This window comes from Camelus dromedarius, chromosome 34 (genome assembly GCF_036321535.1).
Source record: "Camelus dromedarius isolate mCamDro1 chromosome 34, mCamDro1.pat, whole genome shotgun sequence".
NCBI lineage: Eukaryota > Metazoa > Chordata > Mammalia > Artiodactyla > Camelidae > Camelus > Camelus dromedarius.
The window spans coordinates 7903442-7964389 of NC_087469.1; the positions used below are offsets into that span (position 1 = coordinate 7903442).

The 60948-nt window shown below is 48.9% G+C and overlaps 1 long non-coding RNA gene across 1 annotated transcript; it reads right to left on the reverse strand.

Moving 5' to 3' along the window:
- Nucleotides 1-47365: 47365 nt before the first annotated feature.
- On the reverse strand, nt 47366-51403 carry LOC116150204 (uncharacterized). Its single transcript, XR_004133906.2, has 4 exons — nt 51321-51403; nt 49325-49798; nt 48762-48951; nt 47366-47919 (listed from the first exon to the last, which is right to left on the reverse strand). It is a non-coding gene; the product is annotated as an uncharacterized LOC116150204 (long non-coding RNA).
- Nucleotides 51404-60948: the final 9545 nt, after the last annotated feature.

Consider the following 60948-nt stretch of genomic DNA (forward strand, 5'->3'; position numbering starts at 1 on the left):
GAACAACAGAATCAGTTCAGATGTTTTTCAATAAATGAATGGTTAAACAAACTGTAGGACATACATACCATGGAACACTACTCAGCAATTAAAAAAGAATAAAATACTGATACACACAACTTGGGTAAATCTCCAGAGAATTATGCTGAGTGAAAAAAGCCAATCCCAAACTGTTACATATTACATCATTCCATTTAAATGAAATTTTTTTCAACAACCTCTAGTCGGGGAGGAAAAATGGAGGTGGATGTGGTTACAAAAGGGCAAAAAGGACCCTTGTAGTAATGGAACTGTTCCGAATCTTGACTGTGGTGGTAGATACACAAGCCTACACATGTGATAAAACTGTAAAGAACTAAATGTCCACACACCAAGAACTAACCATTACACACACACGTGCATGCGCGCGCGCACTAATAAGCACAAGTAAAAGTGAGAACATCTGAGTGAGGAATAAGATTGGTGGGTTGAATCAGCGTCAGTATCTTGGTTGTGGAATTATACAACAGTTTTGCATAATGTTACCATTAGGGGAAACTGGTTAAAATGTAAGTAAGATGGCTCTCTCCATATCATTTCTTACAATGCATATAAATCTATGAAAAAATTTAAACTAAAAAAGCAAAATCTACAGGAAAGTTGGAAAATAAAGAGATGGTATGGCAGGGATGGGTAATTGTCAATTATACTCACTTTCCCTTCTTCTGTATAGTACAATTTTCAACTGGACGCACGGCTTCCAGGAATAAAGACAACATTTCCCAACCTCCCTTGCAGCTAGAAGTGGCCTATGACTAAATTCTAACCATGGGATGTAAGCAGTGAGGATGTATTCAACTTGAAGAAAATATTCTTAAAGAAAAAGGGCAAGCCCTTTTCCTTCCCCTTCTTCTTTCCTTCTTACTAAATCGTAAGGACAGGGACATGACCTAAGGATTGTGGAAGGACCCTGGGTCCCTGAGGACTTTCTGTGGCTGCCGTAACGGCTCCTGTCTGCTCATGCTTAATTAAGAAGAAATAAACTTCAATCATGTTTAAGCAGCACCACCCCAGACTTCTTCTGGACCTTCATGAAGTAAATGTCCACCTTGTTTGGGACACTGGTATTTTAGGTTTTCTCTAACTACAGTTGAAGCTGGACCTAACTAATATAAATAAGAGATAGTCCATGGAAAAATAAACCATAGTTTTATTTTCAGGCCAGGTAGAATTTCAAGCCAAAAAGAAACCTGTAAGGGACAAAGAAGGAAGAACAACAGGTCAGGAAGATATAAGGATCATGAATACATGTGCGTTGAATAATATAGTCTGGAAGGCTATAAAGCAACAGCTGACAAGGACTATGGGAGGAAAGAGACACATCAAAGACTGCAGTTAAGGAATTTAACATACTCCTCTCAGGAACTAACAGATCAGGAAGACAAAAATGAGCAGACAGATCTGAATAATAGAACTGACAACCTTGAACTGAGATATAATGAAGAAATTTACACTCAAGATGTAAGGAGTGTGTTATTTTTTAGCTCGCATAGAACATTCAAAAAACTACACCATGAACTAGGCTACAAAAGATGATGATTCAATCATTTCCAAAGACCATAATAAAAATAGTAATCAATACAAAAAAGACAAGTTTTTATTAATCTTAAAGGTGTAGAAACTGAAAAACCAAGCTACTTAATAACACTTGTATTAAATAGGAAATCATAGGGAAAATTACAAAATACTTAGAACTGAATGACAATAAAAACACTACATGTCAAAATTTGTGGGGGACAGCTAAGGTAAGATTTAAGGAAAATTAATGGCTTTAATTATATTTACCAGAAAACAACACAAATGGAAAGAATGAGCTAAGTGTTTAACTCAGGAATTGGGAGTGGAGGTGGGGAAGATTACACAGCAAACTCAAAGAAGAAAATAATAAAACAAAAAAGGAACAGAAATCAATAAAGACTCATTAAATTAAAATATCACCTCACTGCAGCTCCTAATAAATTAATTGATCCAGCAGTTGATCATCAATGGCTACTTCAGCCAATAAAGGAGAATCAACCAGACATTGTCATTATGTTCCTCTTGAAGGAAGAACATGACCCACTTACAAGGTAGCCATGTAAAAAATGTGTGTATACGCAGACATCAATAGAAACAGGCAAAAGTAAATACACACAGATTTAGGTACAGATGTAGATACAGAAATATAGATCAAATTCAATCAACTCTCTAGATCCAACTGGAAATTTGCAGGAAATTTCTTGAAAGTTCAATCATCTCTAAATTCAATGAAAGTTCAGTCAAAATTCCAGCATTTTTAAAAAGAAAGTTGATGAATCAATTCCAAAATTAATATATAGAAAAATGAAGGCTCAAAGTCCACAAACAGCTAAATCAATTTTTAAAAGAGCAAAGTATGGTGATTTGCTATGTCAGATATTAGGACACAATACAGAGCTATCTAATTTTATAAAAGTTTGGTTCAAACTGAAGAACAGACATATAAATCCAATGGAGCAGAAGAGAAAATACTCGTATATATAGGAACTTGATATATGATAAAAATAATGCCACAAATAAGTGGGAAAGTGATGATTCATTTAGTTGATGGTTTTCAAAAAAAACCTCTATCTGATGCCGTATTCAAAGGTGAATTTCAGACAGATTAAAGACCTGAATTGAAAGGTACAATAATAGATCTGATAGAATAAAAATGAATAAGATTCTTCTTGTGATCTTTGTTGGGGATGAACCTCATAATCAAAATCCAAATAGTAAAACCCATAAGGCAAAAATTGATGAGTCTGACTATATCAAAATTAAAGATTTATACTAATTGACAGGATGCTGTATTCATTTCCAGGGCTGCCATAACAAGGTACCAGAAACTGAGCGGCTTAAGACAAATTTATTGTCGCATCATTCTAGAGGCTAGAAGTCTGAAGGCAAGGTGTTGGCAGCGCCATGCTCCCTCTGAAACCTGTAGGGGAGAATCCTTCCTTGCTTCTTCTAGCTTCCGATTTCTGCTGGCAATCCTTGACATTCCTCGGCTTGTAGGAATATCACTCCAACCCCTGCCTTTATCATCATATGGCTGTCTTCTCCCTGTGTGTCTGTCTTCACGTGGTACTTCCCTCTTCTTATAAGGACAGCAGTCATATTGCATTAGGGTCCACCCTAGAGATTTCACTGCAACTTGATTACAATTGCACAGACCCAATTTCCAAACAAGATCACATTCACAGGTACTAGGGGTTAGGACTTCAACATATCTTCTTGGGGAATACTATTCAATCCAACACAATATGCCCTATGGCCCCCCCAAATTCACATATTTCCAACATGCAAAATACATTGACCCCATCCCAACAGTAACAGAAGTCTTAACTCATTCCAGCAACAATTCTAAGTCTAAAATTTTATCTAAACATTATCAACTCACAAAGTCCCAAGTTCATCTCAGTTCATTTGAATCAGGTATAGATAAGATTCTGGGTATGATCTATTTGGGTACAAGAGTCCTTTCCATCTGTGGACCTTTAAAACTAGAAAACAAGTTATCTGCTTCCAAAATACAATAATGAGACAGACATAGAATAGACATTCCTATTTCAAAAGGGAGGAATTTAAAGGAAGAAAAGGATCCCCATGCTCAAGGAAGGCCAAATCCCAGAAGGACAAGTTTCTGTGGATTTCAAGGCCTGAGCATAATCCTCATGACCTGATGCTCCGTCCTCTGGGCCTGCAATGGTAGCTGCTGCCTCTCTAGCCTCAGCCTCTGTATCTGTGGATCTGACCTCAGAGTCATCCATCTTTTCCTTTAAGGGTAGCAAGTGTTTGCAGCTAAGTGGCGGTGTCACCTAGTTTCCTGCCTGTAGAATCCCAGAAGTCTGATAGCTTCCCTTTGTTTTATCCAGTCTCTGTCCCTTTCAGTCCAAGCTGGCAGTGTTTTGGCTGGCATAACATTCTCACAACCTTGTGGGTCTCCTGTGTATATCAAAGAGATCTATGTCATTAGACACAAATGTTCCCCACAGATACTTTCTGCATACCCCTGCCTCTGTTTCTGGCTTCTGCTGAGAGGGTTGATTTGATCCATTAGTCACATTCCTAAATCTCTTCAGCAAAATGTTGTCCAGCCATACCCTTGGTGCTCTCTCCAGAGTGTGCTTTTTCAACAGTGAATTTTCTAATTTTGGGGATCAGGATAAGCCAAGAAACTCCCAAATCATCAAGCCCTGGTTCCTTTATGTTTAACAATTTCTTCTTCAATTTATGTCTTTCCTCTTGGAACTAGGCTATAAGCAATAAAGAGAAACCAGGCCACACCTTCCACACTTTGCTTGGAAATCTCCTCAGCTAAATGTCCAACTTGAATTCTGATTTTTACCCAACAGCCGAACATAAATCAGCCAAAATTTTTAATACTTCATAATAAGAATTATCTTTTTTCCAGTTTCCAGTAACATGTTCCCCATGTCCTTCTGAGTCTCAGCAGAGGCACCTTTCATGTTCGTATTTCTAGCAGCCTTGTGTTCATGATGATCACTGCATTCTCTAAAATGACAGAAGCTTTCTCAACTGTGCCCCGCACTTCCATCTGAGCCCTTGCTAGAAGAGCCTTTAACATTCATTTCTGCCAACAAGCTCTTGAATGTAGTACAGGCTTTTTCTATAATAAACCTCAAAATTCTTCCAGCCTCTGCCCATTAGCTAGTTCCAAAGCCACCTCCACCTTTCTGGCTTTTGTTAAAGCAGTTCCCCACTACCCAGCGCCAAAATCTGTGTTAGTTTCCTAGGGCTGTCATAACATAGTTCCACAAACGGATGGCTTAAAACAACAGAAGCTGATCCTCTCACAGTTCTGAAGACTCGAAGTCTGATGTCAAGGTGTCAGCAGGGCCATGCACTCTCTGAAGGTTCTAGGAAACAATTCTTCCTTGCCTCTTTCAGCTTCTGAAGGCCCCAGGAATTCCTTGGCTTATGGCAGCATAACTCTGATCTCTGTCTCTGTCTTCACATGGCCTTCTTTACATGTCTTTTTGTGTCCTCTCCTCTTCTGATAAGGATACCAGTCATTGATTTCATCTTGAGATCCTTAACGAATTACATCTGCAAAGACCCTATTTCTAAACAAAACAAAACGACAACCTACGGAATGGGAGAAAATATTTGCAAATGATGAGACTGACAAAGGCTTAATTTCCAGAATATATAAATAGCTCATACAGCTTGATAACAAAAAAACAAACAACCCAATCCAAAAGTGGGCAAAAGACCTAAATAAGCAATTCTCTGATGAAGACATACAAATTGCCAATAGGCATATGAAAAAATGCTCAATATGGCTAATTATCAAAGAAATGCAAATCAAAACTACGAGATATCACCTCATACCAGTCAGAATGGCCATCATTCAAAAGACTCGATTTCTAAATAAGGTCACATTCTAAGGTTCCAGGTGGACTTGAATTCTTGAAAGACACTATTCAACCTACTACAGATGCTATGGACAAAATTAATAAACAAGTGACAACTGATAGAATATATTTTAAAGTCTAAAATTATTAAAGGTTACTATCTATAACATGTAAGAGAACTGTGAATCAACAAAACAGAAAATCCTATAGAGAACAAGGCAGAGGATATGAATACACAATCCACAGAAGCAGAAACCCAAATAAAGAAAACTTTTATAAAGAGCTATTTGGTCCCATTAATAACATGAGGAATCCAAATGAATACAGGAAAATTCTACTTTATGCCCATAATATTGGGTAGAAACATTAAGTCAGGTAATACCAAGTATTGGCAAGAATGTGGAAGAATGGGACCCTACTTAATTTATACTGACTTCCCATGTTGCTTAGAATAAAGCTCACAAAGCCCTGCATTTCCTGGTCCAACTGCTTCTCCAACCTCATGTCCAGCCACCCTCTGCCTCCCTCTCTCTGCTGCAGCCCACCAGCCTCCATGCTGTTTCAGCGTGCCAAGCACAGGCTGACCCCAGGGTCCTGGCACTTGTTTTCATCTGCCTGGAATACACTGACCCCATTCATTCTGAGTGGCATGGTCCCTCGTTTCCTTGAGGTCTCTGCTCAGATGTCGCCTTTGTGATCAAGTGATCAAGGCTTCCTTGATCACTCTGGTAACAGAGGACAGAGGCTCCCTCTTTTCTTGATTTATCTCCATCACACTTACAGCTCTCTGACACACTTCATGTTTTGCTTGTTTGTCTGTTTATTGTCTATCTCCCTCTACTGGAATGTTCACTCTGTTTTGCTCACTGCTGCAAACCCTGAGCATAGAACAGCTCCTGGCATATTACAGGTGCCCCATAAATGTGCTGAATGAACTATGACCCACTATTTATTAAGTGATTACTGTGTATTGCATGCTTTCATTGTATCATCTCATTTAAACTTTACAATCAATAACCATATGAGTTAGTCTTCATTACTTCCATTTTACTGACCAGGAGACTCAGAGGGCTTAGGCAACCTACAGGAAATCACACAGGAAGTAAATGACTGAACTGGGGCTTGAGCCCAGCCTGGTTGATTCCAAGACCCAGGCTCTTAAATGCTTCACTATACTTCTGTCAGTCACCCACAGGGTTCATCATTCTCACACAGTGGCCATGAACGTGCATGGCTCAGATCTCCTGCTGTAGGGAACACAGCTGTCATTCCTCTAGATCCAAAATTACATCACTGCCGAGGCCCTGCTTCCCCCAGGCTGCTCCCAGGCAATGACCAAGCACAGGTGTACTAGTACTGGCCTCTCCTAATGGCAGCTTTGGCTGGAGACTCTCCACCAGCCTGGCCAATGCCTGTTTAGAGCTGTGCTGGGGTCTCAGATTCTCCCTACCCAGGGCTGTTTCCTTCCCCCTCTCCTTTTACAGGCTCACTCTGCCTACTCCTGTTCCCTTCCCTTTCCCCTTCACAAGGTTTCCCCTAATAAATCTCTTGCACCCTAAATCCCATCTTGGCTTCTGCTTCTTGGAGGTCCATGATGACAATCAGGGGTCAGCCAGCACAGTACCTACTACAGCACAACACGCACACACCCCAGGCCCCAGCAATTCCTTTCCCATATGTATACTCAACAGAAATGCATACCTATTGTCACCAAAAGACATGCACGATAATGTTCACAGCAGCACTATTCACAATAGCTCAAAACTGGAAACTGCTCAGATGCCTATCAACAGTCAAATGGGTGAATAAATCATGGTGTATTCACACAATAGGACATTCAACAGCAAGGAGAACGGATAATCTACAATTACTCACAACATGGATGGATCTCACAAACAGAATACCGAGTAAAAGAAGCCAATACAAAGGAGTACAGACCATGAGATTCCATTTATATAAAGTTTAAAACCAAGCAAACCTAATGTGTGGTGTTAGGAACCAGGACAGTGACTACATCTGGGGGCTGGTGGGTAGAGACTCGAAGCAGACGTAACAGGGATTTCTGGGGTGCTGGGGGTGTTTTGTTTCTTGATGTGGATAGTAGTTAAGTGGCTTGATTCACTTTTTGAAAATCCACCACTTCAGTGCGTACATTTTTCTCTATGTACGTTATATTGCAATAAAAAATATTAATGAAAAATAGATCAGGCCAATGTTGACCTTTGACCTGGTTTTGTTTCTTTGTTTGGTTTTTGTTTTTGTTTCTTGCATTCCTGCTGTTACTGCTCCACCCGATGCCTAGACTCAGCCCAGTTAGCTTCTAACTAGTCTCCCAGCCAGGGCAGGAACTGCAGTGAAGCCAGCAAGGCGCCCAGGGGACAAAATTTAAAGAAGCAGCATTCTCAGAGTGCTGCAAGTGTACAGCCAACAGCAAAAAGTGATGTTTCTTTAAATTCTGCACCCAGGCACCTAGCTTGCCTCACACTGGTCCCTGCTCTGTCATGCTGAATTAATCTTGTTTTCATCATGTCCCTCCCCTGCCCAAAGATTTACCATTGTCCCATCTGCCTACTAAATTAAGGAAGGCCTTGGGCAGGCACCATCTCCCTTAGCCCCCATTTCTTTATATATACAGTGAGGAGCCTGGACTGAGAGATGGCAAATAGATCTTCTTTGAGAACCAAATCTAAGCAGTTGTGACAGCTATCTGGAGCATTGGGTTAAGAAAGATTCTGAGGACAAATTCATTGGAGAAAGATGCTGTGATCAATTCCTGATGTTTGGCATGAATGAGAAAGCGCACAGCCTTGATACACACACCAGGTATTTGCCTTAAGTTACTAGGAACAAATTCTTTATCCTGGCATGCCAGACCCCCCATAATCTAATCTCATCACACAATGGTCCTATTTCCTAGAGATTCAAGTCTAAAAAGTTCAGCTTAGTTGCAAAATACAGTAAGGTGATGAGCACTGGGACGGCTGCCCGGGCTGAGCTGCAGCATGGTTACCTGCGGTCGTTCTGTCACTCTCAGGTCCACCCGGGCAGAGCCCCACTGGTCAGTTCTCAGGCTCCCACTGGGCTCACCTCCATCTCCAGAACCCAATTCCAAATACTGTTCTGAACTCCCTCCAAGAGCTGATTAATGTCCTGGTTATGGGAAAAGGAACACAAAATACTGTGCCCATTGATTTGAGCCATGGATGGTTAAACAGGGTCATCTCTCACCTGCCGACCAGCCTGGTCCTCTCGGCTCCTCCAGTGCCCACTGGAGGCTCCTGGATTGGGCGGCTCAGCCCAGAAGACAAAGCCCAGCCTATGAGTCCAGAGAAATGCCAACGCAGGGCCTCTTGGGAGCCCCCACCCCAGGACTTGCTCATAGGGCTTTCTGAATCCAAAGCACACACACACGCATACACACGTGTGTGCGCGTGCAGGCCCAACATGCAGGATTCATTGAATGGGGAAATCTCCCTAGTCTTACTTTTCCTTTTCTTCCTCTTTCCCAACATCTTTCCACCCAAAATGGAGATGGCCTGGCTCTGCCAGAGCTGGCACATCCAGGACTCTGATCAGAGAGAACCCAGCCCCACTCCAACCCCTCATCTCTTCTGCGCTGGCACCTACACAAAGCTATGCAGAAGACAGGTATATATACATGTAATACAGAAAGATTTGTGCTCTGTTTGGGCCAAGTACCAGGGAAATGCAAAGCAGAAGTGGTTAAATCTTCACAGCTTGGTATGAACATCTTCTCAGACGAGGTGACTAAGGTGGGTCTGAAGGATAAGTAATGGTTGGCCTAGCAGAACAGAGAGGGAAGGGAAAGCTTGTGCCAAGGGATGTAAGTAGGAGTGAACTCAATATATTTTACAGCACCTACTGGAGCTCAAAACCCCAGGACCAGGCCTGTGTGTCTCCAGCCCATGACCTCATTTCACCAGCTTAGGGGTGGGGGACAGTAATCTTTGTCCTGCCTTTGCCAACCAGGTGGCACTTCTAATTTGTCCCAGGAGCTCCCTAGGGACCACTGTCAGACCCTCTCGGCGACATTCCTAATACCCTCTGTCCAGGGTAGACCCATTCGGTACAGCACAGTGGGTAAAACAGCAGGGAGGTAAGATTTCTGGAGATCAGCAGTCCCAGAAGAAGAGAATGAATGGCACCACTACATCCCTCTCTCCTAGCAAGGCCCAGCGAGTGGTCCTGTCCTGTCTGTTTCCTGCTGAGCTCATCACTGTCCATCCACTCATGGGTCTGCTCCTGTCTGCTCATTGGTGGAGCCCAGGGGAAGGATGTGTGATGGGTAAATGATGGAAAGGAGGAGTGATTCCCTCCTGAGGCCAAGAGACTGGGCCAGGCGGGGAGAGGAGGCCCATCACCCTCCCAGTGAGTAAATCAAATAACTTGATTCTGAAGAAGAAATTTCTGTGAAGTCATTTGGAAGGAGAAGAGCTCAGATACTACATGGAGGCAAAGTGTGAGCAAAGAGGATGAAAGGGACAGCAGGGAGGGATGAGGGAAGGGGAGAGGCAGAAAGTCCCTTTCCCACCATCTAAGAGATCTCTCCACTGACTTCTCACTCCCAACACACAACTACAGGTACCCTCCAAAGCCCTCCTCCTCCCTGGAGCCTTCCTGGAGTGCCCCAGCCAGAAATGCCAGAAGCACAACCAAGGTTGAGGACCACTACCTCTAGCCACTTGTCTTAGGAAGCAGGACCCTGCCGTGGAATTAACAAGGGTTCAGGAAGCTCAATCTGGGTTTTATTTCCAGTTCCACCCAACTAGATGGGTGACCTTGGGCCATGTACTGAGCCTTCACAGGCACATCTGCCAATTGAGAAGTGACCATAATACCTCCACCTCTCAATGTTGAGAGGATCACATGAGATACCTGTAAAGCCCCAGAACTTGGCAGATGCTTGATACATGTATTTCTCTTGTAATATGCTTCATTTTCAAGCCCACCCCTCACCTCCTCGTCTAGATTGCAAGCTCTAGAAGGGAAGTTTTGTAAAACACACACATACACACACGGTGCCAACACAATGCCTGGCACATGGACAGTTCAACATGTTCCTTTTGGAAAGAATAACTTACAGAGCAAGAGGGAGGGGCAGGAGGCAAGGAGGCAGACCCTTGAGATGAGTGCTCTGCGCCCGCCCCCAGGCTGGGCCCCATCCTTCTCATCTAGTTGTAAAGCGCCTGTGTTCATTATTTTAACAGTTATTCGTGATCAAACGATTTGGTGTTAATGTGGATCTAATGTATAAATCCATACGGGTCCCACAGTCATTTAGCATTAATTAAACGAGGCCATTATAAGGCTGGGATTCCGCTGGGTTTACTGCGCTTAACAATTAACGGCAGGGACCACTTGGCCCCTCCGCTTTCTCCCTACTCTTGCCTTGTCCCTCTTACCTCCAGAGGATAGGGCTGCAGCAGGATCACAGCTGCCCTGGGATGGAGAGCAGTGCACAGGGGGACCCTGCCTGGGGTGCAGAGAGATGACAGACAGCTGGGGAGTTCATTGGAGGCCCAGCTTTGCCCTTGAGAAGCTGACACATCATTAGGAAGAAATAGGGGCTGCGCTGGCAGAGCACTTGCCTGCAAGTCTGGGTTTTAGTCCTGCTCTGCCGCTGCTGACAGGCTGTGCCACTTTGTACGAGACACTTTACCTCTCTGTTCTTCATTAGTTAATGAAGGAGTCTAGACAAGCCAAGCTCACCCCCTCTGCCTGGAGTGTGTCTCCTTTGGTTTTCCCCTGGCTGCTTTATTCCATCTTTCAGGTCTCAATTCACAAAGAGGTCACTTGACCACCCACTCCCCTCCACCCTGTCACTCTGGGGCGTACTTTCCCTGCTTCATTTTCTCACTATCTAAATTATCTCTGCATCGGTACACATCTGTTTGCTTGTGTATTATGTCTGTCTCCTCCCATTCTAAGCTCCACAAAGCAAGGACTTCATCTGTTTTATTCATCATATTAACACTAATTCCCAGAACAGTACCTGTTCCATACATGGCACATGTTTCTGGCACAAGTAGGGGCTTAAAAAATAATTTGTCCATTGAATGAATCATTAGATGATCACTGAAACCCCTCTGAGATAAGCACTCAGTGGCCTTTGACATCTGTGCCCAGAAGGCAGAGGCAATGTGGGGTGCAGCCAGGAACAGAGGGGTTAGCCAGGAAGACTGGATGGAGAAGGATGAATGGGACAAGTCCTAAGGGGTGGAGCAAAGCCATCCTGGAGAGGAGGCAAAGCTGGGTGTGGCCCTGAGCGGAAGCCAGACAGGAGCCAGGACAGTGGAGAGCTCCGAGCCTCAGCAACTGCTACCCCTTTGGGCTTCCAGCCAACACCATTTGGTGGAACTATATTAATAATCACAATACAAGAAACCCTTGTGGACTGGAACAGTTTCCCTTCCAAGGCACCACCATGCATCCCAACTCACGTCACTCTCCTGCCATCTCCTTGATATAAGGGAGGGGAAATATCTTCCAGAGTTAATGTAACACTTATAAAAGGAATAACGACAATTACCCACTTGTATGGTACTTTCCAGTTTCCAGAGCACACTTTCCCAGACAAGAAGGCTAGCGCGTTCCCCACTTTGCAGAGGAGAAGACGCAGAGAGAGGAGGTGACTCGTCCAAGGTCACTCATGGAATAGGTGGCCTGAAAAACTCAAACTCGAAGCTCAAACATTCTCCACCACCCAAGAGCCTGATTTCCAGATGAGGAAACTGAGGCAGAGAGTACCTGGCTAGATTAGGACAGCCCCCCTCACACATTCTCGGGAAGGCTAAGCTATTTGGAGGGCCAGGGAGAGGCCTGATGAGGACAGGGGGAAGGGAACAATCTCCCTTCCAGGCCCAAGTGTGGAGATGGAGATTAGCCCAAATGAAATATTTCATTATTCTGGTTCAGAGAGCGAGCGTCGGAGACTCACGGTATTACAGATTCCTGGAATTTTTAAGCTGAAAAGGATGACAGGGATGTCTCCTGTTTCTTTACACTAGGGTTTTATACAGGGCTCAGTTCCCTGTTCTAAGCTCTTTGACGCGCCATCATAATTTCTGAAATGAAAAGCACGATGCCACGCACAGGGCAGGCCCGATGGTTACATGACACCCGGTCAAGCCCTGAAAGCGGACGAGTGAGGCAGATCAGGTGTGACAAGCCAAGGAGCCACTGCCATCAGCCTCAGTGCGGGGGGGTCCGATGGGGAGTGGTGGGGACTGTGGCAAGCTGGAGGACAGAAACCTGCCTGAGGGGGTGTTACTGCAGCCAGTCACTTGCCGTGTGGGCGTTCAGGCCCAGTGTTACCAATTTTTGAAGAAACACCAGAAATGTGGATCTCTAGTAGAAAGGCTAGAAATTAATTTAAATGCAAAGCACTGTGTGGGCCAAACAAAATACGTCTAACAGCAAGTTTCCATCCACTGATGCTTGTAGTTAAATGGAGAAATCAACCCTGTTCGATCCCTTCATTGTGCAGATGGGGCAACTCCAAGAGTTAAGCCAGGTTCCTGAGCTCATAAGCAGTTAGAGGTAAAGCTTGGATCTCCAGCCTCCAGATTTCTAATCCAATTCATAAACTGTTGGCCCAGGGATCAGGGCAGAGAAGGAAATCTGGCTTCTGAGAATCCAGGAGGTTTGGAGACATCCTGAATCCACACATCCCTGACCCTGGCCCAGAAGTCAGGGTCCATCCTCCCACCTGAGCACAGGCCTCGCCCACAGCAGAGGCACAGGCAGCACTTCCTTCCCCCCAAAGCCTTGGAGCCCCCCTATTCTCTACAACATCCCATTCTCAGGCCACTTAGAATGCAGCACTGTGGCACAAGCCCGCTGTCACTTAGGCACTTACAGGCAGAACCGCGGAAAAACCAAACCACTGTTATTACACTTAATAACCAGTTTCCACATCATCAACTCATTGGAGTCTGAGAGGCACTGTTAGGGTGTCAGCTCCCTCGGCCTCACAAGTCAGCTCTAGTGGGGGGCACAGGCGGGGCTGGGCACTAGCCTCCAGGAGTTCTGTCCCCCTCCCACCCCATGCAGAGGACACTCACCCAAGGGCAGCCTGAGGCCCAGTCCTGCCCTTTCCCCCATCCCACAGTGCTCAGGAGCTTAGTGGCTGTAGCAACAGGACCCAGGGTGTGGAGCAGGGCCAGAACCCCTGAGAAGGGGGCTCTGGTCCCTGACTGGAATCTGAATAGGAGAAAGCAGCCCAGCTTGGCCCACTGGGGCCAGGGGGTCTGAAGGAAGAGTGTCCAGGACTGGGACCCCCGGTAGGGATCCTGGCTCTGCTGTATGACCTTGAGTAAGTTACTTCATCTCTCTGAGCCCCGGGTGCTCCATTTGTAAAGGTGGCACCTCCCAGGTTTCTTCTAAGGGCTCACTGGGATGTATGCCTAGTACCCAGCATGGCATCCACACCCAATAAATGGCAGGTATCATTGAGCTATTACTGACAGCAAAGATGCAGAGGTTGGGGGCCCCGAGCCAGGGAACAAGGACAAGCACAGGGATTATTAGGAAATACGACCACTAAGAAATTTTCCTGAATTGGCCTAATATACTGAGAAGGGGAGGTCTTGTAGAGCTGCAATTAAAACAGCCTGCAATAATAAAACCTAATATTATTCTTATTGTCCCCCTTTTAGAGATGAGAAAATTCAGAGAGGTTAATTTTTTTACCCAAGGTAATACAGCAAGCAAGTGGTGGGACTGGGCTTGGAGGCCAGGAACTGAGATTTCAGCCATCCCTGCCCATCCTCCTTGCCTCCCCTTCCCTCCCAGTCCTGGTAAGGGAAGAGATGTGTTGGGGGGGGGGGGTAGTTGGGAGAGAGAGGGGAGTGCAAGTGGGGTCAACTTACAGTTATCCAGGGTCTTGAGGATAGACTGTTCTGCACTGAAACAGTAAACACCCTGGAGGTTTAGGGAGCAATTCGGGGATGGAGGCCAGGGCAGAGGCCTCCAAATGTGATGATCCTCCTGTCGCTCTGGGTCAAGGCCACATGAGCCACAACTTCCATGAGGCCCTGCCAAAGCGGTGGTCTCCACGGAGAGCCCTGGAGGGCAAAGGACAAGCTCCCTCCCCAGATCCTGGCTCGCGCGCACTTACACCCTGCTGGACGCCCCTTCCTGCCTCCCCGCGGGAGCGCGGGCCTGAGGCGGTGCGGTGCTGCCATCTTTTGGCCGCATGCGGCTCTGCAGCCCCACCCGCCATCTGGGGTGAGCCCAGCCGAGCTGCAGTCCCCAGAGGCGCTGGCTGCCAGCGAGTCCTGCGGAGTCCGCGCCTGGAAGGGGTCCACCTCTGTGAGTCCTGGCCAAGCCCCTGAGACCCCAAACCAGCTCAGGTTGGAGAGAGACAATGTGCCTGGCTCCCAAAGGCCCCAGGGCTCCCTGAGGTTGCCTCCTCCCCTGCCCCCTGCCTGGGCTTGCTGGGGGACAGGGACAAGGGAGGCGGTGAGTGGGAGAGGGCACCTCCAGGAATCTGGGGCAGGTTCCCAGAGTGCCAGGACCCGGGATCCCTAGAGGAGGAATTGTGGGTAATTAGTGTGGATGTTTTTGTTAATTTGTTTGCCTATTTATTTGTTTTGTTGTGTTTTTTTTTCTTAGTCTTAATTGGAATTTTACAGTTTTCTACAATGACCAACTAAGCCTCAAGAAATAAAGTGATATGTTTATAAACTTACCTGAAAGTAACTTGCTTTTAAGTAAAGACACAATAATTCCAGGGCAAAAAGGGACCTTTTTCCAAAACCCTTTCTTTCAGATGAGCAAAGTAAGCTCAGAGGTAGGCAACCTGCCCAAGGTCACACCGCTAGCTGGTGGAAAGACCAGAACTTCCCTCTCAGGACAGGATTTTTCCCCTCTGAGAGTAGGCTGGGCCTTCCCTGACCCGCCAGCCTAGGTAGGGTCCCATATTACTCACCACAGCACCCATTTTTCTATTTACTGTCTGTCCCTCTCATGTAAGCTTGGTGGGGGCATGAATCTCACCTGTGCTGTTCACTAAGGTATTTCCAGTGTCCATGACAGTGTCTGGCATGTGGCAGACACTCCACAAATACGTGTTGAGTGAATGAATGGAGCTATTCAGGGAAGGCTTCCAGGAGGAGGCGAGTTCTACATGCGTTTTTGAGAAAGCAATGGTAATAGATCAACAGAGAAGACGGTAAGCATCCCAGGAGGTGGAGATGGCCTAGAGCTGGCAAACAGTAACTATATGTTCCCAAATACTTGTGGGGGAGAGGAGAATGACAGAATGACATGGATTGTCCATCCATTGACATGAGCGAGCTAGGATTCTTTTGCTCATCCTAGGAATCTGGGACAGAGCCAGAGAGAGCTCCTCTGGGACCAGGAAGGACTCACTGAGAAGTGAAGCCTCAGGGCAGCCTAGCTTGGTCAGATGGGGTCAGGCTGGGCCTGGTTGACTGTACTGGATGGGGTGTGACCAGGTCTAGGAAGGTGGGCCTGACTGAGGCTAGCGGAGCCAGCAGCTTCCTCTTTGCTCCCACGTTCTGGAGCACCGAGCACCGTCATCTCAATCTGACATCCCAGCTCTCTAGTCTAGAGACATGTGGGGGAGGGGGGAAAGTCCAGAAATATTGATGCTATGGGGAAAACATGAGGGGGTCCAAATGTATGCAAGGTTTTATTTTTAGGGCCCTTTATAATATCAGTTAGTTTAGGAACATAGATGCATTAAGATGTAATGATCATGTTGAAATATAGAAGCCATTTACTGTGTTTTAGTACAGATATGAAAGTCTGAGAGAAAAATGGGAAATTTTCAGCAGACGGAAATGGACATTTCCTAATGGAAAAAAAAATCATTCTCTTAATTTTTCTGGAAAAGGCCCTCAAAAAGGGAAAGCTTTATTTCCCCTAAAACGTTACATAACACCTGTGTGCCAAGGAGCCCAGAGGCCCCGCTCAAGTCCCTCCTCGGGAGACACATGTACTGAGCACCTGCTGTGTGCCCGGCTCTGTGCCAGGTTCATTATGTGCACGACTTGGTGTGATGGAAAGGGGACACCTGTAGATCCCAGGCGCATGCAGCAAACCTCAGCCAAGGGACAGCACTGCCCCGACACAGGGGAGGGGGAGCCTCTCAGCCTCGGGCCTCTGCTCACACCAGGACACCAGGCATGTGGGGGGGGGGGCACTGCTCTGGCCTTGGGCCTGGCATCAGTGCACATGCTTTTGTGGGCTCCTGCCCACTCCCCTCTCCTAAGCACCTGGGCCTGCTTTGTGCTTCCGACTTCAAATTTCTTCCTGCAGAGCCCTCTAACACCAAAACCTAAGGAGACAGGTGCTGGTAAGGGCCCCTCCAAGGATGCGGCCAGGCATAATTCTTCATTGTTTCTTAATTTAAAACAAGAACTCAGAGAGACCAAAGACAAAAAGACAGAGACTCAAAGAAAGATACCCAGAAAGTGAGAGACAGAGAAAAAGAAAGATGGAGAAAAAAAGATGTAGAGGAAAAGGAGAGAGAAACGAGGAGAGAAGCTAACAAAGCAGTTGGAAAAGGAAAGCTTACAAGGGAGGGGAAAGGAAGGAAAGAGAAAGAGACAAAGGGACGCACCCTCAGGGAAAGGATCGGGGAGGAGGGAGACGGCACCATCTCTCCAGGCGGCTCCAACCCCTCTTCACCCTCCCCGCTGGAACAGCTAAGAAACAGGGGGCGGGAAGAGGAAGCAGAGCTGGGCAAAGTCGCCGGGTAACCTTGGAGACGAGAGCCAGGGAGATGGGCGCAGGGAGGGGCGCTGGGAGAGGCGCTGGGAGAGGGAGGGAGGGCGGGCGAGCGCGGACTGAAGCCCCGCAACAGGTCCGGCCGTCGGAGGGGCTGGGGGCGGGGCTCAGAAGCCCGGGAGTGAGGCTGGGAAGAACTGGGGGAGGGGGGAACAAAAGATTCCAGAAGCAAACCTAAAGAGGCCTGAGGAGTCGCATAAGGGGAGAGATCTTACTGAGAACCAATTTAGGGAAGAAAAAGCAAGGAGTTTGGGAGCTGTGATAACAGGAAGGCGGGATTGGGAGGGGCGGGGGAAGGGGGCGGAGATGAGGCCAGAAGGAACCAGCGCGGATGGCTGCGCTGGAGCCAGGAGGGGCCAGGACGTTGGTGCTGGGCAGAGGGGCGCAGGCAGGAAAACAGTACAGCCAGCTAGCCAGGAGGTGCTGTGATTTCTGACCCTCGCCCTGAGGCTGATTGGGGCATCCCTGAAGCAGAGTCTGCAGAGTCTCTGAATCCAAGCCGGTGGGCTGAGGGCCCATTCTAGTCACTGTGTCCTAAATTCTTGCTGAGCTCCCACTCTGTACTAGGTGTTTGCCCAGGCACTCCAGGGACACAGGGGCCTTTAGACAAACATTTGCCCTCAAGCCACTCATAGCTTAATAGACACCAGAAGTGGGGGGCGGGGCACTCGGCTCAGTCGCTGCCAGCTGGGGGCACATCAGAGAAAGCCTTCCCCTGGGTGTTATGCTTGAATCAGGCTGGGAAGGCTGGGAAGGGCCGAGATGGAGGTAAAGGTATTGTCAGGTGAAGGGGAGGCAGGAGGCCCCGCAGGAGGCAGGAAAGGAAAGGCTGATTTGAATCCACAGCTGCTGACTAGCTGTGTGTTCTTGGGCAAGTTACTTAACTTCTCGGAACCTCTCTTTCCCCATCTTGCATGTTGGGCAGTCCTTCCAACTCCAACGACCCCCATTTCCAGGCTCTCAGCTGTCTGCCTGTGATCCCTCAACAGATAAAGTATATTCTTTACTGGGCATGTTTGCCCTAACAAACTAATAGCCCTAGGTAATGCCTAATCTCAATAGCTCAGGCTGGCTTGTTTCAGCCCATGTCTCCACCGTAGCAGTCATAAACCCCACCGCCCTCCACGGACCCTCCAATTCTTACCTCACCTACAGCCAATCAGAAACTTGTGCCCAAGCCAATCGGGCACCTTGTGACCGTACCTTATGAAATTACCCCAACAACCAGCCCTCGGTGCTCATGCAGGGACCTCTCGTCTGTGTGGCCCACTGTTCTCTATGACAGGGAACCCCTAATAAACTCCTTTCTGTTCTCATACTTTATCTCTGGTAAATTCTTTTACCAACCCTCACATCACTGGCTCACCGACTGGCCGCCCCACTGCACCACAATATTTCTGAATTGTTTAAGAATTATGGACAATATCGGTATAGTGCCTGGCACGTAGCAGGTGCTCAATAAATGGCAGCCATTACTGTTATAAAGAACAAATAGAAAACACAGTGCAACTATTTACAATAGCCAAGACATGGAAACAAGCTAAATGTCCATCAACAGATTACTAGATAAAGAAATTGTGGTATATTTATACAAGGAGATACTACTTCAGCCTTAAAAAGGATATAATCATGCCATTTGCGCCAACATGGATGGACCTGGAGATCGTCATACTAAATGAAGTAAGCCAGAAAGAGAAAGAAAAATACCATATGGTATCACTTATATGTGGAATCTGAAAAAGAAAGAAAGAAAAGGACACAAATGAACTTATTGACAAAACAGAGACAGACTCATAGACAGAAAACAAATATTTTTGTTACTGGGGGGAATGGGGTGGGGAGGGATAAATTGGGAGTTTGGGATTTGCAGGTACCAATTACTACATATAAAATAGATAAACAACAAGGTCCTACTGTAGAGCACAGGGAACTATATTCAATACCTTGTAATGGCCTATAATGAAAAAAATTATAAAAATGAATATATATATATGTGTGTGTGTGTATATATATATATATATATATATATATATATATGAATCACTCTGCTGTACACCAGAAATTAACACAACATTGTAAATCAACTATAGTTCAATTTAAAAAAAGAAAGAAAAACACAGTGCTAGAATAAAAGGAAGTGGCTAGAGGTGGGCTGGAAATATAGGTTTAAATCATAAAGAGGGAAGCCTTGAATGCCAAGAATGAGGGTTGACGAGAGGATGAGGCTGCAGACCCATCCAGCACTCAGAGGCAGCTGTGAGCAACAATGGAGTTTTCCCCAAAGAGCAGTTTGGTGGCGTCCTGGTTGGTACCTGGTAAAAACTGGGTGGTTTATCTTTACCAGCAAAAAAAGAGCAGTTGTGAATGTGGTGATTTTAAAATATGTCCACAATCTTTTTTGATACTCCTCCTTTCTAAAGATGAAGCCTAACTCGCCTCCACTCGTGAGTGGCTAGACTTAGTGGCTCATGTCTAACAGCAAAAATGTGACAGGAGTGACAGTGACTTCTGAGCTGAGGCCATAAAGGACATTGCAGTTTCCTCTGTGCTCTCCCATGGGTCACTCAATCTAGTGGCATCCATGCTGTGAAGACATTCAAATGGTCCTATGGAGTGGTCCACGCGGCAAGGAACAGAGATGTTTGAGTGTGCCATCTTGGAAGTGGCTCCTTTGGCCACGGTCAGGCCTTCAGATGATGCAGCCCCAGCTGACATCTTGGCTGCAGCCTCATGAGGACCAGGTACCAAAACCATCCAGCTAAGCCACTCCTAAGTTCCTGACCCACAGAAAGTATGTGAAATAATAAACCCGAATTATGATTTTAAGCTCCTAAATTGTATGATAACGTGTTATGCAGCAATGGGTAGCTAGTACAGGGGCTTGTGGCTGGGTCTAGAGCCACATCCTCAAAGGCAGCCCCTGGGATCTGTGCTGTAAACAGCTGAACTCAGTGCCCGCAGCAGGGAGGGTAAGGAGAAGATGCAGAGGCACCGAGGCCGGACATCCCCAGGTCCTGCGGCAGACAGAGCTGTGAATGGCACCCAGAGCCAGCCTGGCTGTGGAAGGCGTGGGCAGGGTCTGGGTTATTCAGAATTCCCAGGAAAGGCAGCAGGAGTGAGGAGGTCCCCACAGTCCCCGACTCTTCCCACACTGACCCAGTGGTGTGGCTTGCCCAGGCCAATGGGCAGGCCAGGGTAGAAGTGAGAACAAGGTGATGTTTACCCAACGTGGCCTCAAACCTCAGTCCAACACTTCCTACCTGGGTTCCCTTGCCCAAGTGACCTTGACTCTCTCTGCCTCCTTGTCTCATTGGTAAAATGATGATACGTCCTGCCTCCTGGGGTATTATTCTCATGGTGTGGCAAAGAGCCTCATCACATGAGAAGCAAATGAGAAATAAATATACAACATTAACTACAAAGTTGAAATTCCATTAAGGTTGGAACTCCCACCCCTTGAAGCCAGGAGAGCAGGTCTGGCCAGGGGTTTCCCATTTTCTATTTACCTTCTGACTCCCAAGTTGCCCGTTTCCTTTAGGGGCTGAAATAATTTGCAAGGGGAGCTTAACAAGGAAAGGTTAAAAAAAAAAAAAAAAGGACACTGGTCATTCCTATCCCATAACAATTCTAATTAGTTGAAGGCTTGTTTACAGAGCAAATCTGGGCCTTGATCTCTTTTCATTCTCATCACAGCCCTGGGTTACTCACCAGCCACCTTTGCTCTGCTAACCTCTCTAAGCCTCAGTCTCCTCACCCATGAAATGGGGGTAATAATAGCATCAGATCCATCGTGTTGCTGCAAGAGTTAAATGAGATCACAGGGAACAGGCCTGATGGGCCCTCCTCAAATGTGCAGGATGATTGCGACTTCAATGATGACAGTCTCACCAAGGCGTGCGATACTAAATAAGGCCACGTCTTTGTAGCACAGAATTTAAACAACTCAAGGAGCCTAATTTCACTTATAGAGGGAAGTCTAGTCTTCCAACGCCTTCTCCTCAAGTGGTAATTGTTGGGAACCCCAAGAAATTCTGACATGGGGTGCGAATCTGTCCTCCTCCCTGCACACCCTACTGACCCGCTCTCCCCAGCATTCATTCATCTCTGTCCCCATGAGTACACCTCCCACCACAATGCCTGCACAGAGGAGGAGAAGGACATGCTGAATGATGTGTGGGTGGGTAGATGGATGAATAAATGGATGGATGGATGGATGGATGGATGGATGGATGGATGAGTGGGTGGATGGATAAGTAAATGGAAGGACAAGTAGAGGATGAATGAGTAGGTGGATAGGTGGATGGAGGGATGGATAGATGTAAGGATGATTTGAGGGTGTCCTTCACTCTAGGCCTCATGCCAGACCTCACCCTAGGCCATTCTTAGGGCTCTTTGCGGACAGAGAGAATCCCGCTCCTGCAGGGAAAGAGGAGAGAGAGGAAGACCAGCCATCCCACAATTTGTTCTCAGTCTTAACTAAACACATTTCTGATGAGTTCATCAACTCCATCTAATTAGGCTGTCCTAGAACAGCGCTGCCTTAGGGCGTGCTGAGGGGGGCTGGGCTGTTCTCCCTCAGAAGGGAGGGAGGAAGGAGTCTGGTTAGGTCTAGAAGTCTGTGCTTTTCATGGTTCAGAGGGCCCAATAGCCTGCAGGGAAGGCACAGACAGCAAGGCAGGAGACTTCCACCATGTGCTCAGTATGTATGAAGCTTCAGGATTCTCTGGGGTGAGGAAGGGGAAAGGAAGGGGAGCAAAGACTCCTCAGTGGATGCCCCCCACTCCTGCCCAGAGATGCCCAGAAGTATCAAGAGAGGAGATGAGGCTGGCTGGTGGCTGGGAGATTCTTTTGGTGTCATGGAAAGAACCTGAACCTAGGAGTCAGAGGCCTTGGACTGAAGGCTCAACCATATGTGTACTGGCTGTGGGCAAGTCATAGGACCTCTGGGAGCCTTATTTTTGGGGAGGAAGTTGGATTGGATGATCCTGTAAGATCCCTCCCATCTCTCAAGACTCATGAGTCCAGAGGATAAGCTTTAAGGTCATTCAAGAGTTCATGATTGGGACGCTAGGATGGAGTTGGGAGAGTTCCACCCACTGGCTGGCCCCCTGGGGGCCTGGATGTCTCAGCATTCGTGTCCCTTCTCCAAATCTGTGACTGGTGTCACAAAGGACACCCTAGCAGAGCCCGGAGCCTCAGATCAACAAGGAAGAGCATGGGGTGAGGGCTGGCAAGGAGGTGTGACAGCAGTGACGGGAGCCTCTGAGCATGCTACACACCCCGTCCTCTCTGCACAGGTGGCTGCCCTGGAAGGAGTCGGTACCCTCCTAGCCCCGAACCTTCTGGGAGATGGAGAGCCAGGCCACTGCCTAGTGCTGACAAGGAGCTCCTAGTCCCATCCTTCCCCTACCAAGTCCTCAAGAGCCAGGCAGAAGCTCCAGCCACAGGGAGGGAGGGCCAAGCTGCCAATCTACCCCAGTCACCACCTTGAACTCTGAGCCCCATTCTCCCTGCTGTGAGTGCCACCTGGCCAGCCCAGACAGCCCTGGCAAGGACATGGAGCCAGGCCAGGTCCCCAGCATGGACAGTGACTCATTGTGCTTCAGCTCCACCACGCCAGACTCCACCAATCAGGGGATGAGTCTCTCTGAACATCACCTCGACAGCTCCCAAATGGAGCCAGGGAGGCGGAGGAGCAATACAAATGGCCAAGCCCAGGGAAGGACAACAAGAGGAGGCCGGCATCACCCAGGTCCTTTCTGGGAAGCACAGAGATAGTATCTGTTAGGATACTTTGCCTCCCCTGGGCTCCAACCCAGCCTTCCCACCCTGTGGCTGCAAGTACCCCTTGCCAGCCCCAGTCACAGCTCCCAAAGCCTGCTCACTGCACAGAGAAAGGGCTGGGCCCAGGGAGAAGCAATGACTTTCCCAAGCAGCAGCAGTGGGGAGCAGGAAGCTCATCAGGGCCTACCTGGCATGTGGCTCTAAAGCAGAGGGGTAAAGGTTACAGGCTGCAGGAGCCAGCATCAGACTCGTCTGGGGTTTCACTGATCCACAAGGTGGGCGGGGTTGGAGGGGGTGAGTCTCTAGGTAGATAAGAGATGGTGGCTTGAGCTGAGTCTGGCTTGGAGACTGGTTCTACCTGTCCTCATCATGTCCCTGCCACTAACCTGCCATGTGATCTTCTGGAAAAACACTAGCTCTTCTAAGTTTCCTCCTCTGTAAAAATGGGCATAATTTCTGCCCCACATTCCCCTCAGCTAGGGGCTTCCTGGGAGGTACACATAAGTAAACACACCATGTCAATCAGAGACTTCCAGAGCTGCAGACAAGCCAGGGGAACACCTGCCCCTCCAGGCTTTGCAGTTGTAGAAGAGGACCAGATAAGTTAGGTGACTTCTCCAAGGTCATATACTTTGTTGTGCTAGAATGTGGATCTAAACACTTACTATTGTACAATAACAGAAACAATGTTTCTATGACAGATTCTTGCCTTCGTGATCAGCTGATGCCGTTACAGACCCTTCCTCTGAAAAACACTCATGTGCACCAACATGCAGACTGTTCATATGACCTGAGGAGATCTGCTCCTGAAGCCCATTCATGGATTAAGCTGGTGGTGGAGAATCCCAGCTCTGCCCCTGTGTGACCTTGGGCAACTTACTCAACCTCTCTGTGACTCACTTCTTCAGTAATCAAAGGGGACAGTAATAACACATGCCTCCTACATTGTTTTGAGGATTTAACGAGTTCTATAGGTGTAAAGTACTTGGAACAATGCCTGGCATGTAATAAATGCTAAATGAGTGTTTTCTGTTATTACTCCCTTAAGATGGTCTCAGCTTCCCAAGAGCAGCCATCCATCCTGGCGGACCTTCAAATGCCCAAGAGTAGCTGCTCAGGTCTGTCCCAACCCCCAGCCTCACCCAGGCTGGGTCAATAAACACTGTAGGATGAGGATCCCTCTACCACCAGGCAAATGCCCAACCCCCCTTCAAGCCTTGACCTCCCTCCCTTGCCCACTGTCCACTCAGGCAGCTACTGCCAGCAGTTCCAGGAACCCAACCTCTTCCCTCCCCTGCCCTCCCTGCTGCCTAGGAATCAATGCAATCCCCTAAAAGCTCATAACTCGGAGGTAATTATAAGAAGCATCAATTACCCAGCAATGTGGATTTCATGAATTCAATTAATTTGCATGGCGATCAATACGGGAGGGTTCGCTGGGGTCCCTGGGGGAAGTTAGGACATTGTTCTGCACGCTATTGATTTTACAATGTAAAACAAAACCTCTCTCCTCGAATTCATAGATGCCCATTCATCCATATTAACTTTCAGATCATTTATTTTTGTATGTCTTTCAACTCTGTTTGTTGCTATCACACAAATGCAGAGTATTACATTGTAGGGAATAATTGAATCAATACAGTCATGCTACGCCAGGCATCCCTGACTTGAGGAAGAGATACTAGTCCATGAGCTGCTCTTCCTCATATTCCTGCCCTCTGCTGTCCCCAGCTGTCCTCTCACCTCCCTGTCCCCAAACACTCCCCCTCCCAGCCAGGCCACTCCCTGAACCCTAAGCCCCCACTCCATCAGACTTATCTGCTTGATTCAAGTCAGTCTTAGAGTGCAGCTGGAGGGATGTAGTTAGACAACAGGCAGAACTTTTGAAGCCTAAGAAGAGTTGGCAGGAATCCTTTTCTAAAGGATCTTCAGAACCAAAAACATTCAAGCACAGTGGTAGCCTGAGTCAGGAGCATGCACCCAATGACCCTTGTCTCTGCCACTCAGTAGAAAGGCATCTATACCCTGGGCTGGGGGAAGAGCGTTTCTTCTCCTTCCCTAGAGGCAATGAGGTTGAGAAGACAGTACTTCCTAAAAGTCCTAAAAGTTATCCCACCCCGATCTCTCAGAAGAGGCCAAGTTTAACAGGAGTGGTCATCAAAAAAGTAAGGGCCTCCCATTCTCCACATCTTGGGTGCCCCCAGCCTGAGGCCCTGCCCTTCCCCACCCAGCAGCCAGCCTCCCCCAGGGCCTCCCTGAAAGGGGCCAGAACAAACACGCACACAGACACACACACACACAGCCATCCAGATACGAGGCTGCGGGCCCGCAAACCAGCCACACCTCCAGAAGATCATGAGCCAGGGCCACCCTACCTCCCTCCACAAAGCCCCAAATCAGCAAACCGCCCTCAGCACCCCATGTTTGGAGAAGGAGAGAAGGCTTTTTTTAATTTGCCTCTGCCCCCCGCCCCCGTCAGGATATTAGACAGCTAAACAGCCCGGCGCCTGTTTCCTTCAGATAACCAGCTCCTGACGAGCCCCCTAATTGTCCCCGGAATCTCAGCGCCAGTGTATAGAGTAGGTCATTTAACCAACAGTACACACAACTAAATAAAAATCCATTTTCCAAGAGAAAATTCTGTTCTTATCAGAGTTTTGCAAGAGGGTTGCGAGCGGCCCATGTTAATTGAAGCTTTGATGTTTGTAGGAGGAGGCCTCTAATCAACGCCACAAAGGAGGCTGATTCACTGCAGTGGGCCCCTCGACCAAGGACCGGACCCTGGGGAGTCAGTGATGGGGGGGCAGGGGAGAGGACAGAGGGCTCAGGCCAGCAACTGGACACCACAGGGTCCCACCCTTGCCCCAGGCCCAGAATCAGCAGGAAGACACCAGGGAGGCAGGTGGCTGGGGCAGGAAGGCCGCTGAGACCGGAGGGGAGTGATGGGGCCCAGGGTCAGACAGGCCTGGGTCAGAAGCCACCTTTTGATTTGCTCACTTGGGACCTTGGGCAAGTTGCTTGACCTTTCTGAGCCTCAATTTCCACTCTGGATGACCAGAACCCTCATTACCTGCCCTGAAAACACACTTGATGATGATCAAATAAAAGTAAAATCCAGAGAAGGAAGTTTCATTTCTGAGGACGTCCTGTGAGTCGGCTGACCACCACTTCACAGTCAGCAGGGTCCACAGTACACGCTGTGCTCACTGCTGACTGCTTTGTACTTACTCCTTATCTCGTTTAATCTTCGAGGTGGGGAATCGTACCCCATCCACGGGTAAGGAAACTGAGGCCCAGAGCAGCTAAGTGTCTTCCCCAAAACCTCACAGTCGAAAGTGGCATAGTTGGGATTCAAACCTGCAGTCTTCGCCTCCAGAATCCAAGCAGTCTCTTATCCGAGCTGCTTCCCCTAAAACAAGGTGGGAAGGCCCGTCCAGGCCTTCCTCCCTCTCTCTCCCGCCGGCCCGCCCCTAACCCTAGTAAAGATTAACATCCAGACACGCACATGCACCATTTCCCTTGCCCCTCACAGCAACCTCCAAAGTAGGCGCGAGGTACCTGGAAACAAGAAGATGAGCCTTGCAGGAGTGAGTGCGGGTTAATGAGGTAATATCCATGGTCAGCTTCATCTGGACCATGACAAGCTCTCAAGGACTGGCAGCCCCAGCACTGTGATGCTGTGGTGGTGGTGGTGGTGGTGCCGATTTTCATACCCAGTAGCCAAGCACACACAGCACCTCCCACACAAGAGTGGCTCAAAAAGGCACAGTTAGCAGTAGCAGCAATATCATCCCCATGTTCTACGTGCAGAAACTGAGCTCGGAGGACGTCCGTGAGTTCTCCTGGCCACACAGCCAGTACGAGGCAGCACTGAGGTGTCTTGCCTAGGCTTCAGCCACAGACCCACAAACCGACACCCGGCCCACCGTCCCCCTGTTGTCCAGTGTTTTACAAGGCGGCCACTGATCAGGTCCGAGGTGGGAGGGAGGGAGGAGAAATCCAAACACAGGGCTGCCTGGGCACTACGGACTGAACTGTGTCCCCACATCAAATTCACAAGGTGAAGCCCTAGCCCTCAGCGTGGTCTTTGGAGGTGGGACCTTCGGAAGGTGATTAGGTTCAGATGAGGTCATGAGGGTCGGATTTTCTTGATGGAATTAGTGCCCTTATAAGAAACACCAGACATGCAGGCATCTTGATCTTGGACTTCCAGCCTCCCTTCCAGCCTCCAGAACTGTGAGAAATAAATGTCTGTTGTTTAAGTCATGCCATCTATCGTATTTTGTTATGGCAGCCTGAGCTGACTTTTTTTTTTTTTAGCTTCTTTGAGGGGGAAGGGTGGTAACTAGGTTTATTTATTAGAAAAAAAATTTTTTTGATAGAGGTACTGGGGATTGGACACAGGACCTCATGCATGCTAAGCACACACTCTACCACTGAGCTATCCCCTCCCCACCACAAGCTGACTTCTTAGTCAACATCATAACTCATGCACTTGGGACGTGACACCTGGTCCTGAGGAGTCAGGGGTATGGATGGGACGGAAGTGATGACAGTCCTCACTCTCAGGGGCCTCCGGGGCTGGAGGAGGGCAGGAGGCACACTGCAGACCTACAGCCATGCTCAGGCCCAAGCCAGAGGCAGTGGTCCTGGGGAGGAGCGAGGGTGGGAGAGAAGACGGAGGCAGTCTGGGTGACAAGGTGGAAATGTCTTCAGAAGAGGAAGGAGGAGGAGATTGGATGAATTTTCCTGGCCAGATTAGGCTAGCAAGAGTTAACGCTCATTTCTTCAACACTATTTACCTAAGACCTGCCAGTTCAGTGCTAGGGGCTGGGGGCTCAGAGATGAAAAGACACTGATGAGAGGGGTCCACCCTGGTGGGAGCCATGTTTAAAGCTGTGAGAGTCTAGCAGAGGTCTCCCTGGGCCCTCAGGAAGAGGAGGTTGCTTTCAGCTGCCATTTCAAGGATGCATAGGGATGTGCTGGGCAGGACATTGAGAGATGAGAGGTTCACCAGGAACCTCCACACCCATGACCTCATTTGATGACTTTACCTGCTGGGAGAAACTGACGATGATGCCACCAAGGCCCAGAGAGCTCCCATGACTTGTTCAAGATCACAGGGCTTGCAAGGAGCTGAATTGGGACCCAAATCTAGGTCTTTGGACCCTGAGTGCAGTGCTTATCCCACTGTACCAAGGCCAGTAGATATGGGTACAAAATGTAATGTGGCTAGCTCAAAATCAGGAGTTAAAACCGGGCTTTTCAGAAATGGGCAGTGGGTTGAGACTTCCCTACAGCGTCCTGGAACCCACAGTCGCCGGCAGGCAGTCCCTGTGCCCAGCTGTGTCTGCAGAGTGTTGTGGCCCCAAAAATGAAGGGAGGGGGTCTGGTAGACCACCTGAGGATGAGCTGAGTGATTCTTACAAGGGTAGAGGCCTCTAGCCTCTGGCTTTCCAGTTGCTAGTAGGGCCTATGGAGAGATGATGGAGATTCAAGGAACCAACCCACTAAGTCAAGGTCAAGGTGGGTGGGATGCCTCAGGACACACAAACTTCCTTACTCGCTTAACAAGCTCAGCCAATCCATTTGCTTTGGCAGCAGTGGGACTTTTTGCTACACGCTGACATGCCAAGAGTTAAAGACTGGTAAGCATTTAGAAAAACCCTTATAAAGCAGAAGATAGCTCACAACCTGGGTCCCCTGATCATGAGCTCAACTCCCAAGGAAGCCTGAATGACTCAAAGTCTCCTAACTGGTCTCCTAACCCTCCTGCTTTGTCCTCTCCATTCTATTCTCTGCTCTGAAGCCGGAGTGATCACTACATTTGACCATGTCACTCCCCATCTTAAAACCCATCAGTGCTTCCTCCCTGCCCTGGGGATAAAATCTGCAGCTTTGTTAACAGATAAGACCCTTCCTCATCTCCTCCTTCAGGCCTTCCCAGGAGCCTCCAGCTTGTAAGCCCTTCTTTATAGCCAGTGCTGCTACCAGACATTCCCCATGTGCCAAGTCCAATCCTGTGCATCCTTATCCTGTAATACCCCCCCACTACCACCACCCCACAACCATCCATGCATGACAGATTGTATTAATGGCCACCATGCTAAAAAGATGGAGTATATTACCACACTAAAGAGGTAGAATTTATTTCTTTTCCCCTTGACCTTGGGTCCAGACATATGATTTGCTTTGGCCAATGAAATGTTAATTGGAGTGACATGACTAAAGCTTTGAAAAGTGCTTGTGCAATTGGACTGACTCTCTTGTGCTTTTTCCATCATGTCCAAGCTAGCCTACTGGTCCCAGGAGGAAGATAAGAGACTTATGGAGCAGAGTTGCCTGTTCAGGCCCAGCCTAGATCAGCTGACCCTCAGCCAATTCACAGAAGCATGAACTAAATAAGTGGTAATTATTATATACCACTGAGACACTATAGATGTTTGTTACACAGCAGATGGGAGTAATAACTAATCGATACATCATTTTAACCTAAATCATTTCTATCCATTCATCAGACCTCAGCTGAGGTAGATGTCATTTCTTCTCAGAAGTCTGACCTGAGCCCCTCACCTATTCCACGGTTCAAGGTCAGGTGCTCCCCCTCTGAGCTCCCCTGGCCCTCCGTTTTTTCCCCTTTGCCAGCACTTAGCACACACTGGGTTACCATTTCTATTTCACCTTCCTGTCTCTCGTCCTGAGGTCAGGGATTACATGTTATTCACAATTTCTGACACAGAGGGATTCAATGACTACTTGTTAAAAGAAAAAATGTAAAAAAAAAAAATGTAAAAAAAGAAAGAAAGAAAGAAAGAAAGTAGTGTTGGCCTTTTCCAAGTGTTGGAAGCAAAGAGGACTTACTGACATTTCCACCCCAGCCCACCATCATCATGGTAAATGCTCAAAGGTTCATTTGCATTCTCTACACCTCTTGACGGCCACTTGCACACACGCATGCACACAGCCAAACCCATACTTAGGCTGCATGTATCTACCCCCCTGCTTGCTTGGTGACGAAGCGCTTTTGAACCACTTTACTCCATCTTTCTGCAATATCCTCCGGCAAATCAAGCATCCCCTTCTTGGGATGTTTTCAATCTGTTTTATGTTGATTTTAATTAAAGAATCTGAAACTGAACAAACAGTTCCTAGCAGGTGGCCATACAAGTGTGAAATAAGCAAACTGTTTTATCTGCCACAAACTCCGCTAGTAAATTTCTTCAAATTAATCCAAGTCTCCGAGAGTCTGCTGATTCCAAGGAGAAAGCTAAGCAATCCCAGCCTCCAAATATTTGCTTTTGTTACAGCTCCTGGAGCCAACAACTAGTCATGTCCACTTTTGCTCCACCCTCATCCACCCAGTCTCCCAGACCCATCGCCGGCACTCCACTGGCCCAACCAAACTGCCCAGAACAAGGCTCATGTGCTAGACTCCATTGCCAGAACTCCAATAGGGTGGTCAGATGCCCATGGGAGAGCTCACAGCCCTGCCTCTTCTAAGTACCACGACCTCCCAGTCATCATCTCCCAGTGCCCACCCTCCCACCTGAGCTTGGCCCATCCCTCCAAAGCTTGCCCACTCCCAGGAGAAACAGACTTGGGGGCCCAGGACAAGGCATGCTTTCTTCCCCATGGTACAGCCCACAAATGAAAGCAGCCCCAGGAAACTGATACCTCCCAGTGCTGGCAAAGCATAAGTAAATGGAAACTCCCGTTCCCCATCACTTCCCCTGATGAAAGTGTAAGTCAGCCAAGGCTTTCTGGAGACCAGTTTGTCTATGCATATCAAAATTAAAATTTTAGAGTTGTTTTTTTTTTATTTTTGGATCCAAAAATTCCATATGTAGGACTTTATCCAAAAAAAAATCATCAATGTGCAGTGATAAATGTTTACTTCAGAGCTGTTTATAACAGCAAAAACTGGGAATAATTTATTGTTCAACAATAAGAGAATAGTTAAATAAATGATAGTACAGCCATACAAAATATTATAAAAAATATTTAATAATATAGAAAATTATCTTGTAGTTTTGTGGGAAAAGCAATTTACAAGGCAATGTGTGCAGCATAAATTCATTTTCTTTTTAATTTTTCATGTATATATATATACATGTATGTATAAAATGTAAATACATTGCATATGTATTATTCCAGGTAGTAATATGTGTGTGCACACACATAAGAAAAAAGGCTAGAAGGATATAAGCTAAAATGTGAACAATAGTTGTCTATGCATTCGGATTATAAGAGATATCTCTCCTTTATTTCTTTTTTTAATCAGTATTTTGTTAATGTCCTAATTTTGAGAACCCTGGCTAGGGAGTCAGGAGACCAGGGTTGTGCTGGCAGTGACACAAATACAAACTTATGCCATCTATTGGCCTGACTCTAAAGCAGACTCAGGAGTTGTTAATATCATGCTGTCGATTTCCATTTCCAAATCTACATACAAAGTGGAAGAGAAACCTGGTAATCTCCAAGGCTACTCCAACTTCCATCTTATACTTCTACAACCTGTTCAGCGCTGCATCTGGGAGAGGAAGATGGGTGGGGGCATAGAAGGTACAAATTCAGTAGAACTGTATCATGGGTAACCTGTTTTCCCTCGTCACACCAGCCTCAGAGCTGTAAATATCTTCAATGAAGATGCATTCACTGTGTGCTGGACACTATTCTATTACACATTTAATGCAAAGGGATAGCATTAGAGTGGTAACCTGCATTTCTGCCCCCATTATAACTGCAAGACCTAGAGGACAGTGGTATTTCTGACATCCCCAAGAAATGTGTCACATGCGCTCAAGTACAAAGTAGAGGCCCAGTCGGCCACCACTGGGTTTCCACCCAGCACCATCCCCTCTGCCAGGTGGCACCAAACTTTCTCCTGGCTACCTCCCCACTGGCCAGTCCTCAGGGCCTGCAGTGGTCCCCTCCACCCACTCCAGGCTCTGAAGCCTTGAGGTGCCATATCTGCATGGCAGCTGGCCAGCAAGGGGAGAAAATCTCTGGATTTGTTGACACCAGTTGTTATACAGATAAATAACTAAATCTCATAGGCTGAATACAATAAAAGTTTATCTCTTGCTCACAGCACAACCTGGTGGGGAGGTGGCTTCACACATTCATAAGCCCAGTCTATCTGGTGGGTCCTTCCTCCTCTAGGTCCCCAGAGTCCTCTTTTTTTCAGCAAATGAAGAAGAGAGCGAGGATTGCACAAGGGAGGTTCTAAGGGGCCATGGCTAGAAATGCCCACGTCACTTCTGCTCACATCCCATGGGCCAAAACTCAGTCATATGGCCACATCTAATTGCAAGGGAAGCTGGGAAATGTAGTCCAGCCATGTGCAGCCCAGGGAGGAGCAGCTGTGGACTCTGGTGAGCAGTAGAAGGTTCTTCCCCTCCTCCATCCCCACATTCTAAGTCACTGTCTGGGGTACATCTCAGCAATGCAGACTCACATTCCAATGTCAAGTGGGGTTTCTCAAAAGTGGCTCTTTCTCACCACCCTCTTTATTTTTCCCTGGGACCCAGACACATGTTCTGGTAGGGAGGAGAAACCAAGGATGCAGCATAGCCCTGAGAACACAGTGGGCTCTCCAAACCACCTGTTGAGAAGAATTGAATAAAATGTCCCCCTGAGTGCCTCACAACCCAAATACTTAGAAATTGTAGGTCTCCAAGGACCACAAAATTGCCAGAACAATGACTTTGCTTTAGTCCTTCTTTGAGCCTTTCTTCCTCTCTTGGCTGCAGGACCTTGTGCTCCATTGGTTTTTCTTCTACTCCTCTGACTTCACCTCCTCTGCCTCCTGTCAGGGCTCCTTTACTCACTCCTCAATGACAGTGTTTCCCAAGCAGCAACTTCCACCCTCTCTCCCTTCCTTCTCCTCTTCCCCGTCCTTCCCTGGTGAATTCCTTGCACCCCCACCTCAGATATTGCCTTCCACCAAGCTCTCCTTTCTGGCCTGATCTCTCTCCTAAAATCTGGACCTGCATTTCTAACTGCCTGCCGGTCACACGCACCTCCATGTTCCAACAATCGTGTCCAAAGCTGGGCTCACTGCCACCTTCCGGAAATCTCCTGTCCTCCCTCTCTGGTTAATGAGTCCACCACCAACCCTGGCACGCAGGGTGGGCATCTTAGCCTTGTTTCTTTCAGTCTTTCACCATTTAGTATGATAGTCACTCTGGTGTTTTCACATGCAGATTGTTTATATTGAGGTAGTTTCCTTCTATTCCTAATTGGTTTCTTTTTTCTTGGTGTTTTTTATTCTTAATGTTGAATTTTGTCAAATTTTTCTGCATCAACTGAGATAATCATGTGGGGTTTTCTTCCTTCATTCTGTGAATGTGGTGTATTACATTAATCAGTTTTCATAGGATGAATCACCCTTCAATTTCAGGAATAAATTTCACTTGGTCATGATGCATAATCCTTTTAACACGCAGCTGAATTACATGTGCCAGTATTTTGCTGAGATTTTTGTATCAATGTTCATAAAGGATATTGGCCTGTAGTTTTCTTATAGTGTCTTTTCTGACTTTGGTATCAGGGTAATCCTTGCCTTACAAAATAAGTTAAGTGTTCCCTCCTTTTCAGTTTTTTGGAAAAGTTTGCAGGAAAATTGGCATTAGTTCTTTAAATATTTGGTAGAATTCACCCATGAAGCCATAAGGTCCAGAGCTTTTATTTGTCAGGTAATTTTTATTATTATTATTATTATTATTATTATTATTATTATTATTATTACTACTACTACTACTATTATTATTATTATTATTAGTTCAATCTCCTTATGAGTTATAGGTCTAGTCAGATTTTCTATTTCTTCATGATTTAATCTTGTAGGTTTTGTGCTTCTAAGAATTTTCCACTTCATCTAGATGATATAACTTGTTGGCATACTATCATTCACAGAACTCTCTTATAATCCTTCTTTAATTCTGTAGAATCAGTAGCAATGTCCCCACTGTCATCTCTAATTTTAGTAAGTAGAGTATTCTCTCTTTTTCTCTTAGTTCACCTGGCTAAAGGTTTGTCCCTTTTTTTTTCTTTAAATCTTGTCCAAGAACCAACTTTTGGTTTCATTGATTTTTCTCTATTGTTTTCTATTCTCTATTTTGTTTATCTCTGCTCTAATCTTTATTATTTCCTTATTTCTTCTAGCTTTGGTTTTAGTTTGTTCTTCTTTTTCTAGTTCCTTAAGTTGCATGGTTAGGTTGTTGATTTGAGATTTCTTGTGTTTTAATGTAAGCATTTATAGCTATAAATTTCCGTTGGCAGCCCTTTCACTGTGTCCCATGAGTTTTGGTATGTTGTGTTTTCATTTTCATTGACTTCTAAGAATTTTCTAATTTCTTTTGTTATTTCTCCTTTAATTCATTAGTTATTTAAAAGCTTGTTGTTTAATTGCCACAATTTTGTGAATTTTCAGGTTTTTTTTGTTACTGATTTCTAACTTCATCCTCTTGTAGTGGGAGAAAATATTCTATATGATATCTATCTCTTTAAATCTATCGAGACTTAATTTGAGACCTAACATATGATCTATCATGGAAAATGTTCCATGTGCACTTGAGAAGAATGTGTATGAGGTTGTTATTGGTAATGTCCTGTATCTGTCTGTTAGATCTAGTTGGCTATGTTGTTTAAGTCCTCTATTTCCTTATCTTCTGTCTGGTTGTCCTAACCAATACGGAATATTGACATCTCCAACAATTAATGTAGAACTGTCTGTTTATCCCTTCAATTCTGTCAGTTTTTGCTTCATATATTTTGATGGTCTGTCATCAAATATAGTACAATGGTCCTAGTGAACTCCCTCAGCTTTTGTTCATCTGAGAATGCCTTAATTTCTTCCTTGTTTTTGAAGGATGGTTTTATCAGATATAGGTTGACAAGGTTTTTTTTTTCTTTCAGCACTTTGAATATCTTGGCCTGCTGCCTCCTAGCCTCCAAAGTTCCTTATGAGAAATCTGCTGATAATCTTATAGAGAACCCCTTGTATACAACAATTTGCTTCTCTTTTGCTGCTTCCAAGATTCCCTGCCTTTGGCTTTTGAAAGTTTGGTTTTTAACTATAATATGCCTCAGTGTGGGTCTCTGTGTCAAGGATCACCTAAGATGTAAATCTGAAGTCTTCTCAGGTCTTTTCTGAGCCTTTCCCTGGGCAGGCACTATCACTTTCTAATTTTCCCCATATATAGAGTTGCTTTTGAATGTCCAAGTTTTTATTATCAGGCTCCAAACAGGAGAAAAGATAGGAAAATTAAGGGGGGGGAAGGTGCCAGTCCCTGGAATTCACTTCAACCAGAGGGGGAGGGGCCTTCAACAATAGAAGAGGTGCAACAAAAATGGTCCTGTCTGCACCTCTGTGATCAGAAGCAGAAATCAGAGCACAGATTCCCAATATTTGGAGGAGAGAGTCCTTTTTGCCACCCTTACTCCCGCAAGCTGTGTGCCGGCAGCTCTAGGAACATGTGCACAGCTGCCTGCCACAGAGCTGAGAGAGGTGAGGTGATTGGTCCAAAGGCACACAGCCAGCAAAGGTGATTCTCACTCCTTATCAGGTTCTCCTTCTCCTTGGTACATCGCACTGCCACACTGCCTCTCGACTGTGGCACCCCAAGCTGCCCCCCAGGTATATAAGGGCATTGGGATGGACATCCAACCTCTGTCACTCACTCTCTCACCTCTCACTCTCCTTATCTCACTCACTATGGCCTCCCTCTTCTTAAACAGGATGCCTGGTAGCATAATGGGTAAGAATAGACATACGGGGTTTGAGCCACAGTCATTGGCCGTGTGATCTTGGGCAAGATACTCAACTTCCATGAGTCTCAATTTCCTCAACTCTCAGATGGGGATCAAGTAGTATTTACCTCAGAGGGTTACTGTAAGGACTTAGCACAGTGTCTGGCACATATCAGCTCTGGTTATCTGCTTTTTACTGTTTCTCTAACACATGGTATTTTCATGTCTCTCTTCATTGGTGCTTTTCTCTCTTTTCCTCCCTCTGTTGGTCTGCCCACCTGTCTGCCTATCTCCAAAACAAGATGCAATTCCCTTCAGCATGCTGGGCTCAGCCTGAGAGATGCAGATGGGCCTGAGGCTGAGACTTCTATCTGTATTCTGCCCTGGATCAGACAGGAATTTGTTCCAGAAAAGGAACCACAGTAAAACCACATACATGAATGCCTTCCTCACCTGTGCCAGGCACAGCCTTGGAAGAAAGGCCTAGGGAGGCTGTGGGGGGTAGAGATGCTGAGGCTGGGGGCATGGGGACAGCCCTGAGAAGACCTGAGCTGACATGAGCTGAGGGTCCCAGTCCTGGGTGAGAAGAAACCAGGGGGGGATGAGAGTGGCCTGCACCCAGGCATCAAGAGCACCACCCTCAGGAAACAACAGAAAGTAGAGGTTAGCCCCCTGGCCATTGTCCAAGGGTCAGCTCACCCCCCAGCAGGCACTAACTGAGGGGCCTCTGTGCTCAGCTGATATCAAGGTGGATGGCACAGGCGCTCTGGGTGGGCTTCCTGTAGGTGGAGGGTCGTCAGAATGCTAGAGAGGCATCATGGCCTCAGCACCCTGGGGAGCAGAGAGAACTAGGACTGGTCTCAGAAGACCTAGGTCTGAGTGAATACATGGCCACTTACTAGCCATAGGACCTAGAAATCATACAATCACTGTAAGCCTCAGTTTCCAACTCTGTAAAATGTAGTAACAATATATGCCCCCCGTCCCCAGGGTTGCCGTGGAAATCAAATTTAGAGGTAACAGACAAGAAGGCACTTGGTAATCTACAAGGGACTCTGTGATGTTGGGTGTTATTACTGGGACAGGCTGGGTAGCAGAGCTCCCACAGCTAGCCTTCTGGATGGCCAATCCGCCCTTTACTTCCCTGCCCCACAGTCACAGGGACCCATCGTCAGTGGCGACACCAGAAAGACAGACACACTCCAGCACAATTGGCAACATAGTCCAGATGAGCCCCTCATCAACTTGCAATGTGACCTTGGGCTATTCCACCTCTGGACCTCAGCTCCTTCTTTATACCAAGGGGGTTGGGCCACAATATTAAATTTTCAGGAGATCTGTGAACCCGTTTTGACTTCATGTTGGTAGCATGAAATCAGCCATAGTGGGAGCCTTTACACCACAGAAATTGGCAAACACTACACATCAAGGTACCATTGTTTCAGCTGACATTCCAGAATCTCCTCCTTCCGGTGGCTGGCCAGGAATGGAGCAGCTGGCCCAGACAGCTTGCCCGGCACGCTCAGCATCCGGCTGCTTTCCCAGGGACTCACCCCTTATAAATATGGATGCACACCTGGCCTGGTGGCAGCAGGCTCCCCCCACAAACCCCCCAACCCTCTGCCTGGTGGATCCCTGGGTGCAGACAGGGAGGGGAGGGAGGGAGGCAGCCGTGTGCTTGTCAATTACAGGAACAAGATCTGGGCCCCGCGTGGCCTGAGTATTACATGAGCCCCTTTCTCCGCAGTATTCCTGATCTCCTTGCTCTTCCCCAGCCAACATTAAGGCAGGAGGGGAGCTGGCCATGCCTGCAGCATCCCTCCTGCTTTGTAACTGAAAGGCACCACCAAACAGACTCTTGTCCTCTCCCTGCTGTTCCCCACCCCCAAGACCCCCACACTGTGTAAGAGTCGTACTCTGGAGGCGTCTCCTGCAGGGACTGCCTGGTGCCGCCGGAGCTGGACCACACACCCACCACCACATCCATACACCCATCACCCGGAAGGCAAACCAGCCCCAGGTGAGGAGGCAGAGGGAGGGAGCTGTGGCTGGGGGTGGAGGCTGAGCCTGGTCTCTGCCCCGACTCTGTCCCCTCCCAGGGCTTGGGGGGTGTTGTTCTTGCTGTTCTTTTCTGAATCAAGCACTCGGGCACTTGCTCACTCCCTGTTGTGGACTGAATAGTGTCCCCTAAAAATGCTATGCAGAATTTCTAGCCCCCAGTACCGCAGAAGGTGACAGTATTTGGAGATAAGGTCTTTACAGAGAAAAGTTAAAATGTGGTCATTAGAACGGGCCCTAACCCAACAGGACAGGTGTCCATATAAAAGGTGAAACTGGGACAGACAGACAGACACGCATTAAGAGGAGATGATGTGAAGACACTGGAATAAGACAGCATCTCAGCTAACAGACCTGGAGCAGATCCTTCCCCAACAGCCTTCAGAGGAGGCAACCCTGCCAACACCTTGATCTTGAACTTCCAGCCTCCAGTGAGACGGTGTATTTCTGTTGTTTAAGCCGTCCGGGCTGTGGTGCTTCGTTCCGAAAGCCCTAGGAAACTAAAACACTCCTTTTCTCTCAAAAAGAAGTGAGAGAAAACTGCATCTCAGTTTCACTCTTTCCAAGCATCCTCACTCTCACGTCCAGATCTGATCCTCGCATCAGATGACTACTTAGGCCCAGCGGGTGCTAATCCTGCCCTCTGACAGATGAGGAATCTGAGGCCTGGAGGCAGGGAGCTTACCCAACAGCCCCCACAGAATTAACCACCAAGCCAGCACTGGAACCAAGCCTCCTCGCTAACAACCCAAAGGATTTTCCTACATCAAGCCAAACATCTCCTCCTAAGTTTGTAGAGAATTCTGTGAGGCCATAGGGTTGGGGGGCTGGGGACACCTCCCTTCACCTGATCCTCCACCCTGCATTCTCTGTGGCATCATCCATCCAGCCTTTAATCACCTGGATGCCTGGACCACCCCCCAGACGAAGGAAATCAGAACCTCAGGGGCGGGGCTCAGGCAGTAATAGCTTTTACAGCAAACTAATGTGATTCTTATGCGTGGCTGGGGGAGGGGAGAAGCATGAGCCAGAGGGTTCCAAGGTGGATCCTTGACCAGGCTTCACTGGCTCCTGGAGCCAGCAACCCATGATGTGGCAAGGGCGAAGGGGGCCCAGGTGTCCTCAGAGGGCCCCGGGGGGTGACTAGCTGTCACTCACACCTAAGGAAACGCGAGGTCTAAATTAAGCTGTGAATCAGCACTCATTCATTCTGTACAAAGCCTAGAAACTGTCAGGGTTGGAAGTCCTTCCAATTCTTTTACTTTATTGGGTAGTGGGGGTTCCTTTGAATCTGGGGCTTTAACTCGTGCATCTAAATCAAACATAATTGCTTATTGTGAAAATGAAAGAGCTGCGCTGGAACCCTTACTACGTGCTGGGCGCGTGCCAGGTGCCCCTTACAGTGTTTATTCTTTCAACAACCCTGCGAGGTGGATAATATTTCCCCATTTTACAGAAGGGGCAACTGAGGTTTGGAGATGTTATTCAACCTGCCCAAGGTCACTCAGCAATTAGGTGGTGAGGCTGGATTCCAACCAAGAAGTCTGGCACCAAGGCCTTGACCACCAGCTTCATGGTCTTCCACAAAGTCTTTTAATGTTCATAACTCATTTTTGTAAAAGGCACTAAAATGAGTATCATATTAAAATGTTTAAACAAAATGACTTTCCCCCATTTCCTCAGAATTTCCAGAGATTTTTTTTCCTCCCTAACTTGGGAATTGAGATGCTCAGGCAATAGTAGGCCCCAACGCAGAGAGGCAGCAGAACAGACACCCCCATTCCCAGCACTGGTACCCCGACACCCTTTATTCCCATCCCTACCTGGGCCCTCACGGTCAGGAAGAAGGAAACATGGGCTAGGACTGCCCTCTAGTGGTTGTGAGACTAACTGCAACCAACACATCCAACACATCTGTCCCAGGACAGAACCTGGAGTCCCAGGACAGAACCTGGAGCCCCAGGAAAACTGCACACCCAGTGGTATCACCAGATCCACGAGATCCTACAAGGTATTGGAGCTTGGAGGCCAGGCCTGGATGAGGCGGCCCCAAAAGGCCAAACCACACCAGACTCCCGCTTACCCTTTTCACCTCATCTGCCTCCCATCCTCCCCAGCTGATGGGGGCATTAGAAGTCAGGAGGAGGGCCCCCCTGGAGGGCAGGATTCTGGCCCTGGGGCAATGATGAGAACCCTGAGTGAAGGTCACAGCACTCCCCCAAACACAGCCTGCGCCCTTCCCTCCAGTGCCCTTACCCACTCCCCTCTCCTTAGCTGACAGTTCCCCTACCAGCATCTGAAGATGGGATACTAGGGTACCTCTCAGCAGCTGGGCCCAGAATACCTCTCAGGACATCTATCTTCCCCTCCCCTAGCCATCCCCAAGGAGACTGGGAGTCCCTGAGGACAGGACTGAGCCATGGATGTCCCTGGTAGCCACCTGGGCCACAGCCCGGGCACAGAAGCCTGTTCAGTTGGCTGCACCAAGTCCACTTAGGAGGACTCAGCCACGGGCACCCAAATGGGAGGCTCCTCTCCCAGCCTCTCCATGACCCAGGGCACAGCAAGAGGCTGGGCAGCTGACCCAAAGGAGAGGAGAGGAGGTGCCCGGGAACACAGAACCTGAAGCTGGAAGGAGCAGACACTGCGGACACAGAAGACCCCAGCGGTGGGAAGGGCTGGCTCTCAGGTCTCTGCTCCCACTGAGCTGGTAGAGGGCTGGGCCTCAGGGTGAGGGGAGGCAGCCTCTCACAGTTCCCACCAGCTGAGGGGAGGGTGGGGTGGGGGGTCTGAAAGCCACCCCCAGCTCAGCTTGTCAGGCAGCAGGGACCTCCCCACCTCAGAAGCAGGCAGATTCCCAGGGTGTCGGGCTCCCACCGGCTGGCCTGAGGGCACCTCCCACCCCACCCACAGCCTGAGTGCATTAGCAACTGTCAGGAGCAATTCCAAAGGCCCCATTTCTATTCCCAAGTAGAGGACTTGTTAATATGGAGCCTGCCTCTGGGGAAATGGGAGTGCTGGGGTGAAAGATGACAAATCGGGGCCCAGCGGCCAGGCTGAGGGCATAATATCACATCTCATTCACTGGGGCCGTGTCCCCAGGCTTCCCAGCCACTGGGCCTCAGCCATCTCCGAGGCCAGCCTTGAGGAGCCCGTTTGGGCTCCAGGAAGCCCTGGGATGATGGGAGGGGGCAGAGCAGTCCGTCCTGCCGGCAACCAGGGGTGCCCCCCCAACCCCCGCAGCAAAGGGGAACGGGGGCAGGGCGGGGAGGGGCACAAAGTGGACATGGGTGAGGCCCAAACAGCACATTCCTTGGGACAAAACCCCTGCTCCTGGTTCCTATGAGAGAAACAAAGAACGCCACCAGGTCCAGCTTGGGCCCAGCCTCTGCCTGGGGAGGGATGTCCAGTTAATTGGGCCTAGAGGGGCCAGGATGGTGCCTGCTCAGGCTCTGGCCTGGATGACAGGGTGGGAACTCTCCACACACGCACAGATACACACTGACACAGGCACAGGCCACAACCCAGACCCAAGGCGGGGCGCGTGGCCAGCGTGGCCGGGCCCGGCCATGCAGCGGGCTGGGTGCCCGGGCCCAGGCGGGACGGGGGTGCAGTGTGAGTAATGGCGAGCGCGGGATGCACCCGAATCCTGATAAGGGAGAATAATAACTTGTCAAAGATATATATGATATGTGTTTGCTTTCCCGACGGAATATCTATGGGGCTAATTCATCAAGCCGGCGGGCTGGCTGGAGACCCAGGAAGGGGAGAGAGAGCAGCAGGCCCCTAAAGCGTTCTGTGGGGAGGGAGGGCGGCCTGCCCAGGCTGCACTCCCGCCAGGGCCCTGGGAAGATCTGAGCCGGCCCCGTCCAGGGGTCCCCGGGGCCCTAAGGCTAATTCCCAGGCGCGCTTTGGGGTCTGGAATGCAGAGCAGAGCTCAGGGCACTTGGGATGCCCACTGTCCTCTCCTGGGCTTCTCTCTCTTCGCCTTCTTTCTTTCTCCCTGCTGTGCAGTCTGCAGAAAGCCTCTGGTCTGAGAAGTTGTTAAATAATCAGAAAGCATCTCCCCTTTTGGAGAGGAGAAGATAAACAGAAACAGCTCTTCAGGGAGAACGAGGCTGAAGGCGGTGGTCCTACCTGGTTCCCCATGTTCTCCCCATCTCTCTCCTCCTGCCCCCCATCCCGGCCCCACACTCCCCACCACGCCCCCAACCTTCCAAGGCTCTGGCAGAAGGCGGGAAAGAATTTATAAAGGGGGCCTGTTCCCCTTACCCAGGTCATTTCAAGGATGTCGAAGCCACAAAACCCACTGGAAACACAAGGCGCTCCCCCAGGAGGAGCCACCTCCTCGCCAGAGTGGGTTCTTTGATCTGTGCGTGCCTTCACCATCCCCAGGGGATTAGAGCTTCCTTTCTAATTCTGTCTCTTCCTTCCTCCTCTCTTTGTCATAATAACAAAAAACTGAATTAGCTTGCATCCTTCCAGGCCTCCCCCAGGGCCTCTGAAGCTCTGCCTGGCCCTCAGCACCCCCTCCTGAGCCCTCTCCCAGCCAGCCTGAGTGCAGCCAGAGACCAATCTCCAGAGGGGGACCCCAAAATTCAAGGTCTCGAAGGAAGGGTCCCAGTGTGCCCTCCCCAGGACTGAGCACCTCTAGCCCCTGCCCTCAAGCATCCTCTACCCTGCAGGCCTGCAGACCCTCATAGGGCACCTTCCCTGGCTCCCCCTCAGCCTGTCACATGGCGCCTGACTCACTGTCACCCAGGTCTGCGTCCTGCCACTTCCCACTGAGGTCAACCCCCTCACCAGGCAGCTCTAGGCTGACGTTCACCCTCCACCTGAACTCACCCAACAAAGGCTGGAGCCCCTGCTGTGCCCCAGGGACAGGTCAGGGAGCAAACAGACCAGGAGCCAAGCCGCTGTGGAGCTTGTGCGTGAAAATACTGCAACACTTCACTTGGGTGGTGAACATTTAACAACACCCTGCTCTTCCCTGCCCCCCTCCCCAGGACCCAGCAATCAAAGGGTTAATTTCAGGCACAGCTTATGGGCCTCGACCCAGCCCAGCCCCTGGCCCCACATCCATCCTGGTTAGTAAGGGCTGGTGCCAGACTGTCCTTAAATATTGTCATCCTCACCCTGGACAGGGCATCTGCAGTCCCCTCTGTGAGGATGACATGAGAGCTTCTCTGTGAGAGTTCCCACTGGCCCCCTCCCTCCCTTCCTTCCCTCTCTTCCCCCATTTCATTCCTTTCCTCCTTCCTTCCTTCTTTCTTCCCTCCCTCTATTCCTTCCTTCCTAGCTGTTTGAGGCCTCTCCCTCCCAGCACCTCTCCTGGCCCTCAGCTCTGATACAGATCCGAGAGGCTCACAGCCCCCCTCCCCCTCTCCCAGCCAGGGCCACCCTGACAGCAGCTGGCATCTCCCAGATCCCAAGGGCCGGGAAGTACAGAGGCCAGACTCCAAGAGTGCCAGACACTCCCCCCCTCATTTCCCCCTAAGGGACAGCGATAGCCCGGTCCCCTCTCTGCTCATGTGCCCCCACTCCCCTGACTGCCCTGTCCATAGAGGGTAGGCCCAGGGCTGAAGACTGCTGGCCTGTCCCCCTCCCAGGGTTTGTGGAAAGGGAAAAGAAAGGGGGGCCACATCCCTACCAGTGCAGCCTGAAGCTGGAGAGCAATTAACTTGGCGTTTCCAACAAGGGCAGAGGAAGCGGGAGCCACAGGACTGAGTCAGCACATCAGAGAGGTGGGTGCCAAGCGGCTGGCTCAGCTCATTAGCGAGACAGGGTTGAGCCAACGAGAAACAAGGTCAGGGAGAACGGGGTGGGGGCCCCTAAATGGAGATGAGGGGCAAGTCAGAAAGATGGCTGCAGGCTCTTCCCCCTCCCCTACCCTGCAGCTGCCAAGGCCAGGAGACCAGCCCTCGGATCTCATTCTCCCCCAGGCAGCTCCTGCCCACCGTCCACAGATCAGCAAATACTCTCCATGTACTGTTTGTACTCCACGACCGGGAGTAAGGGAGACAGACACCCCTCCTCTGCCAAGCGCACATATACATCCCAGGCCTCGGGGATGGCATAATCAAGGGCCTGGGGCCGAGGAGCAGCACAGGGCTGGGAAGCACAGCGGAGGGGGCTCTGGTGGCCCGGGAGACTTCATGGAGGAGGTGGACTTTTTAGTAGCTACATTTAAAATAAGGTCTGCACACACTGTCTTTTTCCAAAAAGGAAACAAAGCCACTGAATCCAGCCATCTGCTGAGTACTTTGCCAGGTACCAGGGGCACTACCCACATCACCTACGATCCTCACATCCGCCTGGAAGATTCCTCTCGCCTAGGAGGAAGCAGAGGCCAGAGCTTGCATGACTCGCCCAAGCTCATACAGAAAAGGGCAGAGCGGAGATTTACACTTGGATTCATCAACTCCAGGAGCTGTATTCTTCCTGACCCCGTGTTCCTGTGGGTAGGACTCAGCTAGGCTGAGAACAAAGGAAGGTACTGGAGCAAAGGCCCAAATGTGAATGAATGAATAAAATGAGTTCTAAGAAGCAACTAGGCTGTCAGCCGGGCTGGAAGTGGGGCTGCGCGTGTGTGATGGTTCATTTTGTGTCAACCTGACTGGGCCAAGGGATGCCGGCTGGCAAACCATCGTTTTTGGGTGCGTCTGTGCGGCTGCCTCTGGAAGAGATTAGCATCTGAATCGCTAGACTAAGTGAAGAAGATTACCCCACCAATATGGGTGAGCTTCAACCAGTCTGTTGAGGGCCTGAACAGAACAAATAGGCAGAGGAAGGGCATATTTGCTCTCTGCTTGAGCTGGGACCTCCATCCCTGCTCCTAGTTCTGGGGCCTTCGGACTCAGACCAGGAGTTACACCATCGGCTCCCTAGTTCTCTCCCCTTCTAACCTGAACTCAGTTGCACCACTGGCCCTCCTGGCTCTCCAGGTTGCTTACTGCAGATCACAGGACATCTTGGCCTCTGCAACTACATGAGCCAATACGTGTGATAATCAGCCAGAGCTCCATATCCTATTGGCCTGTTTCTCTGGAGAACCTCGACTGATACAGCATTCCCAGACAGGTTATTGCTCTCAGAATAACTGACATTGCCCTGTGGGTGTGCCATACCGTGGGGGGATCTCCTAAGCCGCCCAGTGAGGTATCCTTGCAGACAGGAGCCAGTAAAATGACCAGAACACCACACTGGACCATATCATGATGCCAACTTTACAGGCCTTTATTAATATTGACCCTTGGGAAAGGGGCTATTTCCAAGAGGCTGTGTGTGGTTCTCTCTGGTCCTGATGCTCCTGCTCTTTTCAGGGCAAGGAAGGTTTAGGGAGAAGGCTCAGGGACCAGAGCCTGATGGTCAAGAACTGGGTAAAATCTGGAGTCAGCAGGCCACAGCCATACTGGCCATGAGATGCAGGGTCCCAGGTGGATGGAGGAGCAGAAGCAGGCAGGAAGGGGATCTGCTGCTCGGTTGAAGTCCTGCCCTGAACCTCCCAACAGCATCCAGCTGGGAAGCGCCCCCGTTCCCGGCCTTGCAGCAGGGCTGGAGCCGCCCTGCTCTACCACTTTCCCTAGTCCCACGACATGACCTGTCCCCACACCCCCATCTCCCCTGATCTAAATGTGGATAGGTTTTCCCTTTTCTTCATATTCTGCCCAGGTGAGGTTAGAACACTCTGAGAAAGACTTTTATTAGAACATATGGGGCAGAGAAACACAAAACCATGCAATGGACAAGTGCTCTGAGCACGTGTTGAATGATAAAAGCACTCCACAGGATGTCACCAGAGTGAACCCCTGGCTGCGTCCCCGGTGCCTGGAATCATGCTCAGTGCACTGCGGGTGCTTAGCACACCTCTGCTGGGGGAGTACGTGGATGGAAGGATGAGTGCGTCAGGTGAACATCCTGCCGGATGCTAAGCACGCCCCTCCTCTTCACTGAAGCTCATCTTTCTCACTCCCAGCTCCACACCTCACTAACCTGATGACCCCCTGCTGCCCTCCGCCTGACTTACAAACCAGCCTCGCTGTGTATCCACCTGCTCTCCCACCAGACTCCTCCATCCACCACCTCTCCCACCAGACTCCTCCATCCACCACTTCCACCCCACTCGGCACACCTCCCACCCCAGTGACCTCACTGACCACGCCGCCATCTGTTGTGGTCTGAGCAGTAACTGGCATTTGCTATGTGCCTGGCACAGCGCTGGGCCCTCTATCTGCTTCCTACGTGCTGTACGTAGGAAGAGCACCCAGCCTGGAGATGAAGAAACTGAGGATGGGAGAGGCCCAAGGTCACACAGCTGGTAAATACAAGAGTCAGGATTCAGACCGTTAATTATTTCCAAAACCCATGCCTTCTGCCACTAAGAGTAGTGATGGTGGACCTCTGACGCCACCTCCTAAGATCTTCACGAATCATCAAACTCAAGAATATCAACAGCACTGCATATGCCCCAAAGGCACTTGTTCAATAAATACTGAGCACCTGCCATGTGTTCCGCAGATGCATGAAGGATAGGCATCAGACCCCCTCCCCTGGAATCGTCGTGGTCCTTGAGCTGGACACCACCTTGCCTGAGGTGAGCGGTCCCTGACTGGGGACCTTCCATCTCCAACGCTGGATTCTGAGCATCAAACAGTCTGGGGAAACTTCCCTCTCATTTGGTTTTCCCGACCCCCACCTCCGGCGACCTGCACTTCCTGGCTTGCTTGCAAAGTTCACCTGCCCACCAGGTCCGGTGCACCAAGAACAATCAAACACAGGTGACCCTGCTTCCCCGGGGGGCTCTCCAATAAGTCATCATCCAGGTATCCCCGAGGGAAAAGACGTTCTGGAGTCCTGACACTACACTCTTACAACAGTAAAAACACTACTCACTTCCGCAGTGAAAGACACCATCTCCACCAAGACAAAACCACACGATTTTCTGAGAAAAGCGCCCAGCAGGTGAGGGTCAGAGATGAGCAAGTCACTCCCCCGGAAGGTGAAAACTGTTCTACATGTAAAGTTCCTGTGTGACTACTGGTCCACCTCTCACTTTGGAGACAAGGACACCTCACTCCCGTCAGAGAAGGCTGGAGACTTGCCCCACCTCCGAAGAGATGGAGCCAGGATGTGGACCCAGTTTCTCTGGCTCCCTTATTACCATGTGCTCAGAGTTACAGGGATCAGGCCGGTGTGGGGGCTGGGGCAGGGCAGGGTGAGGCCAACCTGAAGGCCATCCAAGACATCCTGGTCAGTGTTGTCCTAGCCCCAGGAACTTTCCAGAGAATGTTGCTGCCACCCATGGGGCTTGTCTGCATGTGTGTGGCATGGTGGGGGTCCCCATATGCCCCAGGGGTCAAAGGTTTTCATCTGAAGAAGGGGTCTTTTCTTGGCCAATGCAGAGGCCAGGGGGGTGAGGGCACCCAGATTGTCTCAAGGGGCCCAGAGTCTTGAGTGTCAGGGTCCTAGGAACCAAGTGGTCACCTGCACCCAGGACAGGAAGACGGGCAAGAGCACCTGCTACCTTCCCTCCCCACCCCCCGCCCCTGCCAGGCCAGCTGTCTTCTGCTCCAGCCCAGTAAGGGCAGGCTCTCATTGTAACTTCAGAGGAATCTCCCAAATGTCATGCCATCGCCGCCCTTGTCCTCGCACTCCAGCTGCTAGGTCTGAGCTCTTCTTCAAGCACCTCTCCCTCCTGACAGCCCTGAGCCTCCTCTTCCTCACTTCCTCCTTCCCTGTCACAGCCACTTCCAATCAGACCGCACATTTAAGACCCAATTCAAAATTCGCCTTCTCCACTGCCATCCCTCTCCCAGCTCCACCCTGCCAGAGCCACCCCCATCACCGTGCCCCTTCCGTGCTCACCTCACTCACCGTGTGCTGCAGGGACAACTCTACATGACTCTGTTTCCTAACACAGTGCCCAGCACAAAGAAAGCTCAAAACTAATTTTCATTTGAACAAGTGTAATGTGCTCATCATGTTACAGATGAGGAAAACTGCAGCTGGGAGAGGCTGAGGGGCTTCCTCGAGGTCACAAGCTGACGATCAGTGCTGGCGGCAGCAGAATCCATAAAAGCGTGGTCCCCACCCTGTCCTCTTTCCCTGACCCCATGCCACCTCTTGCCGCCTGTGCAAATCAAGCCAGGGGCCATGAGCTCAGGATGGGTGACTTGTGATTACCATGTCATATCACACAAACAGAAGAGTATAAATATTTACGTGCTGTGAAAAGAGTAACGATCACCCATCTGAGTCTCCACCACCCAGGTTAAGACATAAAATGTTATTAGCGCCTTAAAAACCCCCATTTCCCCAGCCCTGCCCTCCCCATGACCCTCCCCGTTAACCACCATCCTAACTCTTGTATTAATCATCCCAGCTTTGCTTTATGGTTGGGCCACTTTTATGTGTCTCCCTAATAATGTATTGCCCTTTGCTTACACAGCTGGGTTTGTGCTTGCTGCTCACTTTTTCAAAACTAAACAGGATCTGTGATCTCTTCAATGCTTAACACTGTTATGTTCAAGTTCTTCCAATGCAGTGAACTCTGAGCAGATGTCTATTATAAAACCAGGTCACAAAAGCATGTACTGAGTTCTCCTATCAGATAGCACCAGCTCTCTCCTAAAAGCCACTTTATTTTAGGCACTGAATTAATAATGCACAGTAGTGTGGAATTCACATACGTCTTGAAATTTTTTTTTTTAGGAAGGAATTTTGTGTGTATGTGAAAGTCAGCTGCTCAGGCCCTTGTCTAACAGGGCTGTTTTGATCCCAGTTGTCTGACGGCAGGGACCTGCCCTTGAGTTTGGAGGCAGAAAAGAGGCTCCCGGAGGATGTGAGGAGAAGCAGGCTCAGAGGGCCCCCAGGCCCCTCTTCGTTCCCCCCACCCCCCGGCCAGCCCTCACCACGGTGGCTTTGGCCCACAGCTGCCCTAGCCCAGGGACCCGGTGGCAGACAGAAACAGACCTACTTTGGTTTCCATGGCAACGGCAGGCATCGCGAGGCCAATAGAGTGAGCGGCAGCCAACGAGGCAGCTGGTTTGAAGGGTGTTGATCTCTCTGCGGACCAGCAAGGCAGAACCACCAGGGACCAGAGGCAGCAACCAAGCCAGGAGGAGCCACGGGAGCTGGGCACACGGAGTCTGCAGGGACCTGTCTGCAGAGCTTGCACGTTTATGAATGCATATGTGTGGACGCCCACCCGCGACCCTCTCTCACCCACACACTCAGGCAAAGGCACGTGCTGAGAAATGCGCTTCCACGCTCCACTGTGAACGCAGACTCATGCTCACAAACTCAGACATCTGTTCACATCAAATACACCCCTATTTTACATCTTGCCCCATTTTCACACCCAGAAATAGACCCCTCCATACAAATGCACATTCATACACAATATATAAGATGGGCCCCTAGAAAGATCCATGTTCACCCCAATGCACATTCTCTATACACACCCATGTGCACAGATGGCACACACACTCACCTTAGACCCACATTTACAGGGAAAAATGCACACCCACACTCACCGGTGTACCTGCAGGGACACTCCCAGCACATATACATGGACTCAGATCAGAGCCCCCGGATGCGAAGACACAGAAGCTGAGGAGCCCAAACTTCCTGAAACGACTCAAATGAAATGTAGTTCCAATTCAGTGCTGCATCAGCAGCACAAAATCCCATCACAACTCTCCTGGCTTGCTGCCTCATGAATGGTGCCCCCCACAGAGGAAGGCCTTTAATCTTCTCTGTTTATTTACTCAAGAGTAGTTCTTTTTTGTGCCCTCCATAAATACCAAAAGGACAGAAATCCAACAATCCTCGTGTCGTACAGACTTGAAATAAAAAGTTTGATGACAGACTCAGAGATGCGTGTTCCTTTTTAAGACATCTGCACGTGTCCCACTCCATGAAGAGGCTGCCCATCTCTGGGCAAGCTCGGGTAGGTTCACTGCCCAATGGCCTCAAAAAGCAAGGAGAAAGGCCTGCTTTTTTCGCTCCTAGAAGAAACAGACAAATTCACAGAGTGTGGAATATCTTGCTAGGCCAGAGGTTAACTCCCGACCTAGTGGGGAAATCTGACAACCATGACTCCATCCACTGAGGCCCTTGCAAGCCAGAGGTCACAGAGGCACTTGAGGGGAGAGAGGGAACATTGTGTTGAGAATTTCTTGAAGTACACTTGAAGATTTGTGACATTATTTCAATATTGTCCTAATGATCACTTAATTAATGTGGAGAAATGGAAAGATGTACATACATGTGTCTATATTCCTACTGCAATAACAATAATAGCTAACACACACAAAAAGGTCAATATATGTTAAGCTATTGTTACTACTGGAATCTTAGATTGATAACGAACTGAAAATTTGAGGGTTGTTGAGATGATCGTCATTTCACAGGATTTTTAAACACCTTTCAGTTTTAGCAGCAGCAGGATTAGCATTGTGTGGGACTTTACAAAACAATTTCACATACACCGTCTCCCTTGCGTCCCTGAGCGTCTCCTGTGGACCAGGCACCAGGGGGGGCAGGCTGGTGCGGGGTAGTCATAGTAAGACCCAGACCCAGAACTTCAGGAGCCCATGATCCAGCAGGGAAGGGGTGGGGGGGCCACACTGGAACTGTGTACCGCGTAGCCTCATGTCATCACAAAGGCCAATGCAAAGTGCATTAAGCACACGGAAGGGAATCATTTATTGATGGGAAAGAATAAGGAAGAGGTGGAGAAATCAAAAAAAAAGCTGCAGGGAGGTCACATTTGAGCTACGTTGGAACTCACAAGTTTACACAAGCCAGGTTCCTGGCTGGAAAGGGGCACTGAGGTCCGGGGCACAGCTGCAGAACAGTGCGTGCAGCTAGACACAGGGGTCCAGGAAGGAACAGGAAGAAATGACTCCACAAAGGTGGACTGAAGCCAGATTCAGAAAGGCCTTGTCCAGCAAACCAAGGAGTTTGGCTCGGGGAATCACCAGGTGTGTGACCCAATCAGATCTGTGCTCCAGAAAAATACCTCAGGTACCTCGGTGTCTGACACAGGGTAATGGGATATGACTGGGAACCTCGCGGCCAAACATTATGGTTAAAACTGCACCCTCACAAGAACAGAGGCAGAGCTCAGGTCTGGACCCCCGCACCTAGCTCGGCGCCTGACCCAGATAAGGCCTCCATAAATGTTTGCTGAACTGCAAGGCGCCGCGGGTCACGCGAGGAAAATGGAATTAAGAGGCCGATGACCCCGAGGGCTGCTTGAGGCCCATATTGACTGGCTCTGGGACCCTGGACCGGCGATTTAACCTCTGGTTCTCGATTTCCACGCTGATAGAACAAATCCGACAAGGTCCTGACCTCCCTGGCTCAGCTGTTCTGAGGCTCACGTGAGGGAACCAACTGAAGGCGCTGGAAAGGCGCGGAGAGCGGGCCAGGTGGCGGGCCTTGCGGGCTGACGCCGCCCGCCCCGGGACTTGCTTCACTCCGGGACCACATGCGGGGAGGGAAGGCTCAGCCGTCAGCAATTACCTGCGCCCCAAACCCGACACCTGCGCTCCACTTCCGCTCAGGCAGATGGTGCGATCTGGCCGCCCGCGCCAGCCCGTAGGCCACGCCCCAGGGACGCTCGCGAGTGCGCACGCACGCACGCACGCCCTGCAGCAGGCGGACAGACGCGGGGCGGGGGGTGGGGGAAGCAGGGAGGAGGCGGGGTCCTGGTGAGGGCGGGCACCGGAGAGGGCGCGGGCGCTCCAGCCAGATCGCGGGGTGCCCAAGGGGCCCCTTCCCTTCCAGGAACAGCGCCCCTCTCCTAAGATCAAGGCAACAGCAAGGCCAGCTTGTCCTCAATTCTCATACCCTCTCTGAAGGGTGAGCAGGGGAAGGTATCGGCTCTCCGCTTCCCACGTGGAGAAACTGGGGCGCAGAGAAATTAGGGGACTTTCGGCTGGCACAGATTTTAAGAGATGAAGCCAGATGGAAGCCTGAGTCTCCTGAGCTCCCAGTCCACGGTTCTTCCGTTGGCTGGCTCTGCTCTGGTTCCTCGGACCACTCTGGCCAGTGTCTGGTGGGGACAGGAATTCTTCCTTCACCCTTTACCCAAGACTAGCTTTGCCTCCTTCCAGCCCAGCTGCCTTGCCATTCCCATGCCACCCGGCCCGCTCCTGAACCATGGTGCCACCCCACATACTCTAAGGTTAGTGAAGATCTGGGCCAAGCATAAATCAGTAGAATTAAATCATGAAACACATAGAAATATGCCTTGAAAAAAAAGATGATTTGTTCCCAGTAAACTATCCAACTTTTCTTGTCCTCTCTTACTGGAAATGATGGGGAGCCGACCCTACTACTATGGAATTTTAGACTCTGCTGCTTGGAAATGACCTTTAAGGAAATCTGGTCTAAATACCGCACCTGAGCAGGCACAGCAATACATCACCACCAGCTGCTCATCTGGCCATAACCCGCACACCTCTCAAAACCCTGAGCTCATTCTTTCCTCTTTGCCCAACTCTGGTGATTAGAAAGTTCTTGCTTCTCTTTAGCTGAAATCCGTCAGTCTCCTTAAGGACCCAGTTATCCCTCTTAGGGCCACATGGAACAAATCCAATCTTCCTTTCTTTTCACAATCCAGCCTACATTTAGAAGGCAGACTTCTCTCTTCTTGACCCAGGGGTCCCAGTTCCTTCAACCATTCCTCAGAAGTCATGCCTGTGAGCTCCTTTCTCAGCCTCCAGGCACGCTCCTGTCTGGTCCTGTCCTTCAGAGCTCAGCACCAACATGTGTTCTTACCAGGTGTCAAGGACCTTCCCTGCATCATCTCATTTCCCTTGGATGACACCCCCAGGAGGTGGATGCCATCATTATCCCCATTTTGCAGATGAGGATGCTGGAAAGTGAGAGAACTTGCCAAAAGTTACAGAGCAGGTGGCAGAGCAGTCTCTGCTCCTCTCTGCTGCCCTTGCAGCTCCAGCAGAGACAAGAGCACTGGACTTGGGGGCAGAACATCTGGCTTTGCATCCCACTCTCCCACTTATTATTGTGTGTCCCAGGCAAGCCGCTCTCTGGTTCTCCTGTCTGTAAAATGGGAGACATTATAGTGTCCACCTGGCTAGGTTCTTATGGAGATTAGAACAGATTTCGAGATGGGACCCTAGGCCTGATACTCCCCATTAGCTCCCCCGCCCCCTCCAGGAGTCCAATGCAAGGATTCACAGGGACTGTAGCAAGCCAGGGGCTTCATGTCACATCCTAGGCTCTGGAGCCCTCTCCAGGAGGGAGCCAGGTTCAAATCTCCAGGACCCCCACCTGACCTGGAGTCACTCTCTAAAATGATTTGTCAAGTGACAAGCAAAAATATATTACCAATTTAAGAGTGTGATTTGCCTGCAACTTTTTAATCCTCGGGCTGTTGTTGAATAGATTAAAGTGTCTGCTTTGATCCATGCATTTAGATGGAAACATAAATATAGCCATCACTTATTCTCTCAGCCGCCAGGATGGGTGTCACACTGCATCACGCCAGCTTCCGACCCAGCCAGGGTAATGCATGAGAATGACCTTTTTGCCATTCAAATCCCTCTTGACTTTTCTTTCTCCTGCCGGAGCCCGAGCTGCCGCTGCTGCCTAAGGAGACCACAGCTCACGCTAGGAAAGTCACTCGGGGAAAGGGTAGAGCAGCGGCCGACCGGGCGCCCGATGCCGAAAACTTCCCCAGCTCGTCAGAGCCTTGCAAGAATAAATCTCCTGAGAAATAGATTTTGAAGAGGAATTTGGTACATAGATCTTCTGTCAGCGGAGCAGACTCTGGCTCAGCCATTTTTCAGGCTCGCTGCTTATCCAGAAATACATCTATTTTTACACGGATCTCTGGCGAGATTTCCTCTCCTCTCACAGGGTGGGGAGGTCCCGCAGGGAGCCAGAGGGCTTACCGCATGGGCGTGGGGTCGGGTGGGAGGGAGGGGGTGGCCTCTAGGGCCGGGCAGGCTCAGAGTCTGGCTCGGGGACCCTGCGGCGGAGGGAAGCGGTACTGAGCTTTGGGCTCCCCGGCCATCCTCCATCTCTCTACAGGCATCCTGCCCGGCCCTTCTGTTCTGAATACGGGCCTGGCCTCCTGGAGTCTCCGTCTCCGCACCGGCCCCTCTGCGCCCCCTCCGCCCATCCACAGCCCGGACTACCTCTGTGACACCCCGCCACCCCGAACTCTGAAGTCCGCTGAGCTGTGGACATCCCCGGCGCACAAGTCTGCGCAGGCGCGCACAGACACGCACACATCGGGGGGGGGGGGCCCATCGGGCGCCCACAAAGATGGGCTGGGTCCGCCCGCCGCTGCCAGTTTATCCCGCGCCTGCTTGCTGGCGCCGGGCCACTGCGAGCAGTGGGAGCCGGCTCTGAGCAGCCCCGCCGCACCAGCGGGGGAAATGGCTGGCGGGGGCTCTGAGCAGTGCGCTGTGGCAGGCAATTAGGCCTCAAACAATGGTCCGCGAAATGTCAGAAGCGGCGGGGAGGCTGGTATTCACAGGGGCCTTGGACATGTGGAGGGCCCTGGGGTTGACCGCGTGGTGATGGAGCCAAAAGCCAGGGGGACAGTGCTCTCCTGTAGGACCCATAGGACCCTTCGGCAGGGGAGACACCCTTATGTCTCCTTTCCCCAAACTCCTTTTAATAAATTAACTCCTTTCACCCCAGAAGCTTTTGTGCTGTGGAGAACGGGGCCCCTTAAGATAATCAGAGGAGAGAAAATAGTTCCAAAGTAGAAATGACCCCTACATCTGCTGCCTTACTTGGTCCTGTCCTCTGTATCCGCCCCGGATAGGCCAGGCCTCTGCCCTCAAATGCTGTTCTAAGAGGCCCACGGTCCATGCCCAGTCAGTCCTACCTGAAGGCCCTGCCTCTCCCCTTTCCAGGACCTTACTCTGGACTCTAGCCTCTGCCACTGTGGAGGCCTTGTTTCTGAATCATACCCCTCCCTCTCCTTCCAGCAGTGCCAGTCTCTTCCTCTGCTCTGCTTTCAGTCCGCCCTGGCCTTGCCCCGACCCTCCCCACGTGCTGATACATAGTGCCTGGGGACCCCACTGAGCCTGGTATGAGTTCCCACTCTCCACCTCCGCACCACTTCGTCTCTCCTCGACCCCTGTACTCAGAAATACCTGGCCCTGTCTACCACCCCTGGCCATCCCATCACCAACTCGCGGCCTTTGTCCCACTCTCCTGCCACACCTCTGCCCTTCCCAACCCTGAGCGCCAGTGCTGCCTGGCCTCACAGATGGGAGCTCTCCTAGCTCCCCGCCTTCCTTTCCAGCTGCCCCGCGGTGCCTGCTCTTTCTCTCTCTCGAGCTCTTCTTCCCCCTCCCATCTCTTCTTAGGTCGTCCCTCCAGGTTCCAGCACAGTTTCCTCTCTACCCTGTCTCCCTTGGACACAACGATCTACCCCCGCACTCCCCAAGCCTTCAACCACTGCTGTCATGTGACTAACTCACAGATTAGTATCACCTGGTCTGATATTTCTGGTGAGTGTTCTCAGCTGCTCATAAGACAGATCCAGGTTGGCAGGTGCTGTCACTCCTAAGTCACCCTACCTGAAACAAATGCATCATCTGCTCTCCGTATCCGGGGCCTCCTCCTAGAGTGGCCGATGAGTCACCATCTTTCTCTTGTTTCCTAGGCTAGGTCCAAGGATAACTCCTCCTTTCCCCTTCACTCGCCTCACAACCCACACACCTGTAACCAGTCATAGAGCATCCCCTGGTTTCCTTTGAAAAGATGTGTCACTGGCCCATCCTTTCCATTCTCACTACACCCAGGTTTCAGCCTTCATTTCCATTCACTGGGACTATTGCAGGAATCTCCTAACCTGTCCTGCCCCAAGGGGGAGGTAGAGTAATGCCGCTCCTGAAAAATGTGTCAGTATCTGTCCTGCCTTGACACCTTCCCAACCCACTGGCAGGACCCACATCTTTCTTTCTCTTCCACCCCACACGGTGCCTACCACAGTTCTGGGTATAGAGTAGGAGTCAACAGAAACCTGTTGAGCTATAAATAAGATGGAAATGTTTCAAGCCATTGTCCTACTGAGCACTAGATCCCAGATGTGAGGATCTGAGGGACTATCCTGCCTGGACCTAGACTAGCTGCCTGGGACCAGGAGAGAAGAGCACAAGTCCTCAGGCCAGGAGGCCCCTCTGTGTGTGGTAAGGTGGTAAGGGGACAGGAGCAATTCCAAATCACAAAGAGCCAGGCCAGAAATGATCCAGTGTCAGGAGCAGGTGAGCCAAGAAGAGGTCCCCAGGTCAGACCAGGGAGGTCCAGAGCAGGGACTAGAGGGAAGCAGGAGGAAATGTCCCAGCTGGGCTCAGGGATCAGAACAGATCAGCCAGGGCCTGCAAACTAGCCACTACCTACCTACCTCGCAGTGCAAGGGGACAGTGTGGACTGTCACCAAGTGCTGGTCAGATACCGTGAAGACTAGGGAAAGGCTGAGGAGGGAGGGAAAGGAGAAAAGAAGAGATTAAGAAGTCAGGGGTGGGGGGTGGAGCTCAGTGGCAGAACACATGCCTAGCATGCAGGAGGTCCTGGGTTCAATCCCCAGTACCTCCAATAAAAATAATAATAATAAATCTAATTGCACCCCCCAAAAGAAGTCAGGGAGAGGGAGGGCTTGAGAGGGGAATGAGAGAGAAGACAGGGAAAAGATGCGAGGAGGAGAAAGAAGGGATTTCTCCTTCCATGGCCACTGTGGAAGTACCACGATCCTGAGAATACCCCTAGCCCACGGGGTTAAGGTCAGGTGAGGAGATGGCAACACCCCACCCACTTGGCCACCAGAACTAAGAAATTATGTCGAGTAATTAATCAAAAGCTAATGAGAAATGTGTTTTCTCTCCCGGCCTAGCCCCACATCATATTCTTATTAGCTGAGGTTATTACAATAGTAATCATGCATGCTCCAGGCACAAATTGGGTTTTTTGCTCCACTGCCACCAATTTAGAAAACCATTAATGGCAAGATAAAGCCCCCATGGCTCACACCAGGCCGAGCCCAAGGAACTGACTGCTGGTTCCCTGCTCCCACTGCCACACACTCACCGTCCAGAGAGGGCGCTCCCCAGGGTGGCCCCAGGAATCAGGTCTGACAGCCAGAAGGAGCCAAATATTGGTGGGGTGAGAAGGGTGCTGGTCTGGAATAGGGGGGCCTTGAACTTTGTACACACACACACACAGACACACACACACACCCCTTCCAGTGCAATCACTAGGGCAGGGACAGCCCTGATGAAATGAAGCATAAAAGCGAGTTTGCCTCTGGGGTCCAGGCCATCCCAGTTTTCTCTTGATCCCTTTGCTGTTCAGAATCTGCTCTCTAGAAAGGGTTCGCTACATGTGTGCTTCTGAAACACAGCCATGCAATCAGGTGCCAACTCAATGAAGTTTCCACTAGTGAAAAAGAAGGATAATATATTGGATTTTTCATAAGCTAAATGGACTCAATGTTAAAGACATTCTGAATTCTGAAACTGTCCTTCCTATTTGCCTTGTGATTTTACATCCATACGTGTATGTGTGCACGTGTGTGTGTAAAAGTTATGTATATAACCTTTCTTGTGACACAACATTGTAAACTAACTATACTTCAATAAAAATATATTAAAAAATAGTAATAACCTTACTTGGTAATTACTCAGGACACTTTTGGTTGCAGGAGATGGATTTAAACTGATAGTGCACAACTGGAGATGTACTGCCAATGTAACAAGGAAGAACAGGAATAAAACCAGAATCGTTCTGGTATTGTTGGCCCCTTCCCTTCTGTCCATCTCTTTTTCATTGCTCTTGTTCTCTCTCACTACATTTGGGCTTCCTCTTGAGATGGGATGGGAGGAATGACTCCTGGGTTGGCAGGGCCAAAGGCTGCTCTGGGCTTACATTATCCGTGCTTAGGATCTCAGAGGAAAGCAATCTTGGCACCCACATATGAAATCCAGGGCAGGACTCTGACTGCCCCATTTTGGCCATTCTGTGTATTTTTAGGCCAATCACTGTGGCCAGGTACACTGGGCCTGAGTCATGGGATTACTCCTGAGACCCACGTAACTGTACTATCCTCTTGCCCCGCTAGAAACAGGAGAAAAGTTGAGGCCCTAAAGGAAATCGAGATAAGGTAACCAAAAAAGAGGGATGAATGGGGCCAACAGACAAAGACAACACACACGACTACACTTGGCAAAATAAGATGTCAGTCCTCCACTCCCACTGTAAAAATTTCTTTCTGAAAGTCTTAGGAACTCCTGAGTCAGACACTGAGCCACCAGAAAATGCTGGAGACCATTTTGCCATGTAAATCTCCCAGGACTGACATAGGAGAAAGTGACAGCAGTGAGGTGCTAATGTAGATTCTTAGCAACCTCACTGGTAAAGAGAGCTGTTTCAGAATATCAGAGGGCCTGCACGTAACATCAGAACATATTGTGTACTCCTCCAACCATTCCAGATATTCTGCACAGTAGATCTTGAAGATCCTCACAGCCATAGTGCTATGAGTGTAAGGTCAGCGGGCAGCAATTCCTCTACAAAGAGACCTCCCCAGGGGCCCAAAGACCTCATCAAAACCAGTGAGGTCAGCTTGGACTCATTTCCAGAATGTTGGGCCCAAGAGAGATGGCCCTTCTGTAGCCCTCCAGCGTCAGCTCATCCAAGTAATGGATTAGAAGTATGGGTCAAGACATTCTCCCTTACATGGTGCTGGTTTGGCTTTTTTTTTTTTTTTTTAAATCAGGTATTACTTAGATGTTTGAAACTGTTGTCTACAAAAGTCTCCCCAAATAATAAACTGCCTTAAAACAGACCTGACTTTGAAGTCTAACTCTCCTTCTCACTGGCTGTTTGGCTTTGAGCAAAACTCTTTGGACTCGCTAATCCCCAGTTTCTTAATCTGTAAAACGCACCTTCAGAGACACTCTTGCATCTTTCGGTAAATTTTGTTGAGGGCTTACTAAGTGTCAGGCACTGTGTGATGTGCTATGGATGAAGAGCTCCCTAAGAATGATGGGAAGAGAAGACATATACCCATGTGTGATTCAAAGGAGAATGGGACACCTGTCATAAGAGAGGTATGAACCAAGTGCTATGGGCATTTAGAGAAAGAAGGTACTGCTCCCAGCTAAGGGGGAGGGCAGATGTGGTAGAGAAGACGTCTGCTGTGGTCTGGAAAGACAGACGGAATGTGGTGATGAAAGAGTAGGGCATTTCCTACAGAGGGGATGGCCCAAGCAGAGGTCTGGAGACAGGAATACTAAGAGTGAAAATGGTACAACAGACCAGTTGTACTTTATTGATAACTACAGAACACTGCATCCCAAAACAACAGAATGCACATTCTTTTCAAGTGCACATGGAACGTTTCTCCAGGACAGATCACATGGTCGCAAAACCAGCCTCAACAAATTTAAGAGGATAGAAATTATATAAAGCATTTTTTTCTAACCAGTTAGAAATCAACTACAGAAAGGAAAACAGGAAAAGAACAAACATGTGGAGATGAAATAAAAGCTATTAAAAAACCAAGAGGTCGATGATGAAATCAAAGAGGAAAACAGAAAATACAAATGAAGATGGAAACACAACTTTCCAAAATCTATGAGACGCAGCAAAAGCAGTTCTAGGAGAGAAGTTCATAGTGATACAGGCTGTCCTCAAGAAACAAGCAAACAAATCTCAAATGAACAATCTAACCTACCACTTAAAAGAATCAGAAAAAGAACAAAGCCCAAATCCAGCAGAGGGAAGGAAATAACAATAATGAGAGAAGAAATAAACAAAATATAGATTAAAAAAATAGAAAAGATTAATGAAACCAAGAGCTGGTTTCTTGAAAAGATAAACAAAATTAATGAACCATTAGCCAGGCTCATCAAGAAGAAAAGAGAGAGAACCCAAATAAACAAAATAAGAAGTGAAAGAGGAGAAGTAACAACTGATACCACAGGGACACACACAAAAAAAATCATAAGAGAATACCATGAACAATTGTTTGCCAACAAATTGGACAATCTAGAAGAAATGGACAAATTTCTAGAAATATAGGCTGCCAAGACTGAGTCAAGAAAAAACAGACAATCTGAACAGACCAATCACTAGAAGCAAAATTCAATTTATGATTTAAAAACTCCTAGCAAACAAAAGTCCAGGGCTGGATGGCTTCACAAGGGAATCCTACCAGACATATAAAGAACTAACACCTATCGTTATCAAACTATTCCAAAAATTGAAGAAGGAACACTCCCAGATTCTACAAGGCCACCATTATCCTGATACCAAAACCTGACAAAGACACTACAAAAAAAGAAAATTAAAGGTCAGTATCTTTGGTGAACATAGATGCAAAAATCCTCAACAAAATATTAGCAAACCGAATCCAACAATATATAGAAAGGATCATATACCATGATCAAGTTAGATTTATTCCAGGGTGACAAGAATGGTTCAACATTCACAAGTCAAATCCATGTGAGAAGCCAAATTCACAAAAAGAAAGATAAAAATCACACGATCACCTCAATAACTGCAGAAAAAGCATTTGACAAAATTCAACATCCATTCATGATTATAAAAAAAAAAACAACTCATCAAAATGGGTATAGAGGGAACCTATCTCAGTACAATAAAGGTCATTTACAGCAAGCCAACATAATACTCAATGGTGAAAAGCTGAAAGGCTTCTGACTAAATTCAGGAACAAGATAAGGATTCCCATTCTCACCAATTCCACTTAACATAGTATTAGAAGTCCTAGCCATAGCAATCAGACAAAAATAAATAAATAAATAAATAAATAAATAAATAAATAAATAAATAAATAAATAAATAAATAAAAAGTATCCAAATTGAAAGGGAGGAGGCAAAACTATCCTATCTGCAGATGACATGATGCTCTATATAGAGAACCCTAAAGTGTCCACCTAAAACCTATCAAAACTAATAAATGAATTCAGCAAGGTAGCAGGACATAAGATTAATATACTGAAATCTGCTGTGTACAGATACAGAAAGAGAAAAAAATCTCATTTAAAAATTGCATCAAAAAAAATTTAAAAAACCCAAAACCTGGGAATAAACTTAACCAAAGAGGTGAAAGACCTATACTTTGAAAACCATTAAGCATCAG